The 60,948-nt window shown below is 42.6% G+C and overlaps 3 protein-coding genes across 5 annotated transcripts; 2 read left to right on the forward strand and 1 right to left on the reverse strand.

Annotated features, from left to right (window-relative positions):
* Window positions 1-2,819: 2,819 nt before the first annotated feature.
* On the reverse strand, window positions 2,820-6,164 carry stmn1b (stathmin 1b). Its single transcript, XM_020092706.2, has 5 exons — window positions 6,065-6,164; window positions 4,862-4,905; window positions 3,617-3,789; window positions 3,310-3,501; window positions 2,820-3,220 (listed from the first exon to the last, which is right to left on the reverse strand). The coding sequence occupies exons 2-5, from the start codon at window positions 4,875-4,877 to the stop codon at window positions 3,161-3,163; spliced, it is 441 nt and encodes a 146-aa protein (XP_019948265.1). The 5' UTR covers window positions 4,878-4,905; window positions 6,065-6,164; the 3' UTR covers window positions 2,820-3,160.
* Window positions 6,165-9,147: 2,983 nt separating this feature from the next.
* Window positions 9,148-16,281, forward strand: serinc2l (serine incorporator 2, like). The gene is made up of 10 exons (XM_020092700.2): window positions 9,148-9,328; window positions 10,618-10,779; window positions 11,045-11,232; window positions 11,311-11,390; window positions 11,573-11,710; window positions 11,884-12,053; window positions 12,936-13,026; window positions 13,700-13,850; window positions 13,969-14,178; window positions 14,536-16,281. Exons 1-10 carry the CDS (start codon window positions 9,290-9,292, stop codon window positions 14,672-14,674), a joined length of 1,368 nt encoding a protein of 455 aa, XP_019948259.1. The 5' UTR covers window positions 9,148-9,289; the 3' UTR covers window positions 14,675-16,281.
* Window positions 16,282-19,868: 3,587 nt separating this feature from the next.
* On the forward strand, window positions 19,869-60,567 carry LOC109633090 (HIVEP zinc finger 3). 3 transcript variants are annotated; one of them, XM_069537120.1, is made up of 10 exons: window positions 20,121-20,187; window positions 42,950-43,152; window positions 46,194-48,543; window positions 49,266-49,570; window positions 49,713-51,731; window positions 52,460-52,605; window positions 56,259-56,434; window positions 56,602-56,703; window positions 57,434-58,092; window positions 58,251-60,567. In XM_069537120.1, the coding sequence occupies exons 3-10, from the start codon at window positions 46,545-46,547 to the stop codon at window positions 58,911-58,913; spliced, it is 6,069 nt and encodes a 2,022-aa protein (XP_069393221.1). In that variant the 5' UTR covers window positions 20,121-20,187; window positions 42,950-43,152; window positions 46,194-46,544; the 3' UTR covers window positions 58,914-60,567. The 3 variants fall into 3 exon arrangements, with proteins under 3 accessions (XP_019948240.2, XP_069393221.1, XP_069393222.1); XM_069537121.1 differs by lacking the exon at window positions 20,121-20,187 and adding an exon at window positions 39,284-41,098 and having other exon boundaries at window positions 42,996-43,152; XM_020092681.2 differs by lacking the exon at window positions 42,950-43,152 and having other exon boundaries at window positions 19,869-20,187.
* Window positions 60,568-60,948: the final 381 nt, after the last annotated feature.

The following is a 60,948-nucleotide window of genomic DNA, read 5'->3' on the forward strand; positions in this document are numbered from 1 at the left end:
ATATTATGTATTACGTCACTGTGTAGCTCCGTGTCTGTAAGAGAGGAACATCACAAGTGGTTTCTTCCTGCTCACTGAACAACAAGCACTTCTCCCAGTAGACCACATGCACCTCACTCAGATTTAACCAATGCAAACATCATTTTCTTTATGGGAAAAATCTTATATGTGAAATCCTGTTGCACTGCATATATTCCGTTTTCATTGTATTAATTATTTCCAGTCTATATTCTTTGTGTTTATATTGAATGTTTAGTTAATTATTACTTTTGCTGATGTTTCCATTTTCACTATTCCCTTTGTGGCTGTAACATTTCCCCACAGTGTGATCACGGGATTATTATATCTTGTCTTCATGAATTAAGAATTCTTTTACTAGGAGTGGTGTTGTGGACATTTTTTTTAAAGCTTTATTCTTGCTTCCCACCATGAACATCTTGGCAGCAAATGTCATAATGTGTCTAGTAGACTCATGAAAACAAAAAGGATTACAATATTGTTATAAAAGGTTAAATTGACACAGTTTGCACATGCAGTTTCTTTCAACACACCTAAACCAAGACATCTAACTGGAATATAATGTCTAAAATACTATCTGAGGCATGATATCATGTGCATTCTTAAACTCTGTATGTTCTTCATTTGACTTTTAAATTGTTCTTACAAAAAGGACTGTAATAACTCTACTGGATCTTATTTGGTTATCAAACCAAGCAATTTTCCTGCTTGACTAGTATGGCCAATCGGTTTTATGGCCTGTGTCTTCCCCATGTTAAGCACTTAGTAACAAAGTCACCATTGTGTTTCTGTGAGATCTGCATTGTTCCGTTATTCAAACTGTCTAATATTCCCAGCAGAGATGGACTCAGGATGTGTCTACAGTAACACTGAATACGTTAGGCCATGTATCTGTGTCGAACCTGAATAAGGCCGACCTCGGTAAAGATGAGTGACATGTGTCTACAGAAACTCGGAATATTATTCATACAGAGAATATAAAATGTATGCTCCATAGAGATGAATAAAGCCAGTGAAAGTGATAAAGATCATGAGAAAGAATCCAAAAATCTAGAGCAGGCTGGGAAATGTGTCCTGGAGTCGGGCCGGTCTTTGTCCCCTGTGTCGTCAGATCTCTGCACAACTGGATGAGAGTCTTTTCTGCTGATGAGCGCAGCAGTTCCCTCCAAACACATGACAAAGATGGGATTGTGCAGCTCTGTGGGTGGGTGTGAGTGCAGAGCAGATTCACACACAAGTAGCTGTGTACATTTCTACATGCCACAGTTCATCACACATTATTGAACTGTAACCACAGTACAAGGATAAAATTACTCTGGAACCAGAAAAAGAATCAATATTATGGCATGTAAAGACAAGTTGAGATGGGTCATTACTTGAATATAATCTATGACATCTATAAATCTGTCAGATTCGTTCTTTTATTTGTCATTGATGCAAACTGTGGGAAAAGGTTGATCCACGTGCAATTTTTTGTCTGCAAATATTTTATATATTTACATTGTGCTTCATGTGGACAGCCCAGTATTAGTATTTTTCAAATGATGCAGAATAAAACTCTAATACATCTGTAGTTAAGTCACTTAAAATCATCAAACTTTTATGAAAATTGATATTTGAAATTAATATCCAGAAAATAAAAGCAATAATCTGAATGAGTTGACTCACAAGAAAAAAAAAACTTGAGATATATTATAATTATATCATAATTGCTCTGCACTTGGATGAGTGACACTTGGCACAGGGTGATATTTCCAACAGGGGCGACAGGAAAGACATGGACTGCAAGTCTGTGCAAGATGCAAGCAAGTGTAAACAAACTCAGAAGTGCTGACAAGAAAATACTCACACAAAAGAACAGCCACACAACCGTGTGAACGTGTCTGTGATCCACAGCCTCTGTAGCAACTGTGAGTATTCGTCATATGCAACAGGTTGGTGTTACAGAGCCGAGGAAGTCTTTGGTTTGTGCTGCTGTGTTCAGACTCTCCAGACTCATGTTCACTGCTAGAGTTGATGACGACAACAGAGTTGATGTGACACGTTGTATCACTGAGTGCTGGGATCATGAACTGCCTGGGGGGGGGGGGTCAAAATAAAATTGATCTCAGGTCCCCTTGGGTTTTTACAATCAGAAAAGCAGATCACCTCACTGCCACTAGATGTCAGGAGTATCAAACACAAATCACATTTTTGGGATTTCAGAAACTTAATTTTATCTATCTCTTAAAAACAAAAGCATTTAAACAGCTTTTTTATGTTATTTACCTAAATTAGATTATTTTGAGTTAGCTATTACAACCCATTCCGACTACTGCAATTGCCTGTTTATACTGGATTATCTATTTAGAGAACTCAAGCCTGCTCAAAAACCCACTGCTTTAGACATTCTGTTAAAAATCTGAGAATTTCTTTAATTTTATTGCCCCACCACATATCTATAGTCGTCTACTGCTTTTCTTTTAAATGTCACGTGTATAAAAGAACCAGTGAAACCACTTTTGATTTTTATGCCTCTTAAACAGCAGAACAGACCTCTAGATATTAGAACGATCAAAATCTAAAGGTTTGTTCAAAAAGGAATTTAATACTTATCTTTTTTATCTGTCTTTTTTATCACTCCCTGATGTTTATTAGTTTTATTACATTAATCTAATATTATGAATGATTACTCATCGTTTTACTGTTGTATTGTTAATCTCATATGTTTTTGTGTTAATTGCTAATTGGACTACAGAATGTGTCAGACGAGGACTGAATTACAATTGCTGGTGAATTGCAACAAGTATTGAAAGCCTTGGTATATTCAAACTTAAAACTTTATTAACAGCTCAGAAAAGGTATTTTAACAGTAGGAAGCATGAGGACTAGTTCATTGCAATGAAATGTCTTCTCATGAAAAAACAAAGTTCTTCTACAAAATATGAAATCAGCTGCCAAATAGAAGTCTACAAGTTAAACCCAACTATATCCACACAAAATCTAAGCTATGACCAACTATAACCAACTAACAGTGTAACAGCATCAGCATCAACAGTGTAAACAAGTCTAAAAAAGAATAGTAGTGAAAGCATCAGATAAAAAAATATAGCCAAATCTTTGGAGATGTCAAAACTGTTTTGTTTTTTTAGCTTATATCAAATCAATTTTCATGTTCTTTCTTCGCCTCCTTGTTCTTCCTCACTTCTTCCAGCTTCTTGTCCTGTTTTTGTTTAAAAGACAACATTTTATTGTTTTTTTTCCCAAACATGAGCTGGAGTATGTTGGCACGACATTAGGATCTTTAGTTACCTTCTCCTTGAACTTCTCGTTGAGAGCTGCCATCCGTGCGCTGCGGTTCTCCTTGTTTGCCTCCATCTTTTGATTGATCTTCTCTTGCGCCATCTTGCTAAAGTTGCAGTTTTCCTCGAGGGCCTTCTGGATGACTTCCTTCTCGTGCTCTCGTTTCTCAGCCAAGTGTTTCAGCACATCAGCCTCGTAACTCTGACGAGTGACAAAATAAAACCTCTGTGGTAAGTTATCAGAACCTGAACATTAACCTACGTTACACTTCACCAATTTTGGTGTTTTTTAAAAGTTCAGTTCATGTAATTTGTACCTTGCGTCTCTCCTCAGCAGCCTCCAGTTTCTTCTTAATACCATCCAGTGACGTTTCCTTCTTTTTAAGAGGGGACAGTGGAAATTCCACCTTGGCGTCAGGAGTTGAGGGGCTCAGGATGACCTCAAACGCCTGACCTGAATTACGCTTGTTCAGCTCTTTCACTTGGATTCCTGTAAAACAGGGTGTTTAAGTGCATACTTGTATAAATGACAAACAATATCAGTTTATTTGTACTTGATGAATGACAAACAATAAACCGACAATCAACTGTTTAGAGATAGCTGATGAAACATATCTGCACTTGACTGTCGTCCTAACGTGTAGAGCCTCTGGCTTGTGAGCCTGTCCGTCTGGAAAATTAAAGGGGGTTGAGTTGGCCTCCCACTAACTTTTCAGGGGTCACTGCTTTGTCAGAGAGGTCAAAGACAGACAATAATCCTGCTGCGAGGCACCACGGCTGTATTGTTAATTAAGTGTTTGAGTCTGCAGAGACACAGCTGCTATTCTCTGCCCTACTTTTCAAGTTCTTTTAAGCAATTATAGTTTAAAGTAAGCAATTACTGTGTGGGTTTATGCTGGAATGAAAGTCAGATTAGGTTTATTACCTCTGTCTAAGAGGTTATATTTACACCTAAGATTGTTTGTTTGTATGTTTATTTGTCAGCAGAATTATACAATAACCCTATCTCCATCAAACCTGGTGGAGGAATGAGGCAGAGGTCTGGGAGGAACCAAATCAAATTGTGGCGTGGATGTGGATTTAGGGGTCGATCCAGGATTCTTTTTTTCACTTTCTTGAACATTAAAACATGGAGCATCATGAATCCTGTTTTTAAGAATCATGCATATATTTAGAGGCATTGAGTACGTTTTCTAGAAAGAATGATGATTCTGTGTTGAGGATTTTATGGCCATTATTTGAATGTATTTCATATTGTTAGGACCCAAATGTTTTATTTTTTGTGTCAATAAATTAATAGCTACATTTAATAGTATATAATACTGTATTAAGTTTATATCTGACCAGATACAAAAAGTCAAGAGTAAAATATGTCACACTGATTTCATGATCACTGTTTAAGAATATGTTTTGTGACACATCATTTAGGTATACAGGTTTCTTTTATATTTCTGAAGGAGGCATGCACTCTACTGAGTGCCATTCTAGTTTTAAAGATTTTAAATTTAACTATCAGGGTTACGCTATCCACAGTCAGTAACTGTTTTATAACATACACCTACCTCCACAGGCTTCCATTTCAGCAGAAGTGTTGTCTTTAATACCTCTATAGACAATACAGAAAGAAAGTTAGCACCAAGCAATGCATGTCTCACAGTGGGTTTTAAGCATGTCCCTGCTGTCCCTCGGCAGGAGGAGCAGTGGACCATAGAAACAGCTCATGTTTTGACAGGTCATTGGTCAGGCATGCAGTATGACTTTAAAAGCTTTTCCCCAACTTTCCCTCCTGTTTGAGCATTATAGAATCAAACCAGGTATTATTTTGAGGTCACAAACACAAGTTAATACAATTTCTTCATCAGCTGAATAAGTCTGGGTAATGTATTAGGATGAGGGATCACACACGGGTGGATGCCATAGTTCATCATCTCTGCAGAAACAAGAATTGCACAGCCATGGGTGGCTGCTCCATAACTGCCATTATACAATCCCAACATTATATAATGTGTTCAGTTAACAGTCTATACACGTGACTTGACATGTCAGGTATTTTCCAGCTCCCAGCTACAGTGAGAGGGTCCAAGATGAGATGGAGTGGGTGGGGGTGCACACATGCATGTGTGTGTGTGTGTGTGATGGGGTGGGGTTACACACATGTGTACAAGAGACAAGAGACCTTATTAAAAACACATACAACTGAAAACTAAGGGGGAATTAATGGGAAAAGTTAATAATCAGTGTTCTTAAAGAAGACGAAGAACTATGTGAAGAAGGTGTGTGTTTGTATTTGTTTCTTTTTTTTATGGGGGAAGACATATAATGATGCACAGCACAACTCGTAAAAAACACACACAACTTAAAACCAAGGTAGAATTGACGAGGAAAATAAATAATTCGTGTTCTTTCATAAAATGGAACAAACCTAAATGCACCACTAAAGTAATGTAGCGTAATGTAAAGTGATATAGTGTAATGTAAAGTAAGATAGTAGAATTAAACATTATTACACAATACTAAGTGAAAACAACTTCAGTCAGCTACGCTTGGTGTTAATTCACGTCTTGGCTTCCAGTTTTTAAGATGCTTTCAAAGTTTACTGCATTTTTATGTAGCGGCAATAACAACAAAGTGAACGATCACTGCCTCCCACAGTTGACTTCAGGGAGGCAGAGGAGGGTTAATAATGGCGAGGAAGCAGCCTCAGACTCCAGCTGCTCTCTGTCTGAGAGCCTGTTTAAACATTTACACAAAAGCTTTGTCCTCACCGTCAAGTGCGATGATCCCACTTCAGTTCTCCGGCTCCTCTGGTTCAGACCCTCAGACCCTCAGACCGCCAACATCTGCACCTTCGCGCACAAATACACTGACGTCACACAGGATGTTTACATTCATTGGTCTGAATCCACCAATCAGAGTCAGGCTAGAGGCTGTGCGCGCCAGAACCTGCGGATCAAATGAACACGGACACACGTGAGGCACGAGCTCATGGTGGTTCGAGCGAAAACAAGCTTGTTTAACGAGGCTTATATAACTGACAGTGTGTCAGCTACTCATCAGACTGAGGTGTGATCATACACATGTTATACAGAGAGCTTTACTGTGAGACTGACTGCAATAATATCACAATAACAACTGTACATATAATGATATAAACCTTATCCATACCACTATACTGCACTTTTCAAAGTAGATAGATAGATAGATGGATATTAATATGACAATAATACTAACATAAATCCATGCCACTATTAAACAGTTTTTCTATAATCATACTAAAAAAAATAACTAACAAATGCTGACAAAAACATAACCTCCAATACACACAAAACTACCAGTGCAGTAGCAAAGATACTCAAATGCAAGAGAATTCTTGAGAGTTCTGCATTTCAAATTTGAGGGACCTTCATCGAAGGGAAAACAACTAACCCCTAACCCTGAGAGAATACGCCAGTGTGAATCCAACGTGTTTTAGATCTGTCTCCTATGAAGACGATAGGAGGAGAGACTGGAGGGTTCAGTCAGGCTCAGCAGTTGATGCCACCATTACTCACTGGCTTACACCAAACATGTCGGCAGTTGGTAGTGTGAAATTTGCTTACAATGGTAGTTTAGTGTGTGTGTGTGTGTGTGTGTGTGTGTGTGTGTGTGTGTGTGTGTATGCGTTTGTGTGTGTTTATGTATTCTTAGAGCACCAGTATTTTAATAGATTTAAATTTTACTCTAGATTGATAAAAATGCATTGAGTATATTCATTGACAGACATTAATCTCAGTTATGCAAACAGAACCTCTTAATTTATCCTAAACTATAAATAGAAAGTTTGAAATGGCACAGATGGTTTGACATTACAAAGGATCTTACTTGAATTTAACTTCTCTCTTGTGGATCCAGTGACCAGATGCTTCTGTTGAAGAAACTCACTCTCTAGTAATGAGAATAACTCATAAACAGCTCTCCTGGATTAGACGGCTGCTGCTGCTGCTGCAAGCTGCTGGTACAAGGTTATTGCTCATGTTGAGACATGCAATATTAAATCACAGAGAGACTATGTCCCAAAATGTCCCCTGTATGTGAATCCCTCCATTTCATGACGTTGATATTATTTGTATGCTACTTTTAAAATGGTCAGGTCAAAAGTGTGCCCAGTATTTCTTCTGTGTCAGGAGTATGTCAGAATAACATCTACATTTTTCTGTGACACCTGTGAATTACACCCTGCCTAAGCTTTTCTTCTTTTACTGTAAAATTGTTCATATGTGAAAGTATAATGCATTAAAGCTCATTAAAATGAATAGTTGTTCTAGTATATAAAATAATGGTTCAATGCTGCTACCTAGTGTAGGACTGAGGAATCAGCATAACAAAAAAATTAAATGCCCAACCACTTGATGTCTGTTTAATCCACATAAACATTGCTATTAAAAGTAAAATGTAATACATTAACAACATCATAAAAATGTTGTCAGAAAAACCCCTGTGTTGAACAGTATGTTGCAGAGATCACTTTGTGTTTTGTGGTTATATTTAGACTGTATTAATATTCTAAGAGAAGGGAACAAATGTCCTGAAGTGCTTGCCACCACCAAAATATTGTTTTTAAACTGAAAGTGTTTGACAATGTATAAATGTATGACAATGTATGAGTGTGAGATCATGTGTGACCCAATTAACAGATACAAATAACTGATGTTCCTTCTTTACTTTTTTCATTTATCACATCATGGACGTGATGTTTTGTGAGTTGATCTGCAAGGGTTGGATTCAATCTCAGAAAGATATACTTTGTTGGTGACTTTTTCTCATTTCTAAACACAATAAAGCTTTGGCTTAGTCCTACTTGTAATTAAATCAAATGAGTATTTGCCATTTAAATATTCGGGTTAGGTTTAAAAGGGGACTATTAATAATCCAAACACTGTTGGACCCCTGTCATGTTGGTGCACTTCAGCAGCAGGGGCTTTGAGGAGGCTTGATTCAGCACCTGACTGACTCTTTCTCTTTATTTCCCTGTAGTTTTAGACAACGGACAATACAATCCTGAAAAGCTGAATGAGCAGATGGTCCCCACATTTATCCATTGTTTGCCGAGAACAACTCTTTTTGAATTGAAAAGTGTAACACAAATGTAATTCATTTACCACACAAAGCTGCATGGATTTTATGTTCCATTCAATTTCTATTGTACAGCGCCAAATCATTGCATACTTTACATTATCCCAAGGCACTTTACATATAAGGTCCCTATAAGAGACCTTACAAATTTATATAGAAACCCAACAGTTCCCACATCAATGAGCAGCACTTTGGCGACAGTGGAGAGAAATACTCCCTCATTAACTGGAAAAACCTGACACAAGGTGGACGAGAGACCAGGAACAGTTGTGTTATAGACTGGTTGTTAAAATGAAATAATGAGTGACATTTATCGATGTTATGAAGTTATAAATGATAGTAGCACCAGTTGTCATAATAATAATAATAATAATGTGCTTATAAAACCTTTCCTTTTCGTCCCACTCACATTTACTTGTCTTGATTGCACACTACTTGTATGTAGCTTTGTGATGAAATGTGAAAACCTACAGTCGCCGAGAGAGCTCAATGCACTGCAAATAGAAGAAAACTCACATGCAAATAGTAAAATCATGTGCACGATAACAAAACAACTTGATCAATGTGAAGACATAAGTCACAACACGTGCCCCTGGAGACATTTACGCTGTCGTTCTCGCAGTGTGCAGCCGCTTTCTGTATTTGCTATGTGTTTAGTTGTTTTGCATGTTGTGCTCTTTCTTTTTCTCATTTGCATGTTTTCTTTATTGGCAGTGCGTTGAGCTCTGTCGGCCGCTGTAGAAAACCTTTATCTTGAAACCCCACAGAGCTGCTTCCGGTTTCTTGTGTTTGCAGTGTAGACAGATGATCTCATAGTATTTTACAGGAAAGCGAAACGCGTCGGTACAGAGACACTAACTCAACATTCAGATTTCAAAATGGGGGCTTGTCTGGCGCTGTGCTCTTTAGCCAGCTGTGTAAGTACCTGATGTTTCTACACCTGTGGTTTTCCACATCACCGGAAGGCTGTTGTTTCTTCTTGTTGCCTTAACGTTAGCTGTTAGCTGTTAGCTGTTAGCTGTTAGCTGTAGATGGGACGGCTAACCTAAGAGATAGTTGGGTTTGGCGACAACTAGGTGACAGCTAACCTGAACTACTTCCATTAATACTAGCTGGGAAGCTAACCAGACACAGTTGTAATGCTAGAAACGTTAAGAAGGGTGGATTAGCTAGCTGGTGACTCACTGAGGTAAATAAAGAGGAAGTGTCAAAATAGGCCAACGTCTTAAATGTAGGTTTGTCTAGTTTGTGTAGTTCCACTGACGCTACTAAGTTGTTACACAACTCAAAACATACAGTAGCGTCATTATAGCATTAGATCGGTGAGCTAGGTCAATGTCAACATTGACATTAAGTGTGTGTGTGTGTGTGTGTGTGTGTGTGTGTGTGTGTGTGTGTGTGTGTGGCCAGAGTTACATTTCCTTACTGTGATACCAATATAACATAAAACATTAGGTCTGTGTTAGTTTAGATTGTGTATAGATTATGCACCGTTATAATTAATCATCTTTCCAACCCAGTATGCATAATGGAGCCGTGAACATATTTGTGATTGTCACAACAACAGGGCAATAATACATTAGAAATAATTATCCCAAGTTAATTTTCATCAGCAGCGAAATGGCAGAAGTTGCTTGTGCAATATGCAAGTGAAGCGAGGAGGTATTACACATAAATAATCGACTGTCAAAGTGTAAAATGTTTTAATGTTTATCAAGTTAATTTTTGTACTGCACATCTAAAACTACTACCATATACTACTACTACCAAAGTGCTGAGCAGGCTTAAAATAAGAGTAAAATAATGTTAGAATATATATATAAAAACTGAAAATAGATTTAAAAAAATACAAAAGCAATAAAACATCAGACGTCATAAATAATTGATCATTAATATATTGAAGTATAATAGATAAAATCAAGGTTTCATTATCAATTAAAATTGAAAGCCAGTGAGAAGTGGGTCTGAAGCACTGACTTTTTCAAGTTTCAAGGGTCAGAGAGGTTTTAATATGAATAGCTCTACACTTTAAACTTCAATGAAATATCAATGAGATATTTATCGTGGTAATAATCAATATTGACTGACATGGAATTTTTTATCTCGGCCACTTTTGGCATATTGACTAATCCATTTAACATTGCCTCATTTTCAAGTCTGTCTTGCTCAAAGCTGTTTCTTTGTTTTTCTCTGCCCTCTCTTACAGGCCTCCTGTCTGTGTGGCTCAGCACCATGTCTTCTGTGTGGCTGCTGCCCCTCCTCCAATAACTCCACCATCACACGGCTGGTTTTCTCCTTGTTTTTGCTGATGGGGACAATGGTGTCTGTCATCATGATTCTTCCTGGAATGGAAACAGAGCTCCGCAAAGTGAGATCAGTGTAGATCAGTATACATACATAATTCACTAATATTTGATCGGAGTGTGGAAGTAGTAGCAGTGGCATTTCTAAATTATATTATACTGCAGTTATGCATACAGTAAAAGCAGGATATCTTTGATAGATTCTGCTACTGTCACTTTACAGTGATATTTGCTTAGAAACCTGCACTCGCATATCTTTTGGGTGTTTTTACATGTTCTTGATTAAGCTTACTTAAGTTAATTTGATCTGATATGTTTGTGTTTCCATAGATCCCAGGATTTTGTAAAGGAGGTGCTTCTATAACTGGTATTGATAACGTGGCTAACTGTGACGTCCTTGTGGGCTACATGTCTGTGTACCGGATGTGCTTCGCTATGACCTGCTTCTTCTTTATGTTCTTCCTAATCATGATTCGTGTCCGTAGCAGCAAAGACCCACGTGCAGCTATTCAAAATGGGTAAGTGTTTGACGGGGCTCATTATGTAAGGATGGAGGCAGGTCTGCTTTACTGATGGTGCAACTATTTCTTTTCCAGGTTCTGGTTCTTTAAGTTTCTGATCCTGGTTGGGATAACAGTAGGAGCTTTTTTCATCCCCGATGGAGAATTTCATACTGGTACTAACATTCTCTGATGATTTTCAATTAAAGATAAAATACTTCCACAATTTCTCGGCAAACAGAAGCTTTGATTTATCAGTGATTGGATAGTGTTTATGGTATATATATTGATATGGTAATCCTGGTCAACTGTTTGAAGAAATACTCTGACCTTTGTCTTTTTCCTTTTCACTTTTCAGTGTGGTTTTACTTTGGATTGGTTGGATCCTTCATCTTCATCATCATCCAACTTATTCTCCTCATCGACTTTGCCCATTCCTGGAACAAGGTGTGGGTAGGAAATGCTGAAAACAGTGACAACAAATGCTGGTTTGCAGGTAAAGCATTCCATTGAAAAGAATCATTCACTTGTCATAATTTGTCAAATAGTTAATTGTACATCATAGATGATTAGAAGGTAGATCTTCTCTGCCTTCCATGTCAGTAAACCTTTTTTTTATTACTGTGGTTCAAACATATTCCTGTTAATGTATAATTGTGCAAATTACAGGCCTGTTGACTTTCACCTTCCTCTTCTACGCCTTGGCGGTTGCTGCTGTGGTACTTTTCTATGTGTACTACACACAACCTGATGACTGCACCGAGCACAAAGTCTTTATCAGCCTCAACCTTATCTTCTGCATCATGATCTCAGTTGTCTCCATCCTTCCCAAGATACAGGTACTGTATCATGAACACAATAATTCAAATACATTTGAAAACGTTTTTTTCCTGTTTTTTGTTTTAATCCAATTATAGGCTCCTTTTTAAAATAAATATTCCTCGATAATTCCACTTGAATAGTCACCAGTGTAAAAATATCCAATGTAGGGAAAACCTTTCTTTATCTACAAACCTTTCTTTATCTACATCTCACTCCTGTGGTTGTAATTTATTATAATAATTCCAATTAATAGATAATGTCATCAATTTGTATATATGCGGTAAGAAACCTTTGGTGTAAATTACATAGCACTCATATTTGTTTTCATTTAACTGTATATTTCAGAAAACAATCTTAAAACATTGTTGCACTGTTGTGAATGGAACACCACTGAAAGGAAAGTGGTGTTTTCAAAATTACTAGTGATTGAGTGGATGGAATGTTTGTTCTTGCTAATTTATCATTTGAGGATTTTTCAGTCATCAGAATGTTGCATAGCAAATGAAACCTCTGTTCCACAGCTTTATAAATGATTCCTTAGTCTCAGTAATTGAGTAGAAGTACAGTTAGCTACTTCAACAATGTCTTGACCACAGTACAACGTTAGCACGTTTTTTGTCATTTGTAAATCCTGTCCTTTTGAGTTCACAAAATATTTTTGGAGCAAACAGTCTCTAAGATGTCTATAACAGAACACAAGTAAGCTGCTGTGACGTCAACCATGCTCCAGCATGGAATTTTAAATAGCCAGTTCTTCTTTCACTAGTTTCCACAAAATGTCCATCACATGCATTTGTTCCACTTGTTATGAAGAATTCAGTTTTTATTGTGGCTTTGGTTTCAGTTTCAAAGCATGAAACATGCTGAAGGTGTGTAATACTTTGACCTGTTTGTTGCAGGAAGCTCAGCCACACTCTGGTTTGCTTCAGGCTTCTCTCATCTCCCTCTACACAATGTATGTCACCTGGTCTGCAATGACCAACAACCCAAGTGAGTCTCCTGTCTCGTTTTATTCCTCTGTAGCTTCTGGTTTCATGCTCTGATTTCTTCACATATATGCTCTTTACCTGCCTCAGCATTTTCATACAGGTGAGTTTCCCACGGCATGCCATAGGAAGTAAAAGGAACTTTATTTGCTATCAGTTAGAACACCTCCTTGTCTCATGTTGTGTGATCCGCCTTTCCCAAATGAATGGCAACAGTGGCTTTTGCTGACTGTAGGGCTAGTATTCAGTTGCCATTTGGTAGACTTCACAATTGCTGTCCTACATTAGCTTAACTTTTATATATACAAGTAGGCATCTGAGCTCTATTCACACTTGATATTTGAAATAGGCCTATCAGCCACAACATGAAAACAGGTAAGTGGGTTTAATGTCGTGGCTGATCGCTGTATTTCCTCATTGGAAGAATCAAGAATCAATGTGGAATGCAATTGTCCAAATTAAAAATCCCTGTATCTACCCATTTATCCTGATCCACACCCAAAAGGGTTCTTCTGTTTTTTTTATACAAAGTTTTATGGAAATCAGATTTCTTTCAGCTTTTGAGTATTCCTGCTAAAAGACAAACAAACAAACCTCCTTAACACAGGCAATAATGTATTTTCTCCAACCAATTTTAGTGTAGTAAAATGTCTAATCCTGTGCGTATTTTGTTTTAGATCGGAAGTGTAACCCCAGTTTGTTGAGTCTCGTATCGAACGTTAGCACCACTGAACCATCTGGTGATAGCACTCCAGAACAGGTGCAGTGGTGGGATGCTCAGGGCATTGTTGGTTTAATCATATTCCTCTTCTGCACCATCTATGCCAGGTAGGATTAGCAGTGTATATTTTATGCTCACTTTATGTATAATTAAATTGTTTTACATACTTTTTTTACAACATGTTTAAACTACTTTTGATCAACTGTCTCTCTGCCTCTCCCCTAGTATTCGTTCATCCAGTAACACCCAGGTAAACAAGCTGATGCAGACAGAGGAGGGCGTAGGGTCGGGTGGAGAAGGTGTGGTGGGAGAGGACGGCATACGCAGAGCCCTGGACAACGAGGAGGAGGGAGTCACCTACAACTACTCCTTCTTCCACTTCCACCTCTGTCTGGCCTCTCTGTACATTATGATGACTCTCACCAACTGGTACCAGTAAGTGTCTCTCCTCAACACATGTTACCTCTGTTGAATAGTTTGTATTTCAACCCAACTCAGTTTGTTTGTTGGTTGGTTTATTTGTTTGATTACACAAAAACAACTGAATGGATTTCCACAAGGATCCATGAGGTATGGGTTTCATGCATTGTAGGCCTTAGCTATGAACACTAGAGGGCACATTACTTCACCTTAAAGTTCTCTCACTCTTCAGCTTTTATAAATAGATAAAAAAATGATCTACCACAGTTCTCTCTGATCTTTAGAGGGAAGATATTAGTGGATTAAGATCAATACATGTATTATGTGGAGTTGGTTTTTAAATTGCATTTCTCCCACTGCGTCCTCCCCCAGACCTGCCACCTCCACCCAGGCCATGAAGAGCAGTATGCCGGCTGTGTGGGTGAAGATGTGTTCCAGCTGGCTGGGTCTTGGGCTTTACCTCTGGACCCTCATTGCCCCTCTCATCTTCCCCGACAGGGATTTCAACTGAGCATGGTTTGTCTTTGGGCTGTTTGGTTCTTTTTTGTTTGTTTGTTTGAATTTATTTTCTTATCCGGTACATATGGCCTTGTGAAGGATGCTATAAAAGACAGAGGAAGGATATTATAAAGGAAAGAATTAACATTTCTAACATTTCTATTTCAAATAATTTAATAATTAATAGATTTTGTGACGCCACGGTTTCCCTGAGTATTGTAATCACTGCAGATGTTTTAAAGTTTGAGTGGACTTTTAGTTAGCCTGTTTTGATGATGATTTTAACTACAATAAGTCACCTTGATAGGCTAACCAGACTCTTTTCTGCCTGATGTTGTATGATTGTATAAGCTTGCTTATAATTTCACTGAATTTAAGTTACTGGACTATCACAAAGACTCAGCAACAAGGCACTTTCTCAATACCTCAGACGTTTCAGTTACAGATTCCCTTTTGGAGGCCCATGAGTTCTCTGATTGGCCGAGTCTGAAGTCCTCCTGATTAGCAGGACTCCTACAGTACTGGGACAACCAGGGTAGCCCTCCACAGGAGCCCCTAAGTGAGGCTGAGTGTGAGCATTAGATAAGACTAGTAGGACACACCCGACAGATCATAACAGGGTTTCCCCTTTGCTGCTACGCTGTACTTAAAGCCATGTCACTGCACCTTGTGCCAGAGGGCCCTAATAATAAAACAGTCTAATCTCAGCTCTTCCTTGCCGACTTCAATCTAAGGTCATTTAACTGCGGTGCTTTGCCTCTCCCTGTCTGACTGTGTTCAGCCCTGTGCAGCCACAGCATCAATCTGTACCTGTGTAGCTGCTTGTTTGCAGGAGAGAGACATGTATTGATCCAAAGCAGTCAGCATCATGCGATGTGCAGCGAAACGGTTGAGGAGGTGATGGCGTGAACTCCACATCACCTGTGCTCTCACGAATGACATTATTTCCAGAGTGCTGCTGAGCACACCATGAGTTCAGTGACGAGAGATTTTCAATGTTGCAATGTAAAAAACAATAAGAAAACATTTCAGAAATAATACGTTGCTGTTAAATGGTATCGAGCTTCATAGTATGTTAATGGTTGTAATGATGGTACAGTCAGTCCATGCATTGTATAGTAGTTACCTCAATTTCCTCAATTTCAATATGAATGGTGAAAAAGTATATTTTGTACTTGTGAAAAAATGATTTTGGTACAATCCTGAAAATACTAGGCTTTGTCTATGTTATGTTGGTTTCAACATGTCAACTCCCACACACACACACACACAAATGAGATTTCCTGTTTCTCTGGCTGCATGTGAATATTGTGAGTGTTGTGATTAATTCTTTTTTATGTTAATTATTTTATCAAATTCGTCAAAAGTATTTCACATTTTACCACTATTGCCCCAGTAAGAAATGTATTTGTGTCAGATCATGACATATTTCAAAACACTATTAAGTGCCTTTTTGTAGTCCTGCATTTCGAAAAAGAAATATCACTAATGCTGACGTGTTTGCTATGCCTTGCCTTATACATTGTTGTTAGTCATTATATTCTATGCTGTAAGGAGGCATGAATTATTGCTGTAATTAATGTATAATTCTCTTTTTTAAATAAAGAAATCTTGAAAATGTTTTAAGTTTTTTAGTATTTCTTTGACATATTTCATGGAACAACACTGTTGCATGAACAATGTTGAATAAATGAAAATTAAGAATAAAACCTACAAAATAATTTAATTAAAATATCACATAAGTTACGTTTTTTTTACATTTGATCACATTTTACCAAATATGAGATGAAATATTAATGTTTATTTAAGGTGCTTTGAGTTTATTGTACTTAATATCTCTTTATTGGTCAATATGGATTACTAGACAAAACTTAAGTGTTAAAATGTACATGTCCTGGCCCTTGTTGCTGCTCCTGCAACAGACTTTACTAGTGCTTACAGCCTCTACTGTGTTATTTCCTTCTTGCCTGGCTGGTGCACAAGACATGTTGATTTTGGCTCCTGCAGTCACTCAGTCCAGTTGGCACTGTCTGTAACCGTTCAGCACACACTGCCTCCTGTCGACTTCCACTCCTCCCACAGCACCACCCCTCGCTCTGCCTGTCTGTGACAATCCTGAGTCGATGGATTGTGTCACAGTGGAGTTGTGAGACTGAAAATGAAGACATAGAAAAACACCATCGGTGAGATGACAGCGACTTCAGATGAAGGTAGACATACATACACTAAATATTTGTCAGTAATGCATAATGTTGTGTCTCAAAAAAGGCTTCATTTAAACAGGTAAAGCAATGATGCAAATTATGCAAAACAAAAGCAAAGAACACAATGAACCAATAAGGTGTGCCATGACAAACACTCCTTATTTTTCATCACTGAAAGTCACAAGCCCAGTCTTTATATAAATACCTGGACTGGACCTGTTGTGCAGCAACACTCCACATCGCCTGAATGTTTTTACAGAGATGAAGTTCTGGCTTGTGTCTTTGCACCAGTGACACTTGGTTTCACTTCATGGGTCAGAGTCTTACAGAGGAACGAGGGAGCGGGGGGGGGGGGGGGGGGGTTCTTCAAATCTCTGCTGTTTTGATATAGATTTTTATAATAAGTCTCTGTCTTTACTCTTCAGAGAACTGCCTTACTGTTGTGAACTCACCTCTTACTCCATAAAATCTCTATAATTGTTGTAAGCACCAGACTGAGTTTTATGAGACTGAGGAACTCCTCCTCCAATATTTGAAATTTAACAACCTCTGAACGCCTCTTATCATCAGGTAAACAGATGTGAACTGGATTTTTCTCCTGTGGTGGATTTAAGACACCTTCCATCTTTAGCTGGTCTTGGCCATTGGCAAGGGTGTCATAAGTCCAACCCTCATTTCCTCTGTTATCTACCAATGCAATTTGTCGCTGTAATAAGAGATCATTGGCTGTAATGTTCTGATTATGAACAGCTTCATTTGGCTCAACACCCTTGCATGGACAGACATCCTGAGATTTTTGATTGCAGAGTGACTGAAACAATAATTATCACTCGCAGTGTTTTATCCCTGGTCTTAGCAGGGACATGTCAGCATTAGGCTTCGTTACCTTGTCAAGAATAAGGTCACTCTCTACATTGGTCATCACAATATTTCAGCTTTGTCTTCATTGTGACACTAAATGAAGCGTGAATGGTGCCGCTGTGGAGTCAGAACTGCTCCTGATACCACTTTGGATCATTCTTTATTCGGAGAGGATTATGCATCCATCCATGGCCACCTCTTTGACAGAATGCCTGTCCGAGGTGTAATTGGGTTTTAAAAGTGAGATCCAGGCCCATGAGATTATGTGCTACATGCAGGGGAGCTAATTGAGTTTGGGCCCTGCTGGCATACTACACGTGCACTGAAAAGATTTACCCAACATTAAGCCCCAATTAGGTGTTTCAGGATGGGGGACTTGTTGCTGGATGATGAAGAGGAGAAGATGCTGATACCTGTCAGTCCTATTGTAGTTTGTCTCCTGTTCTAAACAAACTGCTTGTTTATAATCAACTGCTGAACTTCAACTGGCCTATTCTCATTTTTCTCACTTACTTCCACCCTGTCTCTGGCTGCAGTGCAATGCAGTCAGGCTGTCCTAAGCTGAAAAAGTCTTAGAGTCTGTGTGTGTTTGTGAGTGTGTGAGGTGGGGGTGGTGGTGGTGGTGGTGGTGGTGGAGGGGGGGGTGCTGTCTTGTGCGCATGCTCTCACCCAGCTCAGAGGAGCAGCTAATGCAGTTATATAACAGTCAGTGCAGCCCAGCGTCTGCTGTGAGCCAGGCCAGTCTGGTTACATAAGCCTGTCAGAGTCATATTGTGGCAGCACAGAGCGCTCACACCACAGCATGTCCCTGCACTCCTTCCACCATGTCTCTCACTTCCTCCCACTGTCAATCCCCGCTCTCCTATCCTCTCCTCACCTTCCTCCCCTCGCACTTTCCCTTCCCTTCCTTTTCCTCCTTGCTGCGGCGCTGTTCTCAACACAGGGAACAAAGAGTTATCGTGCTGGATGCAGATGCAGGCCTTAAAGTATGAGACAAAAAAAAAGTGGGAGTAGCTGTATGCTCATATGCAAGGAGGACAAAATGGCAGTTATTGCACAGAGGGTTTTCCTCTATAAGATATCATGAAAGGTGTGATTCAGTAGCTGGGTGTTCCAGTGTCCTGAGAGCTTTCTTCCTCCATGGGCTACCTGTGTGCCACGACAGCGATGTGAGCTGGGAAGATGAGGCGTGCTGACAGTCGGCCACCACCTCCAAGCTCTGATGTCCACTGGCCTTTCGAGCACCATTTGATCTCCAGGGTACTGAGGCACATGCACAGTCACAGCCCGGCCTGCTGCCTCTCTCACTGACCTTTACTGCGTCTGACCCTCATCACTCAGGTGTGACGAGGTCAGACAGACAGGTCCGCTGGATCAACAGGGAAATGTTCTCTGAGCACTGAAACGTGTGCAAAAGAAATATTGCAAAAAGTCCGCCTGCTGCAGTTCACATGGTCATCCGGGAGAAGTTAATAGATTTGTGGCCTCGGATCCTGACCTCCATTATATTTCTCCTGTATGTGACGCTATGTCAGCATTACCTTAGGTTGGCTATATTGTTGGGGTATAACAGGAGCTGAAGGGTGTTTGGTGGTAGAAAAATTTAGTAATGATAATAATAAACTTGATTTATGCAGCACCGTTCAAAACACAAAGTGTTTCACATAGTAGACAAATAAAAACAACAACAAAACATTGACACAAGCAAATGAATACTATATATATATATATATCTTTATATTGTTCCAGTAAACATCCTTGTGTGATCATCCTGTGCCACTGCACATTTCTCTCAAACATTATATCTGCAGTTAATGTGTACATTTATATATGTGTTTTGATTTCATTTTTAGATTTATATTGGTTATTGTATTCTCTCGTCTGACTGCCTGCTGCTGTAACAAGTTTCACCTTTTCTCTTATTTTATCCTGAGATGTAACAATCTCAGTAACTCACATCATCACCCTCTTCTCTCCTTCTCTTCATTTAAGCCCCTGCATGAGGTTTCCTGTCTGATTGGAAACCAGCAGCATTAACCAGGAACTGCTGACTCCAGCCAATCGCTGGCTCCGGCGCCTCATGAATATTCACGCAGGGACTCGGCGCGTCACCCCACTGGTGGAGGCCGGGAGGAGGGGGGCGGCGCCCGGCGGGAGCTGTCGGTGCGGGGTGGTGCGGGGCGGCGGAGTGTGGCTTGCGTAGGGCGAGATGTTGTTTTGTTGTGGCGATCAGCTGAATGTGGCATCGCGGTCCGGTCTGACACAACAGCGGGAAGCTCCCCGGGCCCCTCCGGCTCTCCTCCCACCCGCCTCCAACACCTCCTCCCCGGCAGGAGCGCGGGCACCGAGGAGAGCGGCTCCATCCAGCAGCAGATCACCAGCACCATCCAGGAAATGCGGACTTCTTCTGGCCCTTTCGCTTCGGGATAAATGGCTGCAGCGGCCGCGGTGTATCAGGCTGGTAATTCTGATTATTGATATTATTGTTATTGGCTGTTTGCGGGTCGTTGTGTTGCGGTGGCTGTCAGAGGAGCTGAGCGCTGCGGTGTGAAGTTGAGGGCAGGATCGCGGCTCGTGTTTTCACCATGAGAGAGAGTCGTGAAGTTCAGCTGTCTCTTTATGTGATACATGTGATAAATGTAAAAACAGGAGGTGTGGATGGTCACGTACAGAGTGCAGGTCAGATGGGTGGGGGTGGGGGTGTCTCGGTGTAAACTACAGTATCTTGGATTTGGAGGTGGCACGTCCAGCTGACAGCTTATGCTCCATCATCATGTAGCTCCACTCACCCCGTGTGTCCTCAGCGACTGAACCGGCAGAGGAGAGCAACAGTGCGGACTCGCACATGCTCAGACCCACGCTCAGGGCCCGGATATGAAACTTTGAAATGTGACGGGCTACACCTAAGCTATCACTGAGAGGATTGTTAGAGGATGACATCATGGCTCATTGTGCTCAGTGAAGTTGGTGTGAAACCTGTTTATATATATATATTATATCTATATATCTATATATATAAATATATATATATGTACTTCTGTACTTCAAGCGGTTTAGGGTTAGGAGAGTATGATTATAGTGTTAAATACACACATAATGGATGACTGTTGTCTGACTTGTATGACTGTGGCAAGTTTATAATGCAAATTAAATATGCTATATATATGAATTCCCTATCCACTGAACAACAGAATAACAGGAATTCACCTTGAGTAAGTAGCTGCAGATTTTACTTTCTATCTATCTATCTCTTTATCTATCTATCTATCTATCTATCTCTCTATGTAGAGTGATTTAGAGCATTCAGCTTTAATTGTGAGTATACTGATATAAAATAATTATATTATCAGGTAAAGAAATTAGAAATATTGCCATTGTGGCAGGAAGTGATGTAAGTGTAGCACTTGAAATGTGTGGACTACAGCTGTCTACTCTACACACAGATGTTTATATATATATGTACATCACTTCAGAGTCAATATGCAGAGAAGTGCTACTTCCATCCAGTCCTGAGGAATGTGGATGTTTAACAACAGCAGCAGTGCTGCAGTGTCCTTCCCCCAGTTCTGGGTCTGTAAGCGTAGCTTACAGCACAGAAGTACAGAAATACAGTGAAGTGTCAGACCATGGTGGTAAAGGGGTGGATGAATGGAGGGAGGCCAATATGCAATTACTTGTGGTGCTGGCTGAAGAAAAGGCTCTCGCTCAGCAGGCACCCAAGGAGAGAGAGAGCGCCGCTCCAAGTGCTTGCAAATTTCCAAGATAGTTTGATATCATGAAACATTTGATTGTTGAGAAGAAAGAAAAAAACAGGTTTAAGGATTACTGCCATTTATGGTTTCAACACGGATTGGGATAAAAGCTGCTGGTCAGACTTACTTTGATATTTTGATACTATTGTAACTTGGCAGAAATGTTAGAAGGTGGCTTGTTAAGAATAATTACTATGTTTTAAAGCTGCAAGTGAATGTTCTATTATCTGTGTAGCTGTAGAACCTGTTTTCATACCAGTCAACAGTTTAAGCAAAGCCAGCCCTTTACAAAAAGCTTTGGTATTCTGTATCACAGATGAAGACTTGTGCAATGAGTTTGTTCAGGTACAAAAACCCCCAAACTGGCTGACTAACACTGATTACTGGAGGCCTCAGTCAGCGTGTGTCTATCTCTGCTGCGCACAAGCAACACTCAGGATGGAAAAGGGCAGTTTTCTGCCAATTAACACAGAACCACTCAACACCTCATACAACACTCTCACTTACTCACACACACACTGAGCCGACATACCCTCTCCATATCTCACAGATTGAGTCAGCCTTGCAGGTGGCAATGTGTTGATCTTAAAGCATGAAATGCCATCGGCAGAGGGTTGTGTGGAGTTCCTACTATAGGACCATCAGACACACCTCACGTTTGATAACCATGGCAACACCAGGAGCGGAGTCTCAGGTGATGATCAGCGGCTCTTTCTCTCGCAAGAGTGAAAATTTAGTCTGATCGCTTGATGTGCGGAGGTGTTGCATGGACAGTGGTACGCCTGTGACGCTGCGGTAAAAAGCCAACTAGCATGTTTGTTTGCAGTCTGTTCGGCTTTCACACATGAATGCTGGCACAAGAGATCACACCAAGTATAACATGGCAAGTATGAGCATGTTAAAGTTTTGTTTTCGTTAAGAGAGCATGTCAGAAAGATGGCATTATCATTGGCTTACAAAAAATAAACACTCACATATGCACATAGTGACACACACACACGCGCACAAACACACACAGGCTGTAAAATCCTGGTGGCTGGTGGACACAACCTTTTCATGTCCCCGCTGCTGGTCATTAATCCTGTTCTCTGGAGCACCAGAGAAGAATAGACTCACTGTAGTGCTGGGAGACCAGAGTGAACCAGGAAAAAGACCTTGGAAACACATTTGCGCTAACACACACACACACACACACACACACACACACACACACACACACACACACACACACACACACACACACACACAAACACATACACAATGTAAAATGGAGGCCAGGAGTGCCAGTCTGGCAACTTCACAAATGCCCCACTAGCCTAATAACTTTATTGCATTGTAATGCATTCTGAGTAGATATTTTAAGAACCATTTAGGAAATGTTATTTAGTATCACAGCCTTGTTTTTGTATTTGTGTCATTTGGGTCAGTGTGTGTGTGTGTGTGTGTGTGTGTGTGTGTGTGTGTGTGTGTCAGAGGGGGCGAGGTTGTCTATCAGTGTCTGGCTTCGACCCAACCTCTCACCCAGGCCAGTGTGTTGGCTGTACCTTCAAATGGAGATTGAGTTTCCTTGTTTGTGAGAGAGCAAAGAGCCTGTACTGTGTGTGTGTGTGTGTGTGTGTGTGTGTGTGTCAGAGCGGCAGCCTGGTCTACTCTCATGCCAGGTTATGTAACAGTATATGTGGACATATGATGGTGTTCACACGTACATGTTCAGCTGGGCAGGTTGTGCAGGGAGAGGATTTGCTCATTGAAACTCTCCCTTCATACAAGTTAATCATTCCCCACTTCGGCACAGTTGGTGGCCAAGAGGAATGTCGAGGGGGCTTCACTGTTTGTAATGGAAATCCTCCCTCAAAAGAAGCCACAAGTTTATTATTACATCACAAGCACCTTTTCATCAGACCATAATATGACATTTTGACTAAACTCAATTTTTTATAAGGTATCTTCTGCGACATGTTTCTGATTTCTCCTCTTATCAACATAGAGGGCATTTATAGTGCACGGGTTCACTTTCCACAGTAGAGCGATTGTGTTGTTGTATACTTCTGTGTTGCTCACCACAGGCATGTCTGGTAAGTTTGGTCAGAATGCCATCGGTGAGATTTGCGAAACAGGAGCTGATGTCTGCTTGAAATAAAGTGTAACACTCATAGTGCTGTATACTCATCAATGATTGGATGTTTAGATTTGAATGATCAAATTAAAACCTCACCCTGCGTAGGTTGGGCACATGCATAACTCTCTGGTGAGGACTCTTTGTTTCGCTGAAAGATAAGCCGTGGATGCATGCCTGGTGTGTGTGTGTGTGTGTGTGTGTGTGTGTGTGTGTGTGTGGATTGATGGGTGGTTCATGTATTATATTACACGACTAAATATCTCGTCACCTCTTCAAAATTTCTCGCTTTCTCTCTCTGAGTCCCAAGATACCTCACTGACCACACCCCATACCCCTCATCACATCCCTGTGTGTGTGTGTGTGTGTGTGTGTGTGTCTGTGTGTGTGTGTGTGTGTGTGTGTGTGTGTGTGTGTGTGTGTGTGTGTGTGTGTGTGTGTGTGTGTGTGTGAGAGAGTCCTTCCACTGGCCTCCTTCTTCATTTCTCCGAAAGTAAGAACCAACTCTTGTTTAATTTTAGTGCTGGGCCATAAACCAAATGTCGATAATTATATAATTTAATTTCTATGAAAAGCAATATACAAAAAGTCCAATATATAATTGATGTATTGCTATTGCATTGCCCAGTGAGGATTTTATCTACCTCAGCCAAAACCTTCCATCAGGAGCAAAAAACAGTCTTTAGAAATAAGAATGTGGCGTTTATCGTGATATTGTCATCAACTGATATTTTTATCTTGATATCATTTTTGGCCATATCTCTAGTTCTATTTGGTCTCCTCTCCTCTCCTCTCCTCTCCTCTCCTCTCCTCTCCTCTCCTCTCTAGGCCTTTGTCTCAGTATGTAAGGAGTCCTTGCAGTGACTGCGAGTGAGGATTGGAGGGGATTTCTGCTCTGTGGGAGGGTAAAAGGGCTTTGGCGGTGAGGGAAATCCTTCCAACACTGCCGTGGATCTGCTGAGCAAATCAAGGCAGCAGGCGATACTCCAGCACACGTGTCTGTCGGTGAGGCAGAGTGGTTGAGCTAAAACTGCTGGACCTCCGTCATTTAGCAGCACCTTGACAATCCAGTAAAAGCTTTCAGTAGAATCCAGATGTGTTTGTCTCTCTCCGGTTGCTGTCAGTCTGCATTGTGTCATGTTCAGCCCTGAGGAACACTCTCTTACCTGACGTGCCTTAACGCTATGGAGTGTGCTGACTCATGCAGAACTCTGGAGCATGCTCATTTAGGTAAGAGCCTTTAGGGTAGGAACCCCTCAACATCATCCAGTAAATTATTCATACCACAGAATGATCTAATATGTAAAAAAAATCTGTGTAGAAAGTTGGTCTGTATAGCTGCTTTCAGTCCTGTGCTGAACCCTATATTTTGGGAAATTAATTGAAATTATCCACAGGAGCTGTATGTGAGAGTGCAAATGACAGTTTTATGTCTGGAGAATTCATTGCAAGCAAGTTACTGACATTTCTAACACGTGACAGATGCACAACTGAAAAAGACAAAAAGAAGGATGAAATACAAAATATCCCTGGATGAAAAAGAGATGCCATATACATAGAAGACAAAGAGGAAGATAATGACTTGCGGACGCTGGTGTGGATGTGCTGTAAACAAAAACATGGGATCTCCACAACAGAATTTATAAATCCTGTCCTGCCTCCTGCTGCTCTACTCAGGTGCCACCCCTCAAATGTTCCAGACATTTTCCTGTTGTAGTGAACGCTTCTCATCAGGAAAATATCCTGCTTCCTTCTACATATGTGAAAATCTGGAGACATTTTCTGTAGTTCATCTCTGAAAAATGGCTTATGTGCACGGTGTGTTGCACACGTGCTGAGTCCCTGTAGGCAAGCTGTGCCCTGACATTGTCAGGTAAGGTCATATAAAGAACACCTCATTTTAGATGCTGTTAATTATGCAGGAGTGTGGTCGACTGCCATCACTTGGGGAAGGTCATTTGCTCCTCACCCTATTTAAGGGCACTATACTCCACAGATATTGTTTTGTGTGTGTGTGTTATGTGAAGATATGATGTTCGTGTTTTTGTTGTGGTTTTGTGATGATGCTGCGCTGACATCCTGTTTGGGGCGAACGTGCCTTTAAAAGGCTCCGGGTTTTTGCAGTTGTCTTCCATTTGATGTCAGTTCACATTGCAAATATAGGTGTAGTTTACACAAGACATGTTTGTGTGCACAGTGCAGGTACGTCTCTGCATGTTTATGTATATTCTCAGGACGTTTATGTGTGTAATGTTTTTGCTGATGCCTCAATATTGCAGCCCCTAAGCGAGGGCGTCTGTTTCGTCTAAATGAAGGTCAATATTTGCATGAGCATTCCTACAGACAACTTTCTGAGCTTGGTCTCAACAGGACACAGGCAACCACTGTACTTTAATAAAATCTGAGAGCCTGTCATATTCTAGTCCACCACTGCCAGACCTATCTCTCTGCACTACTTTTGTACTGTGCCAAAGCAGTGGGTAGGTCTCTCATAGCCTGCAATTATTCTGCAAGAGATGGAAAAAAACTCTTCCTTGTTTGATTTTGTTAAGCAATCAGAAGTTTGCAAAGCTCACAAATTCTCTAGATAAATACTGCTGGGGTTTGGTTCTGAGAAACATTTTCCCCATGGCTAATTAAATTCAGCAAATGTGAGAATTTCCCTATTGGGTTGAAAACGTTCAGATTTTATTACTGAGAGAAGAGAAGAGTTTGAAAACAGCAACGTTGACAGAACAGAAAGAAGAGGATGACAAACGGCGTAAACAGCCAGTGAGGTTTATTCCAGTGGTCCACATCTGTTGGCTCGTCATAGTCTGGGTAGTTTGGCTCTACTGTGAGGGTACTGTCACAGCAGATATAACAATTAATGACCCAATTTCAGGACCATACTAGTGATTCTGCACATTTACTACAAACCCCCTATATTTTACATGAAAACAGTGTGTGGAGTGGGTTGTTCTCACTGGTATGCAGTACAGGCTCTTCTGCATTTTACTCTTTGGTGTGCCGCCACTTCTTACAAGTTGCTGGTGCTCTATCCTGCACTCCACATCAGGTCTCTAGTTTATCCATAATGGCCCTAAATCATCTGCATTACCTAGGAGGCACTGTGTGACACTCTGTGCTTTTCTCTGTCTGTCTCATCAAGCTCCAAGATGCACTGCAGCCTCAGTGATGTAACCTCATGTCACATTTGTCAGTCTGTCGTAGTGGATCATCAGTTGAATTGTTGGCGACGGTGTTGCTCAGCATGACCGTGAGGAATGTTGTGGATTGAAGGAAGAGAGAACTGTTTGATATGGTAGATGGTAGCCTTGCTGCACTTCTCACAACAAACTCACAGGGTTGTGGGTTTTTTTGTGAGTGGCATTCACATCATCTGTGACAAGCTTTCTCTAATAACAGCAAAGGATGCACCGCTCCATCTCTCCCTCACCTCATTTCTCGTCTTGCCAGAGCAAAACTCCAAAGTCGCTGACACAGACTCACCCAAGTGTAATTGAGAAAATAAACATTCGTCACAGGGCTGCATGTTTATCCTCTGCTGCTGGATGTTAAGCCCAATGTTTTCATCACTTTCTGTGGTGCAGGGTGGATGACACGGGACGGACTGTGGGTGAAGTTGAGGAAAAAGGCAGAGCAAAGTGAAGCGGGTGAAAGTTAGATCCATCACATCAATACACTTTCTATACCGAGCCTGCTCATGCACCACATCCCAGTACATCTCGAGCGTGAGACACTCAACATCAAAGTCGAACAAAATTAAATATAATGGAGTTAACCTGGCAGCCATTTCTAAGACTCTAAAAACTACGATACCCTGGTGTTAACTCACTTCATAACTTAACCATCAGAGAAATGGGATGTTTTTATGATCATATACTACACTTATACATTTTCCTTTTAAAAGTGCATTAACTCTGTTAAGCTGCTGGCCCTGTTTTAGTTTGAAAACCTTTGGTCTGTGTTTTACTCTGGACGGGCAGAAACAGAGATGTTTGCAAACGGTGATGTAGCCACTCACAGCGCTCGCTGATTGGAAGTAGCCTTCGCAGATTCGTCGGGCGTCTACCACATGACCCTCTACCAGAAGAAACATGGATAATCAACAACAAGCATTGCTGAGCCTGCTCACTTTGCTAACAGCTGTTGCTCGGTTAAATTCTGAAACAATGATACAACTGCTTACACGTGTAGGAGTCGAGCTATTATTCAAGCTGTGACAATTCTGCATCTAACAACCAAATGCTTCCAGTGAGTGGTCACGTGATATGTGTTTTCAAGTGTGTCAGTATGGGCGGGGATTAAATCTGACAGAGATCATTGGTTAACGTAGTATTAAGGATGTAGCTTTACAGAGAAAAGCTGTGGATGCATATGTTTGAGCACAAAGGACAGAGAGTGCAGTAGGATGCTCTTCCTCAGTCTGAGGTGTTACAGTTTTTTTTAATCATTATGTAATCCTCCTGTCCTCAACAACCTCAAACAGTCAGCAGTCCCAGTGTTTGCACCCAGGTAGACCCCCCCCCCCCCCCCCCCCCTCAGTTTTGCACTGTCAGCACGGTGGTGAGGGAGCGACCACAGCTTAGCCACTGCATACTTTGATTTTTCATCAACACTCTGCTCCTCTAATACGCTTAATGGCACCGTCCTCTAAGGAGAAGCCCCTCCCCTCCCCACCACCCACTCACCACCTCCGCTCTCCCAGGTGTCGATTGATTGACAGGTCGCCACCAACAAGAACGAAGGTAGAGGGGAGGAGAGGAAAAACGAAGAGGCGGCAGCCACATGGTGCATCCCTGGCCGGCGGCGATACGTCGTATTTCAAGCTGACATTCACGCCCACAGGCTGACCAGGAGCTGCACAGCTGGTAGCATGTGACCACGCTGAGGAGACAGAGGGATCGCCTTGTTCTCCAGGACCCTCTCTCTCTCTCTTGCATTCTCTGCCTCACTACCAAAAAAAGAAAATAAAGCACCACAGAGTTGTGGTAGTATGAGGGCAGCTGTGTGAGAGGCTGATTGGGATTCTTTGTGAGTACAGTAGCTGGAGCCACGGGGCTGCTTTCCCACTTACTGCCCCCTGAGTAGGGTGTCCATTACTGTGGGAGTGCCGAAATTACAGAGAAGAGGGAGATCAGGAGAAACCCTAGTGAGAGTTTTGGAGAGAGACGAGGAGGGGGTGGAGGGTGTAGAGTGGAGAAATCAATTTGTCTCTGAGCGAAAGAGCATGAGACACACACACAACTGCGCTGTACCAGAGGTAAAGAAAAGGAAAGATGTCCTGTTTGTGTGTGTGTGTGTGTGTGTGTGTGTGTGTGTGTGTGTACGTGGTTTCAAAATGAATGACCAAAAAATGTAACGAAATCATAAATGAATGACTTGAGCGGGATTCCATGGGAGGTTCTTTCGTCGTGTGTGACAGAATAACATTTCTTTGTCAGTATGTGGATGGATGTTCTCTGTGGTCCTGTGAGAGCGGGCTGTCTGTGTTGCTAGGCCAGCAACAGTCTGTCTTTCATTGGTCATAGTTTAGTTTTATTACTCGCATCATTGGCTCATTGTTGTTACTGGCATCACAGAAACACAAGTCGGAGGTTCGGTTGTTTGTTATTGAGCTGGTCGGGAGCATGCGAGGACGGAGAGAGAGCGTGCTCTGCCTGGACTCCTGCTTCAAACGTTTATTTCTCTTCTTGCTCAATGGCCGCAGCAAAACTCCGAGGCTGCAGTTTTCTTTGCAGAGAGTAATTTCATCACATCAGTCTATGTAATTCACTGTTTATTGCTTTTCTGTGTAACTAGGGTGTTATCGGATTATTGTCAGTGCAGTTTTTCAGGGCAAACAGTGTGTTATATTGTATTCTGCTTTTCATCTCAACTCATAACTATCTTATTCTGTGTCCTAAAAAAAGCCTGTTTACGGATGTAAAAATGTTTTATCCTTCAAGGCAATTAGACCTTAACTGTCAGGAAGTTGTTTATATATGTATATATTCTTTATTAGTAATTTTTAGCCATGGCACGGTGATTCTGTTGGCCCATTGCTTTGGTCCTGACTAAATTAACTCCGAGTTGCAATTAAATTTTGAACATTTACAGCTTCCAGATAATGAATCTTGCTGGTTTTGTTGATCCCTGGACTTTTTATCCTCGGCCCATCCTTTTGTACAGAATATCTCAAGAACGCCTTGATGGAATCTCTTCAAATTTGTTACAAACATTCATTTGGAGTCAAAGATGAACTGATTCGATTTTAGTGGTCAAAGGTCAAGTTTGCTGTGACCTTACAAGCATTTTTTCACATTGTGAAAGTGATATCTGAGGAACACCTTGAAGGGATTAGTTTCAATGTTTGTACTCACCGGTGAACTGATTGGAATTTGGTTTTCAAAAGGTTAAAGGTCAAGTTAACAGTGGCATCACAAACCATGTTCCTGGCTTCTTATGAAAAACAAATCTTGTAGACTGAAACTGCACTGGTCGCCGGAGACACAATTCTAGTTGTCATTGTAATATAATACAGATCATCGAATTCACCTAACCCAGATTATTGTGCGACAGGTGAATTAATTCTGTAAACTGAGAGAGGGTTTATGTTGATGTGTTTGTGAAGGCGAGACCTGTCAGTCATCCTTTGTACAGCCTATGTGAAATGGCGTCATGCAACCCAACACCTGTTGAGCAAAATGAAAACCTGGGCTGGTCAGACCGGGTCTGCCAGGACCTGTCTTATGTGAATTTGCTTATGTTCCTGGCAGTTTGTGTTTTGCTTGGTGCCAGTGTATTTATATATGTATATGCTGTGCTATTAAATCCTTAAATCCACACAGCGCTCTTATTGAATTTGCCCTGATCTGCACCTCTTTATCTTTTTTTTTTTTAATCACAATCCTCAGCAGGGGATGTCACTCTTCATCCCACCTCGTTCACTCTGTTGCGTTCATGCAGATGCTGTTGGATGTTATGCACAGTTTGAGTTTTCTACCATTTGTAGTCAGACTGCATCAACAATACAAGTTATCCTACTTGCCACAGTCAGAGGAAATAAATGAAATAAAACGTTTTTATACGCTACATGTTAATATAATAGCTGCCTCCAATCCAAAACTCTTAGTCAGAGAAGAAGTATATGTACTCTATTGTGTTTTGACTGATATCATAACAAGAGGAAAGCTCTCTGGGCACAGCTGTAACAGCTGGTTCCTGGAGGAACCCTGGACCCTGCTGACCACAGAGGCTGTGAATTCAAAACATGAAAACTACTGAAATTTAATGACAAAAAAATTAAACCATGTCAGAAAGCTTGGCCTGGAATGCTTCACAGGGTGTTCCTGTCCTCTGAATGTCTCCATGATACGGAGAAGTAGATAACATGACGTTACATGAACTAGAGCATCATGCAACCATCCAGTTTTAGTTTCACTTTCCTCAAAAAATTCTGTTTTTGATTAGATCGAGCATCACCTTATCTTGCAAAACCAAACAGTATCAATCAATTTGTTTCTTTCCACATAAACCTATCTACATTCCTCACTAGTCATGTCATGTTGGTAAGTTCAAGTTTTGATCTCTAGCAAGTAACCCTCAGACCCTCAAGTGTCTTGTGTCGGCATAATATTAAATGAATGGGTGTTCGGAACAGGTGTGTATATTATTGGATAATTCAGGTTCCAACTCGTATCAATCAATCAGAACAGATAGTTAGAGCTATTTCCTCTACAAAGGCCAATTCATTAGGAAACTGCTTGAATCTGCAGTCCTCATGTACCTTGGATTACGCTGATATTGCGGCGTTATCATCTCGTAACCTGACACGACAGAGAGCTCTTACAGTACACATTCTCTGAGGTAACATAATGATCCAGCGTGTGTGTATATATCCATACAGAGAAGGCAGTATATCCCACTTTAGAGCACGCTCAGGAACAGTGCTTCAACCTGTATTGGATGACAAGTCAACTGAGCGTAACCGAGCGAGAACTAACAGGAAATCAATGAATCCAGCCACCTGTCCTACATCGATGCAGCTTCTCACTTTCTCCACAGAAGTGCACTCATCTTGCCGTCTGTCTCCTTGGTCTGTCTCTCACTCTCTCTCTCTTTTTTTCTTAGCTTTCTTGTTCCCTCTCCGCAGTGAGCTTCTTTGAAAGCCACAGCATCTCTATTTTAAGGACTCCTTTTGTTTCTCTCCCTCGTTTTCAAATGATCTGCCTCGCAGAGATTGAGGATGCGGCTCAGAGGATGAGGAGGACAGTGGGAGAGAGAAAGGACGAGAGGTGGCGGACAGGCTCTTTGGGGTCCGGTTTCTCGCTAACCAGATCTTTTATGAGGTGATGACAGCTGGAGGAATGCACCGCTAATACCCCTAATGTGGGTCACGTGACCTCTGGGCTTGGTTTCAGTCAAGAGCGAACGGTCTGGGTGGTCAGGGGAGAGAAAGATGTGCATCTATAATGTGTGTGTGTGTCATATACTGTATATGCACTCACTGTGAGTTGATCTCTTTCAGACACAATGTGGGTTACAGGTTTGTTATCATACACTAGAAGCAGACTGCGTGGCTGTGTGTGGCCTTCCTTAGTAGTCAGACTATAGACTGTACCTCCCAGCAACAATGAGAACCGCCAGTGACACATTTCTGTGTCACTGTCTCGTTACAAAGGTTGGTTTGCAGTAAAGTTGGCTCTGTTTGACTTATAGCACTTGTCATAGCAAGAAGCTTTTTACCTCACAGCAAGAGTTGTGGTAAAGAAATTGGAGTGAGTGTTTGCTTGTCGCTGGCGCATTGTTACCGAGCAGCGTGCAGGTATTGACACAGGTCTTAACATCTTTATCTTTCTCGACCTTGTGTTCACACTAAGGCTCAGTGTCTTTAGCTCTCTGTTGTTGACAACTGTTACTGTACAAATAAGATAAGCACACTTACACAGTGTGATGATCCAATGTCATCAAACATTCAATCATTTTACATTCTGGAGAAAATCCTAAAATAAACAGTTATGTTTGGATGGATTTATCAGCAAAATTAATTAAATAGATTGTTCATTAGTGTAACTGTTCAGCCATTTCAAATATAGCGCTGCAGAGTTTAATATTCTCCAAAATGTTTGTGTCCTCAGGTTCAATGAGGTGCAGAAACGAGCAGATAAAATAGTTTTCCAAACTGTAACAAAAAGGCTTCAGGTAAATTTAAAGCTACTTATAGGATCTTTTTTTTATCCATGCAGAAAGTTTGTGTTTTATTTACCCAAGTTTTATGCCTCATATATAACACGGTGGTGGTGAATGAAATTATATGTGTGTGGCACCCAAAGCATCAAAGAGCTGAGTTTTGAAATGTGCTACAGCACCCACTTTTAGCTGTGTCCCAATTCAGTTGCGTCTCATTCGGAGGCTGCATTTGAAGACCAATTGCATCACAGTCGACTAGGCTGCCTCATTCATATGCGTCCTTCCGTTCTCAAGCAGCGAAGGCTCCATCCTTCTCAGGCCAACGTATACCAGGATTCATTGCGCTTTGGTGAGCAACCCTTTTTCAAACAGATGATAATGGTGGCAAGTAAATGGACAAAGACATCTAATATTTACACTTTTAAATGTGAGTATCAGGCTTCAACTCAACCAAATGGTACACATGTTTAAAAAAACAAAGACCATAAACTGTCCTGTGTCCAACTGTATCTCTGTTGCTAGGTGACAGCAGCAAGGGTGGAACAAGCTGGTTATGCAAATCATGGAAATCCTCTGTAGACCAGACTATCTCATTTTGGTTCAGCCTTCATGGGCTGCAGAGGCCTTATCGTCTGAAGGAGGCAAACCCTGAATTAAGACACTGGTCATATATAACTTGTTCTGGTAAATTTAGAGAACACACTGTCAGCAGTTTTCATCATCACTTTTTTTTTCAAGAAAGGACTTCTATGGATCATCCAGAGTAACTTTGATGTTGTATCTGGACACAGATTTTCATGAGAATGCCATTTACTTCCATTGTTTTGGAGTTAAGGCAAAGTGGATATCCCAAAACCTGGACCAATTGGGCTAAAACTATGTATACGACCAGAAAAATCTGTGAGAAAATCTGTTTTGTTTTTACTAAAATGATCTGTTACGAGTGGGTTCAGAGGAAATGGGAGCATTTTGGCATTTAGTGTTCTTAAATGAGGTACTGCAACAAAAAATCCAAAAACCGGATCCCTCTTTTGTCATGATGTCCATAATTATTTTAGCAAACACAAACACCCACAGTGTATGCACAAAGTGAGATTTATGGCTGACATGTTTTTATGCATTTTGTATATTCAGCGTTTCGTAGCTCCTCACATGCACACACAGATTTACCAAGAGACTGTTTGAGCTGCACTTGATTGTCGTGTATGATTGATGAGCTGTCTCATTCAGCCCCGGAGCTGCAGTCTCAAGATATAGAGGCTTGCACACCGCACACACATTTGATAGCCTTTTATAAGATTGTCTCAGATGGCAGATAGAGTCTCTCCCGTAGGTTGGAGCTGTGTTCTGAGGACACAAGATAACCGTTTACAAGAGCTCTCTCTCTCCCTCTGTCTCTCTCCTACGCATTTGCACACTCTCCTCTGTCCTGTTATTCTCTGTCTCGCACTCTTTGCCTCACTCTCCCTGTCACAAACGCTCACACACACACACACTTTCAGAACAGCAGACGGGCTATAGCACATGGCGTTTGTACACATGCATTGGGTTTGAAGGAGGCGTTGATGGACAGGAGAGTCTCTGTCAACAGGCCGCTGTAAGGCACCGTGACACCGGGCAGAATGGGCAGCGGGGGCTCATATGAGGAAGAGTAAACTGCAATCCGACTCCAAGGCTGAATGGAGTTGTTTGTCACCGTGGGTAGCAATTACTCGGACTGGCCTGGCTTTGAGTAAACTCTCTGATCAGAAGGGTGCCCCTCTGCCAGGGCCTGGATTTGAAGGCTGAGGGACGGCGGGGGAGAGGGAGGATGTGTTGATACATTCTGCGGCCTGGTCCTTGTGTTTGAACACACTCAGGCTGAGCCTCCACCTGTTGACTCTTCCCCATGTCTGTGTTTGTGCAGGCAGCTCCAAAAGCACCAGCAGCTCCCGCTTAACAGCTCAGATTAACACGGTCACAGGTTACTGAGATGCAGAGATAAGGCATGGCACCGGGTCATGTGTGGTGCTGCGGCAGTGCAGCAGCTGCAGAAAGAGGAACAAGCACAGGCTGAGGAGGAATCCACATAGTGACTCGATAGAAAATAGGATAACGTCAGGAAAACAGAAGTAATGGTGCTGTTATTGAGCAGCATCCTGTGCTGAACAAAATTGCAGGAAATATCTCATTATTTTTGGCAATGACTAATTCTTCTTACCTTGTTTTCCCTTTACCTACCCCAATTTTTTTTTATTTACTTGATGAAAGGTCCGAACCTTCAGGTGGATAATTATTTTACAAGATAATGATATTTTCAACAGTTGGATTTATTACCAGCGAGCTGTGTATTTGCCCCCTTTGCAGTCAATTAGCAGAGAATGTTGTGTCTTATAGCAGGTCTGCAACTATCCAATTCTTTCTCGGCTGCACCGTGACTGAGAGAGCAAACACAAAGCAAGTCGACTGTGAACGACGGGTACAGTAAGCTGCGTGGGAGAATTTGCACTGTGATCTTGACATCCACGCATCAGTGAAACTTGTGGGCTCAGGGAGGGCAGCTTCTGAAAATGTCAGTTCCTCTTTCTATATTTATCTCACCCTCCTCCACCTCCTCCTCCCCCGTGCTTTGTCACTCTTTTATTTCATTTTTCGTGACACTCATGTTCAAAGGCAGATGAAATTTCTTTGATGGACACTTGGTATCTGTTTCACTTCTGTTATAGTAACTCCCTGTGAAGCTTGAGAGTCCCTGATGCATTTTGCATTTCATAAGACCATTTTAGCCTTTAAGACAGTGAATTGAACTTAATTCTTAAAACTCCAGAAAAGCATGAATGCTGTATAAGTATAGTTGCACTGTTTACACCCCCATCACAAATTGCTAATGACATATCAGCTCTGTGTAAGATATCACTTGCCAATCAGGGACTTTACTCAGGGCCATAATCATAATCCATAATCACCACCCAGAGAAACCCTGGAGATGTGATTTCCTGGAAGCTTCCCTCATAATGTACATATAATGTTTACTCTCACACATAAAGACATTGGTGCTCATTAATGCTTCAGCACCGTGGAAAAGGAAAAGATAATGAGTGAGTGTCGCAAGGTTGAAATTGGGAACTGAGTGAAGAGAGTTGTGAGTTTCTGTGTGGCTCAGATAGAAATGGATAGCAATAGAAAAAATCTATTCTTACAGGATCAGATATCACATCTGCTGAGGATACATATCGATTGGCATTAACAAAAGACTTGCATGCTTGACTCCATTAGCTGGCTGTTTGGTTGCATGTCTCACATCCTGCTTTATTCACTGTGTTGTATCTGTTTTTGTGAAAATAATAAAATGCAAATATATTAAGGCTGTCACTTATTCCTAAATATTCAGTTCAAACAAAGTGCTCCTGCCCCTTGCCCCGCATATTTTTACATATATATTACTGGTGACATTTTATGAGCTTAACTTTTCCCCCACGTTTGAACAAATAGTTAAATATGTTTAATTAATGCCAGAAGTGACATTTGGCCACATAATGCCATTATTCAAAGGTATTTCTATACCTGGTTGTTGATCCTACATACTTTTGATTTCCAAATAAATTGTCTATATTCAAATATTTCCTGATATAAACCATCTTTTTGGATCTGTTTTATTTTCAACTTAATTTATCCAAAGTCTTTTATATCCAGTTCAATTTTAAACATTAAACTGAAATTTGGTATATTGTGTTACTTTGAAAATGACTAAGAGTTCATGCTAGGGCACCTTTTCCTCAGCTGAAATGTTTTTCTCATATATAACACATGAATGAGGCGTCATGATATGATATGGCACAGCATCAGCACAGGCATAAATTCTAGTTTGTGGATTCACATCATTATGGTAGACTGAGCATAAATGTCACAAAATGTTATGATATGTACAGTTTGCTTGGAAAGTAATTTACAGATCTCTTCAGGATCAATAACAATATTAAACTTTCAGATGGGTCACTGTTATATGGGTGTGCAATGCTTTATATGTTGAATACTCTTTTAAACACAGCAGTGCTTTCAGCTAAATGCTAATGTCAGCATACACACCAATGTTTTCCGATGTTAACCTGATGAAGACATTGGTCTGAATTAGTCACTACCATGTAAACAGCAGTACCATAACACAATTAAAGTCATACTCATAAGAAATAATCAAATTAAGACATGTGGGGTATTCTGATCTTTGTTGCATTATGTATTGTATGTATCGTATATGTCTCTGTTGCATTATAACTTTCCATTAACATTTTTGGGGGGGCATTTCACCTTTGTTGACATAGAATGGGGGAAGATATGCAGCTGAGCTGAAGGGCTGAGCAGGATCGAACCTGCGGCCTCTGCAGGGGGACTCAAGCCTCCGAATATGCGGTTCCCACTAGCTTACCTGGTAACTGTCACTCTAACTGTATTTTGTGACATCGACATGTACTGCAGTCTTCGTAATCAGGTTATGCTTTGTAACATGTAAACAGGAATATGAATGAAATATTAGTGACTCATGTATGTATCATAATCAAAATAATATCTTATTCAGAATGAGGTCAATAGTCAGAATATCCCATGTAAAGTAGACATAAAGGAAGTATAATTTATTATAGTTATCTAGTTATTATCTAATCAGCTCTAAATACAATGCACAAGTTAATTTATGTACTACTTTATGTAAATACAATAGTTGTTGAGATACTTCAGTCAAGACCAAAGGGTGAACCACCTGACCACAGAGCCGCTTGACCACCATGACAGTTCTTACATCAGAGATTCCTCAGCTCCACAGTTTACAGTTTATAACATCATCTCATCATGATCACTTCAATAGCTCAATAACACACACTCGTTGGTGTCTGTTTACTGGTGCCACTAACAGATGTTCCACTTCTCACTGTGTTTTATCAAACCATGTGTTGTAGCTGCAGCCCGGCCACCATGGGTTGAACCTCATGTTACGGGATAAGATGTGTTTAAGTTTTATGTGAGTTTTATTTTGAGGTGGAGGGTGAGAACGAAGTGATGAAGTGGCTTTTATACACTAGGTGGGCTCCCCCATTTTAAATAGATCTTGTTTCTTTCATAACACCACAGTCATGTGTCCAGCGGAGGGGAGGTCAGTTTACGAGACCACACGTCTCGACGAGTCTGCCCTCAGTTCAGAGAGGACCCTCTCTGAAAACGCCCATATTTGTCTGTCTGACTGCCTGTGTCTGCAGTTTATGTGGGTGAAAGTCCAAAAATATTTCATGTGCATGGTTGTCTGTAAATGCCCAAACCGCTCATTTGGTCTAAATTATAGTCTGTGGCTGCTGCAAAACAACACAAAGTTTCTTATGAAGCACAATGTTTGGATTTTAGGTGTTGCTGGCCTCTGCATTATATTGTATTGGTAGGTGTGTGTCATATATGGGAAATTGCCTCATGTGACCACCACACCACAGGAGAGCCCTTGTTTCCATTTACTGTAACTGAGAACAGCTTTGCATAAAATGAGCCTGACAAGCTCATGGACAGTGAGCAGCTTAGGGTTACAGGAAAGCTCGCTTTCACACCATCACTGATCTTCCCCTTTTGATCCCAGTCTTTAAAATTAATATCCTCTCTGTTGTCACTTCCAAAGCTGTTTGACTTAACACCTCCCAGCTCCCTCTGGCTTTCTAACCAGACTGTGTGTCTGCAGTCCCTGGCTTCGCTAATCGCTGCGTCTGTGTAGCGCAACTTTCCTGTCAATCATCGCCACAGTGGCAGTCTTGTTCCCGAGCCTCTGCTGCCCTCGCCACCTTCCTGTCAGAACCCCAGTCTGAGGAACAGAGGACAAAGGGATGACGAATGGGCGAAGGTCCCTCGCAGGGAAGTACAGTATAGAAGGTGCGAGCTGTAAAGGGTGACAATGAGCGCATTCAGGCAGACACAATGCAACGCCTTGGCCAGAGAAGCCAGCAGCCTGTGAGAGAAGCCCAGCATCAGGCAGCCACAGTCCCCTAAAGCAGCCAGCCAGCAGCCGCACAGAGCCGGGGTAATCACCAAGTCCTGAACAACACTCCTATTGAGTGGAAGCAAATAAACTAAGAGATGAAACACAGAGCAGAGGCAGAGGAACAAGGGGAAATATACAGGAGGAGCACACAGGAAGAGGAAAACTAAGAGTTGATTTTGAGAGCGAATAAATGGGTGAATGAGGAAAAAACATAAAGTAGTGCAGTGAATGGAAGCAATTAGAGAAGAGAGCAACATATTTTTCCTTTTGAGTCAACACGTCCCACCAGGCCACCACGTGTCGCTGGCCTGTGAGGAACCATGTTCCCTCTGCATATCTTCTGATCGGCAGCCCAGCCATCCGCTCTGTTCTGTGTGCCGGCTCGTCACTGTGCGAGTGTGTTTATTTAGAGTGTGTGACTCACACTTCCTGTGCTCTGCCAGTGAGGCAAAGCTCTATGGAACAGCAGGACCTCCGCTCATTCTGAATTCTCTCTTTCTCTTTTTGTTTCTGTTTCTCTCCACCTCTCACTCCTTCTCGCTCGCTCGCGTTACACTGCTGATAGGCCGAGCCCGAGTTCTGAGTAATGCGGGGGCTTGCTTGAATGGATGCCACTCTGGAATCCATTTACAGATGCCGCACAGTGGTACTCCAGCTGGAAGTGGAAGGTTTACGTAAAGAGACGTCCTCGTGTAGGTAGACAATTTGCCTTATAGGAAGAAGGCCGCCGGGCTGCTACAGTAAGATAACGTTGCTGATAAGGAGGTGATAACTGGAAGGTATTGCCTCCTGGTTCTGTGTTGCCGGGGAAAACCCTATGTAAGACCTGTTTGTAATCCTATCCATCAGCTGCGTGCCACCGCCGCTGAACGTGTGAGTTAGAGAAACAGCAGCAGATGTTGACTGTCCTGAACGGGTAGGTGCATGTCTTGGTTTGGCTGCATCCGGAATGTGAAACTTGGCATTTGATGCTGTTTCTTTGGTTTCAGAGACGATGATGTGATTTTTTTAAAGATGTTACTCGGGCTATCGGATTATGAGTCGCTCTTAGTTTCCACCTCCCCCCTCATACCTCCCTTACTGTACATCTGTTCTGTGGAAACATTCATTTAGCACGTTCCTCTCTCTCCTTCTCTCTCCACAATTCCTCTATTTTGCCTCACCTCCAGCCCCTCTCTCTCTTTCTCTCTCCATCCCTCTGTCTCTGCAACACACCCACTCAAACAGTCATATCCGCTCTGGCTCTCTGGCTCTCCCTGCTTGTCTCACAGTGCCTGTGAAGCGTCTCTAAGGGGGAAGACCAGACTGCTCTGTCAGGTAATCTAAACTCTGTCTGTTTCTCGCTCCCTCTGCGCCTCCCTCCCCTCCTCCTGTCTCACTCTCTCCTCCCCCTCTTTCTCTTTTCTCTGTCCCTCATTGTTATTACTTTGCTTGTCCGGCACCGCACACTAGTCATTAAATTATTTTGTATTTTGTGTATATATTTTGTATTTTTTCATTATAAATTTGCTATTTGGTGCATTATAATCTAACACCTTAGTACATAGAGGAGTACGTTGTTGGTTTAGGACTTTAAGCTTATCTTTTCTTCACAGGATAATGTGCCAGAGATGCTTCAGGGGGGTTCTTCTGATCCATATGGATATTATGGATTAAAATTCACTGGTTTTATAAAAGTTGTAAAATGTCCGCAGTTTGAACTGGGTAACACTTTTTGTATCTGTTGAGAATGTTTGATTCCTCAGAATCCGGAAAATTTGTGAAATTTGGCCTTCATTGCACTGAGGTTCCTCTCCAATCAGAGTTCAAAACCTTATGTTATGCTCCATATTGCCCATGTAATTTAAATTTACAAACTAAGTGGCTACAAAAAAGATAATTTCCATCTGTAAAGTTCTCGGCCACAAATAAAATGACAACCTGCAATTTAGTCCAAGTTGCGGTCAGTTCGTTTTTTTCGGTTCATTATGTCACCACTGGATCAGACTTTCCTCTGGCAGGGGTATTATTAAAAAACTCCGGAGTGCAATCCCTCTCCTGTCGTCGAGGTGCGCATTACCCCGGCTCTGCCTCGACACTCGCCTTTGATTCTAAGGCCCGGTATTGATCCGCAGTTCACTGGCTCGTGTTTAATCAAAGTGAACAACAGTACGACGGACATGAGCTGCCAATCTTATCAAAGCCCTGTGAAATCTTTCCGTCTCGCCTCAGAGGTGCACCGATCCCTGCACGCATCCCGCACAGAGCCGAGGGAGAGAGTGAGTGAGAGCTGTGGTATGTGGTGTTTTTTCAGACGGCGTCCTCCTTAGCACGCTGCTCCGACTGACAGCAGTGGTATTCCTGGGTGAGTGTGAGTCTTGATGACTCGAGGTCTTATGCTCTGTCGTCTGGGTTTTTTTTCCCCCCAGTCATTCAGCAAACCGTTGTGTTTCTCCTCTTGGTTTTGTGATTGCTTTGTATTCATATTGAGGCCTGAGTTTGACTGACTGCTATGTTTATTTGCTGGTGCTGGTGAGAAGTGTGTGAATTAACTTATACTCTGATAATACTGCAGAGCTTCTTCTGCAGCAACAAATGTTTGTTCGTTACTTTGTTGAAATTATCAGTTCCAGCTGTCAGGTGGCACCGTTTGTATTGATCTGTTGTGACATCAAACCCCTCGGTGCTCAAAGGAGGTTAGATATCAAGGGTCATGCCAGCTTGTCAACACATGCAGAAACCAAGCATTTCCCCTCTTCACTTCCTGCTGCCAGTGTGCGTCTGTAGTCAGAGAGGATGCTGGGAGATAAATTTAGACCTCCAGCTCCCTCTCCATCTGCTGTTGCTCAGAGTAGGCTGGTTTCCATAGGAACCTGCACCGGGCTACAGCCAGTGAGAAAAAATTGGGGATGTGTGTTTGTGTGTGTGTGTGTGTGTGTGTGTGTGTTTGAGTGTGTGTGAGTGTGTGTGCGTGCATTGGGAGGGGCGGTACAGTATGACAGCAGATTTTTTTTAAAACACTTAAGAGGGTTTATCTATTCTCAGGGCACAAAGTAATTTAATGTTTAGCCCATATTTGTATCCGTCATTACCAGCTGCACCACCACGTCTGGGTATTGATGAGGAAATGAACACTGACTCTGCCGGCTGAACCCTCCTGTGCATCATAATGAAGTTTTAACTGTAAAAGTGCCGCCGAGCTCCCGAGCCGCTTATTGAGCTGGAGATGAGCTAAATGTTTGTTTTATAGGATTTACTCACTTTTGCAAGTGCAACTGCCGGGTTTAATAGAACCAACAGTGGAGATGGAAGGAGAGAGAGAGAAAGAGAGAGAGAGAGAGAGGGAGGGTGGGAGCGAGCAAGAGTGTGTGGGTGTGGGTGTTTGTGTGTCCAGGTGTAACTCATGTTGTGGGGACCTAAATTTGTTTACACAGTCATACAATGGGAACTCATCTTCCTTATGTGGACAAAAATGAAGTCCTCAAATTTGATTATTAAATTTAAGGTGAGGACATGTCTTAATGTGAGATTTGGTTTAGGCTTAGGTTATTGTTAGGCAAATAGTAACTAAAGTTATAGTAAGCCCAGGTGTGTGTGTGTGTGTGTGTGTGTGTGTGTGTGTGTGTGTGTGTGTGTGTGGACATGGTGCGCTTCTGTTTCTCAGGGCTCCCATGGGAGCAGAAACATCAGTGCCTGCTTCTGCTGACAAAGCTCCTTTGCATGTCCGCACACACACACACACACACACAAGCACACAAGCACACAAGCACACTCGTGTCTTCTCCACACACATTCCTCACTCACTCTGTCTTCTTCTCTCACTGGAGCAGTCGTTATTCACATTTTCGTCGCAGACACCAGAAAGAAGTTCACACAACAAATCACTGCGTGCAACACACAAAGCTGTTGTGTGAATTATCATGCGATGGCATTGAGGCAGACTGTAACTCCTGTGCTTGCTGTTTGTTGTTTAGCAAACTGCTACTAATATTAGCTTTGTGGTTTTGATCCGACGCCTGCTGTCAAAAGAACATTGCACTGCACAGCTGCATCAGTGGCTTCCTGCTCACACCTCAGCCTAAAAATAGCACTGAGGGATGAACGTCCTTGCCCCGCCCTCATCAATGAGATTAGACAAATTCACAATCCCGTGTTTCATCTTGTAGGACAGGAAAATCCTCATGTTACAGTTAAACTATTTCTGTGTGTATGTGAGCCCCCTAGTGCACTGAAGTGTTGTGTGTAATCTGCAACACCGACAGCAAGTCATCCCCGTGGAATGAGGATGATGAGAAAGGAAAACCCCTCGTCAAACAGCAGGAGGATCGGCTGAGTGGTACCAGGGCAGGTCACCTCAGGGCGCTGCAGCTGATTGGCTGGTCAGAGCTGTCAGAGCGGATTTGGCTTTGCTGTGCGCTGGTGGGTATTTCTCTGGAGAGAGTGGTACTGTACGCTGTATGTGTGCTGTAGGGTGTGCGTGTGTGTGTTTTGGCTCAACGTAGCCTCGACTCTGGCATTCCTTCCCCTCATCTTCCTGGCCAGGCCCTGACTGTGTGTTTCCCCCCTCTCAGAGCTGGCAGTCTAGACGGCCATGAATAATGTAAGCAGCGCTCTCCCCTCAACCTTAAAACCTTCTAATCGCCCTGTTTAAGGGCTGCATCAACAGCCATGCCAGAGATCATTACAACTTACACTCCCTAAACCGACCACACGAACAAAGACATTCATTACAGGGAGGTTGAGGAAGACGATTTGTCGAGCTTAAGTCCCTCTGCAGTTCTGTTTTCTATGCACAGCATCATCCCTCTTCACACCCAGACCCTCTCATATTTTACCAGTCCTTACCCACACCCACCTCTCATTCATCTGTTTTTATTGTCATGTCACTTTTCTCTGTGTGAGGAACTGCAGTCTTCTCTTCTGTAAGTTCCATTCCCCCCCTGATCTAACTTCTCTACATGGACCTCCAGAGAGTAATGTGGCTCTTTCAACAGATCAAGACAGAAAAATCTTAAGCTGTGACCACATACACAAGTCCTCCCTGTGCAGCCGAGACGGTGGAAGACTGAAGAAGTGAATTTTAATCATGTTGATTTGGTTTGTTATGCTGCCTAATTGCCGCTGATGGTATAAGTCTACTGTAATCAAAGCGCTGGTCTGCACACTAAACAGATGATCGTCCCTAACTGGTGTGTGTGTGTGTGTGTGTGTGTGTGTGGGGGTGGGGGTGGATATGGAGCCGAGAATCTGTCAAGTTGTTTCCAAGAGGAAGAGTGATTCTCTTTCCTTGTTATTCCACTGTAAACGGACTGTAATGAAGGCTGACTGTGCTGTGTGTGTTTTTTAGACATATGAATAGAGCGAGTGTGGCTCATTAAAAAAAGAAACTGTCACTGCCGCCTTGCCACCTTAAGCTGCAGTCGTCAGCTGGGCCTGTTTATTCAGCCACTGGATAGCTGCTTCAGTCACTTGTCTCTTTCCCCCACGTCGTCTAACCTCATCTTTCTTACTCCCACTTTAAATGCATTTATATATATATAATATTATAGAACACCTGTGCATTTCTGTATTTCACCTCTTTACAGTCAGTTTCTGCATTTGTTCCGCATCGGTGCAAAGCATTTTCTTGCTGTCCTCTTTCCTGTTATGTTTCTCGAGCTGTCAGAAGTGGTGCACGCTGCCTGCACCATCACAGAGTGCTACAACTGTGAGGTGAACATACACAGTGTCCTCCTTCAGCGAGCACTGATCTCCAGAGTCTGACAGAGTCAGGGGGGTGGGGGGGTGGGGGGATTCCGAGCAGCGTCAACCTCCTCGACGATGATTGATACCCTGGATGAGCCTGTTCTGGGACTGTCAGCGGTCGGGCATGGCTGCTCAGTGAAAATGTTATGATTGGCCCCATCCATTCCCAGATTGTGTTTTGATTGGCTGCGGCACAAGAATCCTGTGTCTCCAGTTGAGACGGAGTGCAGGATTTGTAGTAAGTGGGAAATATTACGGAACATACATCTTGATAAAAGAGGAGATTTCATTGTAGCCTCATTTCGTAGTCCTCTTGATCATATATACTCATAAACGCAGCCTTCCAGTGGTGTGTGAGCAGGCACTATTTCAATAGATCAATTTTAATAAAAGCTTATCACGCAACCCTTTTACAACAGATGAGCAACTGCTCCTGTCAGGGCCCCTCATAAACACTGCACCCTGCTGGCTGAGGTAGAGGCTGAGACCTAGTTACTGTCAAGTCCTCTTATCTACTAGAAAACAGCCTCCCTCCATTCACCCCCTTTAGCTTTGGTTCCAGATCAGATAAGCACAGGCTATATTCCCCATGTTTGTTTTGACTCTCTACCGTGACAATGCAGTCTCCTCTGTTGGTGCAAGTGCTGTGGCTGTTGCCTGGTTGGCCCCGGCTCTGACTCCTGCAGAGCATAGGCCAGTTGTGGGTAGTGATGAAATAGTATGACAGTATTTCACAAATTATCAGTATTATCATGGCACTCGATTACTCACTCACTTGCTCACATACACACAGTCTATCTTTGTATGCTGCATTTGAATGTGTTCAGCGTCCCCATGCACAGCTTACATAAACACCAACAGTGATTGACATAAATAGCTAATATATTGTTTCTCCCATAGTGTTTATATAAAGATGGACATGACTGCTCCCCAAAAGTGAAGCCAAAGTGTCTCGATTGCTACCTGGTGGCTGACTCAAATATACTTCACAGTACCCACCTCCTCCATGTTAGTGAATGGTACACGGACCAAACTAAAAAGTCAAAATACATGTCATGCTCTCATTGAAGGAGGCCGAAATATTTCCATTGTTGTCGCTGCCTTATGCCATGTTTTCACTGATGCAAATCAAACCCATGTTGCATGCTGGACCTGCATCTAGCAGCCTGTTGCTAATCATGTAGTGTATGTCTGATTTGAGTGGAGGTGGAAAGACATTCACAACAGTTGAATCAAGAGAGTCCCGATTATTATTCCTTTAAAAGTGTTACTAAAACATCTATACCTAACATTTCTTAATAGATTTACATTAGGTGGGCCCATCCCCTGAATCACTGCCCGATGTTCATAACAAGGTGAAGTCAGGACAGATGAGAGCAATAACATGTTGCTGATGCAGTTACCTTGCTAATGTTCTCATTACAGCGCTGACCTCAGTCAACATTACTCCAGGAAATTTGTTTGTCGAATAAAGATATAAGGGAGCAATTTTCAATAAAGAATTTGATAATATGACACTATGATTTTTGCTTTTTATTCTTCCCACCTAACTGACAGTATGGCAGACTGTGTGTAGTAATCAGCCCTGACTTTGACTGAAGTCAGCAGAGCAGGACCTTACTTTATATTTATATTTTAGAGAATCTAATACATACATTAATATGTTTACACTTTTGTGACTCTGAGCTTCCTTGTCTTTTTCTGTGCTCCCTTAGACCCTGTCAGAAGCTGAACGACTGACACGCTCGACATACAACAAAGAAGATGCAGAGAAGACCTTGCGATTGCTGTTAGAATGGCTGAGGCTGGACAGAAGCCGAGCTCCTTTGTACAGAGAAATGGTCCATGTTTACCTGCATCCATGCAGCTCCAGGGCACATTTTAATGATGCCTCATTTGGTCATCTGGAATAACTTTTGGCCCACATTGAGAAAGGCCCTCCATTTTGATTTACAACTCAGTCTGTCAATGTTCCCCAGCCTCTGACCTTTCTGCTGCCTGGCGGTGAGCCCCATGAGGCTCCAAGAGCCCTTCCTTGCGTGTCTGTGAGGCCTCCTCCCCACTCTATGGAGGCTGAGCCCAGCCGTCCGGCTGATGGGCAGCGCTCCGGAAGGCCAGAGCAGCAGCATGTGACAGCAGAATCCTCAGTAGGATCTTGTCCACCTCAGCAGCCCCAGCAGCCTCCTAATCCTCGTCCCATACACAGAGCCTTGGGCCGCCTGCAGAATCGGCAACCCAAACGTACTGACCTTCTCCTTCGGCTACAGCAGCAGCAAGCGGTAGCATGGCAGCATTCAGACAACCCAGGTCCCTCAGGAGGTAGCTTCTTCTCTCAAGCTTCCCCATCAACCTCTTCCCTTCATTCTACTTCTTCCACACGGGGTGAGCATGGTCAAGGGGTCCCATCTCAGTCCAGCCAAGAAGGCCTAGAAGGGGTCAGCTCACCCAGAAAAGGGGAGAAGAAACCCCAGAAACCAGGGAAATATGTGTGCACTTACTGTGGCCGTCCATGTGCCAAGCCAAGCGTTCTTCAGAAACACATTCGCTCCCATACAGGAGAAAGACCCTACCCTTGTGCTCCCTGTGGCTTTTCTTTCAAGACCAAGAGCAACCTGTACAAGCACCGCAAGTCCCATGCCCATCGCATCAAAGCAGGACTGGCATCCAGTCGTGATGAGCCCAGTTTGAGTGGACCAGAGGGCAGTGGTGCCGGAGAGGACCACGAGGAACACACAGAAGGAGAAAGCACTGAGTCTGAGGAAGAGACAGGCCAACACAGTAAGGTCTCCTCTAAAGAAATGGGCCAGCAGAGGAAATTTGGTAAGGAGGTGCTGGTAGGCTCAGAGGAGAGTCAGAGGCCTGAAGATTCCCAGGCTGTCAAGCAAAGGTTGGCACTGAGACTAAGTGAAAGGAAACGTGGACCCATGGCTTCTCCAGATGACCCTCCCTCCTCCTCCCTCTCCACCTCATCTTCCTCTCTAGGCCCTGGCAGTAAAGGCAGCACAGAGTCGGGCTACTTTTCCGGATCAGGCAGCACTGACCTGTGTCAAGTTAGTCCCCCCAGTGCTAGTGCCAAAACCTACGCAGAGATTATTCTAGGGAAATATGGCAGACTGGGGGGGCAGCAGCGCAGTCCCCATCAGCAGCAACCTCATTCTTCACTCTCCTCATCCTCAGGAATGGAGGAAAAGAGCATTCCCTTCACTGTACCCAAAACCCAAGTAATAGAACACATTACGAAGCTCATCACTATCAATGAAGCAGTAGTAGACACCAGTGAGATTGACAGTGTGAAGCCCAGACGCTCCTCTCTGTCCAGGAAGAGCAGCATGGAGTCACCTAAATTTACTGCCCCTAAAGAGCCCAGCACATTTGATGCTAAATCAGAAACCCCCGGTCCCAGTGGTTTGAGGCACTTCCACAATCCTGAGACAGATCCACCTGGTACACAGGAGCTGTCATCAGTGCCTATGCTTAGAAGCCACTCCCTGCCTTCCTCCACCAGCCAAAGAGAGCCCTCCACCTCTGGCACCATGTCTCCCAGAGGTTACCGTCTCTGCCAGTCATTTGATGAGCAGCAAGCTGTGGTAGCGGAGATGAGGGCTGGTCATGTTCAGCGTATGCTCAAGCGCCAACCTGCCATAGAGGTGCCCCTGGGAGCTGAAGTAATGCTGGAAGGGGCCAGTCCCACCACCTCCTCTGCCAGAGGCAGTGAACTAGCCAGGCAGCCGCAGCAACAGCAAAAGAGTCCCAACCTGTTTGAATGTGAAGCATGTGGCACTCACTTCCAACACAGTGAAAGCTATGAGGCTCACAGAGGCGTCTGCCCAGGACACCAGACGCTGGAACAAGAGAGCAGGGATGTGAGAAAAACATGCAGGGAGGATCGCCCCCCGATGATGATGCACTATAAGTTCCGGGCACTGGCCATGGCTGTGAGGAAGAGAAGGAAAGAGGAGAGCCTGGAGGAGGACCCTCCCAGCCCTGGATCTGTAGCTGTGTCAGGCAGCTCTGCAGGCTTCATTCCAGTGCCAAGCAGACAGGAACACGGCCTGGCCCTCTCAGGTCTGTTTATTTATCCCAGCTGATAAAATTATAACCCATATCCTGCATGAGTGATAATTTCCTTTTCAGCCAAGTCTTTTTCTCCTCTTAAAAACAACTGAGAAACCCAAATACATTTGGAAAAGATTGACATAACAAGTCAAAATCTACTTCCACATCATTCATGTAAAGCAAAACAGAACGGTTCTAGAAGTAGTAGAGCACATACTTTTGCCAAAGCCTAACAGGCTCCTTAAATTCATTCAAGCCACACTCAATTTCACACACTTATTGGCATCGGTCTTCTTAATGAGATTATTTTCATCAAGATCCATAAATTACTCCCTGTGAAAATGTTGTAAAAACTGTCTCACAAAATAAAGTTAATGGGGTATTAATGTCAATGTTAATAAAAAATGCTATGTCACAATGTTAAAGAAAGTAAATAAAATATCCTAGATCAGCCCCCTGACTCAGATCCACATCGGAATGTAATGTTTTCTTACCTGACCATCCTTCCACCAAGTTTCGTAGTAATCTGTCCAGTAGTTTTTGCAAAATCCTGCTAATACCCAAACAAGAGCAGATGAAAACATAACCTACTTAAAGGAGGTAAAAATGACTGCATTAAATCACACAGGTTAGACATTGAAATTCACTAAAAAGTAAATATAAAAATTTAAAAAAACAGTACACCAGTATGATATAATGACAGATTTTTTGTTGATGCTGCATGTGTCTAGGTGTTTCTTTACAGACTGAGCCAAAAGAACAGCAGCAGCAGCAGCAGCAGCAGCAGGATAGGAAGGGTGTGTCCGTCATCCAACACACAAGCTCTTTTGAGAAGCAGGAGAGTATATCCATGGAAAGTCAGGAACCAGACCTCAGAGAGAGTCAGCAAACACAACAACCCGAGCCAAAACCATCACCCTCTACATCTCGCCTTATCCGCCAGCCAAACATCCAAGTGCCAGAGATACTTGTAACTGTGGAGCCTGATGCTGACATGCCATCTGTGTCACCGACAGTGACAGCATCCACATCCAAGGTACAGGGTTATTTAAAGGAGTAATGTGTATTTTTATGCATTAATGTACGATTGAATGCCTTTCTTGCCAACTCTTTGTATATGGGATGTTATTGTTATACATTTATTCAGGATGAATTAATAAACTCTCTATCTGTCCTAGGAGGCAGAGAGAATGGAGGAGTTCCAGTGGCCCCAGCGTAGCCAGACTCTTGCCCAGCTCCCTGCAGAGAAGCTGCCACCAAAGAAGAAGAGACTCCGTCTAGCAGAAGCAGCCCAGTCGTCTGGGGAGTCCAGCTTTGATTCTGTGTCTTTGTCTCGCAGCCCCAGTCAAGAGAGCAACATCTCCCACACTTCAAGCCTTTCTGCTTCTTGTGAGGACACAGTGAGAGCAGAGCCTGTTGTCTGGGCTGTCAGTAGCCAAAGCTCCCAGATGTTGATGGTGCCATCTGCTTCCCACCAACACCATCAGGGACACAAGGAGATGAGGCGCTCTGCCTCAGAGCAGACCCCAGCCAGCCCCCAGCAAACTGAGCAGATCTCAGAGACCAGAAGCAAGTCTTTTGACTATGGGTCTCTGTCCACTCAGCAGTCAACATCCTCCTGGAAAGAGAGAAGAAAGTGTCTGCTTGTGAAGCATGCCACCTTAGGGGAACCTGAACAAGAAGAAGGGGCTAGCTTGAGCCAGTTGTCTCGAGTTGAGAGTTCAAAGCCTGGGCCTTCCCGCTCCATTCTCCCTCCTCTCTGTTCAACTGAGTCAAGCCCCCGGTTCAGCCTGGAGGCCACAGGGAAGGCTGTGCAGCTGTTCCAGCCGCAAATCTTCCCACCCCCTCAGGATGTGCTGCCTCTGCAGCTCAGAGGCCAACAGGCATTTCCCCCAGGATCGCTATCCCAGCTACTTCCTTGCCCTACAGCCATCTCTGAAGTGCTGTCCACCCAGATCATCCACAGAGCCTTCTTAAATTCACAGTCAGAACCTCCACACATAACAATACACCCAACGCAGGTCCACATGTCAGAACATTTGGGTATACCACTGCATCAGCTTCCATTAGGTCCTCTCCAGTTCTCTTCCAGTACCAGACCTAGTCAGTCTATATACTTACCTGTTCCTCCAAGACTTACCACACATGTTCCAATAGACAGCAGACCCTCCATCTCATCTACGTCTTCTGACCTCATCCGTCAATCCCTTGTAACAATCTCCCAGCACCACCCAGGGCCAGTTATCGTCACATGCCTGGCACAGCTTACACCAGTTGTGTCCCTTGTGGTTCCAGTGCGCCTCCAGAAACATATACCTACCTATGCCAGTGCCATGTATACCACCCTATCCCAGATCCTGGCCTGCACACGCTCACAGGAACCCATTTCTTGCACAGCTATGGTCATCATGGGTCAGGTTGAAAGAGAAAAGCTACAACAGTCCTACCTGAAGGTCCCTTCTCCAGACATCATTCTTCCTCTGTCTCTGCCTGCCGAGCTGGCCTCAGGATCTGGGGAGGGATACAGTCCACTGGGGGCTGGAGGAAGTAAACGGATGCTTTCTCCTGCAGCCAGTCTGGAACTCAGCACAGAGGCTCAGCGTCACCAGAAAAGGGTAAAAGAGGAAGAGGAGGGGGAGCAACATAAGGCAGGAGATGAAGAGGAGGCAGATGAACAACAGAAAGTAAGAGAGGAGGAAGAAAGTAAATCTACTGGGAGAAAAGTGGATGAGGGAGAGAAGAATCAGTCTGAGAGCTTGGAGGCGACAACTGTGAAAGTGGAGAGAGAGCAGGAGACAGAGTCCAGGAAACATAACAGGGAGGAAAAGGAGGGGGAGAAGTTGACTGTGAAGACAAGTCAAAAAAAGGAAGAGGTGCCGGTTGTGGAGGAGGGAGTTGGGAGAGGGAGCACCCCTTCATACCCCAGCCTCCACACCTCCACCTCAGTCAACTGGTGCTACCTGAATTATGTCAAACCCAACCCATCTGTCCAGAGGGATGCCCGTGACTCAGTTTACTCTACCTGGAGCATAAGTGCTCACAACCCCAACTTGCCGGGCTTCAGCACTAAGATGGCCTTGTCTCTGCTGTGCTCGAAACAAAAGCACAGCACCGAGACGTACACCATGGCCACAGCCCCAAGTCCGGCCAAAAGCAAACTGGCCACTGCCAATAGCAGGACACCGCTTGTGTCAGAGGTAAACATAACCACAATACACCCTCACTGAATGTTTATGTAGACAAGTCTAATAAAGAGACGCTAAACTGACTGTTCTGTTATTATCTTTTTTTATGTGTGGGTTTTACATAAAACCACATTAAGGGAAACTGCTATTTTATAATAGTCTTGAGGTTTTGAGCATATACTGTATATAAAGATGGATGACATGACAGCTCCCCAAAAGCTGAAGAGTCATGATCACCACCTGGTGGCTGGATGCAGTATAGGTCATAAACCCTACTTCTTCCATGTTAATGGATTGGACATGGAGCAAACAAACATTTCTGTCTTTTTATGTAGTTCTTACTACAGGGATGTTTGGATTTAATTAGTAATTTGATACTATTAAAACTATTTATTTATTGTGTGTATCTGTGAGACTTTTGCTGGCTCAGATGAGCAAGATGGCGACGTTGGTATCACGGATATTTTTTATAGTGGGAGGAACTGGAGACATGTCGCCCATCTTAATACACAGTCTATGGTCTTGAGGAGAAGCTACTTTTCTATATGTAAAAAAAAAGTTCATAATCTGATAAACTCATGCCTGTAATGTGGCGTCGCTTGAATTACAAGTTTGAAAATGACAAAAAATGAATAGGGAATGTTGATTTAGTCTGTTAGGCTTGATTTAGGGTTGATTTAGCATATAGTCAAGATTTTATTTTAAATTGTTTTGAATGTTTCTGTGTGTCTTGAGTGTAGCTACATGCCACCCCACCCAGCACCCTCACTGAAGTAAAGGATCAGCAGCAGCATGAGAAGGAGGATTCTAAAGAGATGAAAGAAGAGGAGGGACCCTCCACTTCCAAACAGAGTGAGCCCCCTCGTGTTCGCATCTTTGAAGGCGGGTAAGAGGCTACAACACCGACACTGTTAAAATGCACATTGTGTTATTCAAGATTCTTTTGAATATTTGTGAGTAATGGCACTGCCTCATTACACAAGTTATCTGTTATTCAGTCACAAACCAATACTCATTGACAGCGAAACAGCAACTATGAGGAGCTGATGAGAGTGACAGAGAACGACAGTAACAGATGGGAGGCAGCAGAGCCAGCAGGGACTTCATTTGTACCTGCAGCCAAGCTTTTTCCTCGTGCTGTTGGCATGAACGTCTGCATTTTAGAAGTGCTAATTTGGAGAGATAGAAGCGTGTGTGTGTGTGTGTGTGTGTGTGTGTGTGTGTGTGTGTGTGTGCGATGCCTGTACTTCACTACATTCACATATTTGTGCTTTCCATAAATTTCAGATTGATCTTTCCCAGTGCAGCCTGTCCTCTTTCCTAGGTTTATTGTGTGTTCAGAGCTGAAATTAAACATTCTGCAGCATCTGTATCATAGACTGTACACTAAGATGGATTACAGGACTGAGCCCCAACAGTGAAGCCAAACTGTCTCGATCGCCCCCTGGTGGATGGCTGCAGTTATAGGTCATAAATCCTGCCTCCTCTATGTTAGTGGATGGGACGTGGACCAAACTTATAAATCATTCTGTCATTTTCTATAGTTCACACACTAATGTATGTGTTAGGTTTTGTTTCGATGCTATGAAATTGTGATAAAACGTCATGTTTGACAGCTGAGACTGACTCATAACTGGTTCGAGCGCAAATATCAATGAGACCTCGCTGCTGCTGCTCCATCCCTGATCGTTACTGTGCAGACTCTGGCTCCAACTGTGCAAGATGGAGTTTGTATCTGGCCATTTTGGTTTTTATTTCTGGATAGTGGGTGGAAGTGGAGACGTGTCAACCATCTTTATATACAGTCTATGGTTTGTATAGATCAGTTCATACAGAAAAAATTGTTGTAATAGATAATAAATAAACAATTAACTAGAAGAACAAACTGGTTTTCCTTTTGATGGGCATTTTTATCAAATGTTTAGAGGTGATGTTAGAGATTTTTGTGCGTCTGTTTGTGTATGACAACACTTGCACATAAAGGCACACACATTGAGTATGAATGAGTTGTCTGCTTAACCATAGATAAGGCACTAATTACCAGTGAAATTATCATTTGCAGACACACATTCGACACATCCAAGAAGTGTGTTTTCGGTAAAGCCCACAGCTTCTCCCTCATCCTTCTCCCTCTACTGATTCTGCCTGTTTCACTCTGGGAGCTCCTGCAGTTTTACTTACCCATGTATTATATTCTCTTCATTCCCTGTCAACCTCCCCTGTCTCCTCTCTCTGTGTATCTACACCCCTTGATGTCCTGCTGTATTTTCTCTGTGCATGCAAATAAGTTGCAGCTACTCACTCAACATCACAGCTGAATGTTTTGTAGCCTGACTCTGTTAGGACTCATTATGCCTTCATCCCTTTTGTCAACACTTTGAAAAAATAACTATGCACCTCTCATTTTATCTTGGAGAAGAACAGCGTTTTTAGGAAGATGCATCATGCTTTGTTTTCGTTCCAATGACTTGCATGATTTCATTTTTATCTAATGTCAGAGATCCCTTAAAGAAGAAGGAGTGACTCAGTCTCTGTAGCTTATTAGCACCACATAACCTAAGAAACAAATATTTATATAAGCTGCTTCAGACGAGCAATGAGTCAGTTGCTCCAGACATTTTCCAGGAACTTTTCCGGCCAGCTCCATAGTTAAATGACCAGGAAATATCCAGTGAACCCATGTGAGAATACAGCAGGAAAATCACAACACCTAACGAATGCACAATGCAGACAAAGATGTCAACTTGGAAAGACTTCAGAGTCATTAGTGATAAGGGCTGATGCCGATATTAATGTGCTGTGAACAAAAACATGCAAAAATTGCAGTGCAATTTAAATGTTATGTCCTGCCTCCTGCATACTCTAGAAGGCATTTCTTACCTGAATGTTCCAAACATTATCCTGCTGCATTCTTCATGAATGAAAGGCAAAGGCAATTTCTGAAAATAGCTCATGTTCCTTTTTCTTGTAAATTCTTGTTAGTGCACAAGCTGTTTCCTTCTGATAGTCTAAAGATGCAGATTGATTTTCATGGTGGAAGCGGTGAACGAACGCAGCTGATTTGTCTTGATGCTGGTGACAACACTGGTGAAATGGTCATTATTATTTCTGAGCAGAGCTTTTGTCAGAAAGCTTTAGATTGTGACTGAAGCATGTTGCGTTGTTGCTGTGTTGAAATTCTCCAGCCTCATCAATCAATCACAACCTCCACCAATCTGCCGTGGTGGAATTAAAGCTACGGCACGAGCAGGGACAGATTGACAGTCGACTTTACTGAGAGGCGTGCTGCTGATTTAACGCTCGATGCGTGAAGTGCAACTCCTGCCTTGTGGGTGTTTATTTTTAGCAGAAGGAAGAAATGCTGCATGCCAGTAAACAGTAGCCAGCCACTGAATGAAGACAACATAATGCTACTGTTGAGACTGTTTTACAGTTGTGTAATGAAAAAAAGGAGCATTCACACTGCCTGGGTTCTTGTCGATGTGCTGCATATCCTGTAATTTAACACACTGGATATTGACCATTAGGAAAGGATTGTGCGTCTCTTCATGAGTGGTGAGACATATGAGACAATTCATTCAGATAGAGAACGTTTGCGGTCCACTGTGTACATAAATAACCTCTCAGTAAACACTAAGATGGAGTATAAACAATGTTTTTATAGACTAGAACTAAATGTGTTACTAGATTTTTTATATATAGTATCTATTTTAGCTTGTTGGCCAAAGCCCGGCTCCCTTCCCCCTCTGCTGCTGTTGTTGGCAGCGCCACCTGATCGCAGCAGAATAGCTGGTATTTTCTTGTGTGCCCAGGGTATAGTGGATGGAACAGCCCAGGGTGCTGCTGGGGTTTTGGTGGGGCTTTCCCAAACCGCCTCCATAAAGAAAGCTTTGTAATGTGTGTGTGTGTGTGTGTGTGTGTGTGTGTGTGTGTGTGTGTGTGTGTGTGTGTGTGCGTGTGTGTGTGCACACACAGACTCCTACCGCCACATTCACTAGCATCTTTTTGACAGTCGAGACTGGACAAACTAAACACTTTTTGGAATTTTTAAGACAACTGAAGGCAACCACAGGTTCTTCTCATGTTTGGAAGGAGAGGGTGAGGTGAGGGGTATTCAGCTGCAACATGTAATTTCACCACTAGATGTCACTAAATTCTACACACTGTACCTTTAAGTTTCGATATTCGATCCTTGAAACATCATGATTGATTGAGTCTGACTTGTGATTGGTCGAGCATGTGTTTATTGATGGCTCCTTACAATTGTGGCTCCTGCACAGTACCACTCACCTACTACACAGACTCTGGCATTTCTGGATAGTGGGAGGATGTGGAACCAGTCATCCAATTTTAAATCTATGATGTAACTGGGCAACATAGTGGAAGGTGTGGCAGCCAAGGAGACTGGTATTTTTGGTTGTGTGGACCAAGAAGCTGTTAATGCATTTAGCTCCAAAATTCAACCACACAGTAGAGTCAGTGTTTTATATGAAGAGATGAAACCTGTTTTCTTTCTGTTTCTCTCCTCTTGTCTCTCAGGTATAAGTCCAATGAAGAGTATATTTATGTGCGAGGTCGCGGCAGGGGAAAGTACATTTGTGGAGAATGTGGCATCCGCTGCAAGAAGCCCAGTATGCTGAAAAAGCACATCCGAACGCACACCGACGTCCGTCCGTACATTTGCAAACACTGCAACTTTGCCTTCAAAACCAAAGGTAAGGAACCGAATGAAGTTGCCTCTAACACACAAACTGAATTTCTGTTGTTGTTATGTCATGTTGTGCCTGGTGATCACATTTTACCTCTGCTGTTGAAACGTCCTCGCTTTGCTCTGTGCAAGTCGAGGGCAATTTTTAATGCGCTTTCCTTGTTCCTTCCCCAGGAAACCTTACCAAACACATGAAGTCAAAGGCTCATGGGAAAAAATGCCAGGCGATGGGCATATCTGAGTCATCACTGGACGAGCCAGAGAGCGAGGAAACAGGTACTTGGGGGAGGCATCTCACATGTTTCCCCACCACTGTAGAGAAATATTGGTACACAGTTGGATGAATGCCTGTGAAGAATTGAAGTCGCTCCGACAGCTTACGTAACACCATGTTCTATTCTCCTCCCTTCGGCCTTGCATAAGAAATAAAAAGTATCCGATAAATAAATAAAGAATACAGAGCATGCTGCCCTGTCAATGCCACCTCACTGTTTCCTTCCTAACCTTCCTCTACTACCCCTCTTGATGACGTCTCCTTCTGGCTGACAGAAATCTCTCATCACAGCCAAGGACGCGCCTTTCCATTCAAAAGACGTTTTAAATATTTTGTGAATAGAGGCATATTCATTCATTTAGATTCCGGTCTTTTCATCCTCATCTGATTTTTGAAATTGGTTCAGTGGGTGGTAGTTGAGGTTTGTCAGAAATGATGTCCTGAAAGTGCTGTGTCTTTCTCTCTTATAATATTTTTACACCAAAATTAGCAGGTATTTGCAGGTTTTTCAAACGCTGGTAAATGCACATTCACCCTGTCTGCAGAGTCATTTGACCCAGGAGTGAAAACTGATTGTATCCATTCCCAGACAAAAGCCAGATGTTAGAGGGTGTTAGTGAGTTTTCTGACCAGGAAAAGGGACTTATTGTGAAAATTTCTATTATGACTTGATAAATTGTGGATGTAAACAGATACAACACCAACAATGTGTATGTTTGTCTGTGTCTGCAGCTGGAAGTGATGAACGTGTTTGTGGCTCAGAGGAGCAGGAGGAACATCAGTTTTCCGACGTGGAAGAGTCTGAGGACGACGGCGATGACAATGACGATGAGGAAGAGGAGTCCGTATCCCATGACGACCCACCATCCTCCTGTTCGTCGGACACCCACCAATCAACAGGAGGGCGCTCCAGCAGCAGTAGGCACTCTCAACAGGGCACCCCTGACCCCGAGGCCCCAGCGGGCCCCAGTCCCAGCACCAGTCAGGAGCACTCGCCGAGGGGAGTGTGGCTCCGCAGACGAGCCGCCTCACCAGGCAGCAGGAGAGCTCTGTTCTCCCGGCGAGGCTGGAAGGCGTCACCGAGAGCCTTCTCCCCCAGCAGTGAGAGCTGCTCCCCCAGCCGCAGCCTCTCCCCCCGTCTAGAGCTGTCCTCACCCATTCACAGCCTCTCCCCCAGGACTGAGCTGTCCTCACCCAGCCGTCTTGTCTCACCTTCACCTGAAAGAGGACCATCTCCCATCAGACCCCTCTCTCCACTTCGTCCCACTTCGACCCGTAGCTACCGATCATCACAAGCCCGGACCCCTCCTCCACCACTCAGGTTACAGCACAGGACCCCTGGATACCTGCCGTGGGAGAGTCCTAGCACACAGGGTAGTCATGTCCAAGTGGTGAGTCTTTTTTTTTATAGGTATGCCTTGAAATTTTTACTGAGGAATCGACCACTTTGTATTTCTTCTGCACCCCCCTCCTCCTATTTCATACACACCTGTGTAAAAGCAGAGCAAGTGCATAAAATATAATGATGAATTGTTTGCTCCATCTACAGGATAAAAGAGGTACAGCAGTTGGTGGAGGGACAACATTACCAGAAACCACCTTGTTTCCTGCTGCTTTTCGTCTTTCTACATGTGAAAGTTATCCTGCCCACCAAGCAGCAGACAACATCTTCAGCCATCTTCCCATGCACTCCCAGCAAGCCAAGGTCCCATATCTGATGATCTCCATTGGAGGAATCCAAATGGTACAAGCCAGACACAGGTCCCACCCAACCACCCCTTCATCCCCAACGTCTCCCCCAATGGAGGGGCTGTCACTGGCCAGGTTTGAATCACCCTGGGGCGGGACCTCCAGAACTCAAGGGCTTAGGACTCCTGGAGACCACTGGTCAGAGCACCAGGCAGCAGGAACCAGCCAGTCAGGGCGGTGCGGTCTCAGCTCAGCTCCGGCACGTTCCAAACCGGAGTTGGAGACCACAGACTCAAAGCAATATGGCAGCTCACACAGCTCCGCCCACACTCGCCGGTCTGCCACTGAGAGCAAGGAACGCAGTCTCCGAGACAGTCGTTTGATGGCACCCTTCAGTCCAGCAGCCGCCGTAGCCTCTCGTCTCATTGGACAGCAGCCAGAGGGGGAGGAGCAACCTTCCAGTAGTAATCCAGTGGAGGGAGGAGCTAAAGAAGGCTCAGCCAGAACAGACCAGAGCACTTAACAGTGTCGACAACTTGATGCATCATGCATCCCATTTTGCTTTATTGGTTGCTACACTATTCTTGTTTTTTTATCGCTTTGTTTTTATACAGTTTTCAATACTATTGTTAACTTAAATGTTTGTTCCTTGGCAACATTCAGGTTTGTTATAAACAAATGCACTTTTTTCTTTGTGAAAATGTTTCTGTAAATCTATATATAAATTATATATATATATATATGTATATATGGTCAAAAGTTTTATAACACCTGCATTTTTCCAGTTGTTACTGAAATTTACAGTGTGATGTCTCAGTGTCTCTGAGATTAAAGCACAGAACAATTAAAATAAAGATTAAAAAGGAATAATGGACTCACAAATCTTCAATTTTATCAAAAGTTTTTGACTCCTTCAGCAACGGAAGTCCCTTGTGGCATTTCTTCTACAGTGATAATGAAATATTGTTCATCTCAACATCTGTTTCTTTGCTTTCACTTTCAGTCCAGTTCATCATAAACCGTCATGTGGTTACGTTGGTGCTGTTTTTCCATCGTCTGGTTCTTTTTTCTAATATTCCAGCTCATTATGTAGGTTGAACCTCTGACCAACTAGTCTGTCTTCCTCTGATACTTGTCATTTTTACAATCTGATTGAAATATACCGTTCTTCCTCCTACAGCACAATAGTGTCATAATAATGTATTAGAGGGTATAGTTTGTTATGTATAGATAGGGTTTTAGGTCATCAACAAAAGGTGATGAACTTGTAGGAATATTTCAAATTAACCTTAATTTACTTACACAATCTCCACAATTTCTTAAATTTGGGTGATTCTTATTTTCTTTTTGGTCCTCGGTTGAATCATTTTAGGTTAAATAGCTGGAAGTGACCTGCTTAAATTTCAATAAAAACTGGAAAAATTAGGGTTTATACACATTTGTTTGACATTCACATATATACATATACAGTTAATATCCCTCCTGTATCTCTTGATACTGGTTATCTTCTTAATGTCTGTTTAAATATATGACAAAGGAACATGAATACATTTGTAAATGACCAAAATCTTGAAAGACAAATTATTCAATTTTTTCTGTTTGTCCAGTATTACTCAAGTTACTTGTGCCTTTTCTGTCCAGGTTTGTGTTTTTGACATGTACAGTACAGACAAACAAAGAGAAGGCTGTGAAATTTTATATCTGCTTTCTTTTTGTGTTGTTCAGGAGGGTTCATGTTTGGTGTTTTGATTGTTTATGTTCTAAAGGCCATTGCTTTAACGCCAGGGTAACCAAGAGTAATGGTGGAAATATTTGAAGGAGTAACAGAAAACTTGTCAAAGGAAATGCACTGAAGATCTATTTTTTATTACAAAAAGATTTTAGATTAAGATATATCTCTGTACAGGGAAGAGAGCTCTTTATTTATTGTTATTTGATGATAATGATGATCATTGTTTCAAGGTCTTTTTTTGTCTTTGTTTTTTTTTAATACTTTTTGTTAATGGAAAATGACTTTGTTACATCTGTGTGTCTTTTTCATGATGCTCTTGTGACTTGAATTGATGATAAAGAAGCAAGATAGAGTGGCTGGTGCCGAAGGATCAAGTGCACTGCAGATTTCACACACAGCAAAATTTCTAGTCACTGAGGAAATAAAAAAAAAAATACACCAAAAACCCTTCAGGTTGTGTCTTTCTTCATTTTAACACAAGTTTGAACCAATTCTCTTTAAATGCAGGGCAGGGGAGGTTTAGGTCAAAATACATTGGTGAAGATGAAGCAAGAAAACATCAAAACTACATCATGAAAAGCTGTGATGGTGTTGAACTGAAACCTCATTTTACGGCAGCAGTTGTTGCTCAGAGTGTGGCTGCGGTTCGAAACAAAAAATGACAAATGCATTTTTATTCAGCATTGTTTGTGGTACTTGTTTGATGAGGTTGCCCCCCAACTTGTGGCTCTTTGTGGTACTTTGTGTTTTTGTCTTTGTGATGTTTGGCCCTGTGAGGGAAATATGGCGGAAAGAAGGAACAGAGTTTTTTCTGGAGCCCCAAAAA

This window comes from Paralichthys olivaceus, chromosome 13, assembly GCF_024713975.1.
Source record: "Paralichthys olivaceus isolate ysfri-2021 chromosome 13, ASM2471397v2, whole genome shotgun sequence".
NCBI lineage: Eukaryota > Metazoa > Chordata > Actinopteri > Pleuronectiformes > Paralichthyidae > Paralichthys > Paralichthys olivaceus.

Excerpts from the sequence above, each read along its gene's own strand:
- serinc2l (XM_020092700.2), top strand. The coding sequence starts at position 9,290 with ATGGGGGCTTGTCTGGCGCTGTGCTCTTTAGCCAGCTGT. Across the intron at positions 11,711-11,883 it reads CAACAAATGCTGGTTTGCAG|GCCTGTTGACTTTCACCTTC; the intron begins GTAAAGCATTCC and ends TGCAAATTACAG. Across the intron at positions 12,054-12,935 it reads CCATCCTTCCCAAGATACAG|GAAGCTCAGCCACACTCTGG; the intron begins GTACTGTATCAT and ends TGTTTGTTGCAG.
- LOC109633090 (XM_020092681.2), top strand. The coding sequence starts at position 46,545 with ATGGAGGCTGAGCCCAGCCGTCCGGCTGATGGGCAGCGCTCCGGAAGG. Across the intron at positions 48,544-49,265 it reads ACACGGCCTGGCCCTCTCAG|GTGTTTCTTTACAGACTGAG; the intron begins GTCTGTTTATTT and ends GCATGTGTCTAG. Across the intron at positions 52,606-56,258 it reads GTTCGCATCTTTGAAGGCGG|GTATAAGTCCAATGAAGAGT; the intron begins GTAAGAGGCTAC and ends CTTGTCTCTCAG.
- stmn1b (XM_020092706.2), bottom strand. Across the intron at positions 3,502-3,616 it reads CTGCTGAGGAGAGACGCAAG|AGTTACGAGGCTGATGTGCT; the intron begins GTACAAATTACA and ends GTCACTCGTCAG. Across the intron at positions 3,221-3,309 it reads ACGAGAAGTTCAAGGAGAAG|GACAAGAAGCTGGAAGAAGT; the intron begins GTAACTAAAGAT and ends AAACAAAAACAG.